Genomic DNA, 55000 nt, shown 5'->3' with positions numbered 1-55000 from the left:
CATGGCTCTGACCACACTATCCTTTCAAATGCTGAACTCTACTTCACCTGCCCTATGCCTCGCGAGGTCCTGTTAGTCAACCTTATCATTCACATACAGGCCTAAAGAAAATAATTGAACATTGTTGGAACAAGTAATTCTAACTATTACTATTGTCAATGTTCTAAACTTTTATAATAAATGCGGTTAATCTACCTATGAATATATCAATAAATTAATTAACGGCTTTAAATTAGTTAGTAATTAACAGTGTGTTTAAGAAAGAACAATATTTACCACCCAAAATCCTATTTTACAGCTCTACACATAACGCAGATTCTCCCCAATAACAAATAAAAAAAAAAACAAACAAACAAAATGAGTTATCAAACCTCACTATTCAGTCAAAATTAAGCCATTGTTCTAAAACTTTAAAAAAATATGGTTAATCTAACTATGAATAAATCAATAAATTAATTAACGTCTTTAAATAAATGTGTGATTAACAGTCTGTCTGCAATACAAAATTGTTTTCTATCTAAAATCTATTTTACAGCCCCCCATATTGAGCAGTTGCCTTACAGTACGAAATCAGACAAACAAATAAATATTCAAACATGTAAACAAAGTTGAGTTATATATATATACTAGACTACCCGTTATCTAGTTAGATAACTGTGGGTTTTGGGGGTCATCCATAAATGACATCACGTCTGTCAGCACTTATCATCCCAAAATAACCAGACCCCACAATTAAAAAAGACGTTTTTTATATTTTAAAAACTCTACTAAACTCTACTTCATCTGCCCAGTGTCCCGCCAAGTCTCAGACATGTTTGAATTTTTTAAAAAAAACCCATTACGGCCGAGCATCGCTCTGACCACACTATCCCTTCATATGCTGAGAACATAGAAACAGGTGAACTCTACTTCACCTGCCCTGTGTCCCGCGAGGTCCTGATAGTCAACCTTATCATTAACATGTAGGCCTTAAGAAAAAATAATTGAAAACATTGTTGTAAAATGAAAATAAATCTTTTTACTATAACTAAATTCATTGTTTTAAACTTTTATAGATAATGTGGTTAATCTACCAATGAATATATCAATAAATTAATTAACGGCTTTAAATTAGTTTGTAATTAACAGTGTGTTTAAGAAGGAACAATATTTACCACCCAAAATCCTATTTTACAGCTCTACATATAATGCAGATTCTCCCCAATAACAAATCAGAAAAACAAACAAACAAAAAAATGAGTTATCAAACGTCACTTTTCAGTCAAAGATAAGCCATTGCTCTAAAACTTTTTTAAAAAAGTGGTTAATCTACCTATGAATAAATCAATAAATTAATTAACGTCTTTAAATAAATGTGTGATTAACAGTCTGTCTGCAATCAAAAATTGTTCTCTACCTACATACTATTTTACAGCCCCCCATATAGTGGAGTTTCCTTACATTACCAAATCAGACAAACAAATAAATATTCAAACATGTAAACAAAGTTGAGTTTTAGTAGTATATAGATATATATATATATATATATATATATATATATATATATATATATATATATATATATATATATATATATATATACATATATATATATATATGTATGTATATATGTGCAAATATATGCACACTTATGTATATATATACATACATATATATATATATATATATATATATATAATATATATATATATATATATATATATGTACTTACATGCATAAATAAATAGAATACATGTTACATGTTTGTATGACATTTTGATTAAATTCTTGAACTGAATGTTTAGCTCGAGGTGCACTATGAACATTTTAAAATAATATTTATTCTCATAATTGTATTTTTGACTCTGTTATGTCTTTATGTGTCTGTTACGTAAGGAATGTAATGTCCACTTGTATATGGCATATTGTACTTGTTATGACTACTTTTGTGTGACTATACCTGTTCTGTACACTTGTATGTAACTATACCATAATGGGACCTACTAAATTTTACAGTTCAGCTCCAAAATTCAGTAGGTCCGATTATGTAAATTTGGACTGATATAAAATTAAATTATATCATTATATTACGTAAGTGGAGAGATGAACTAATTACTTTAATCATGGTTAGACTAAAAACATATGGCAAACAGACTTCATTAAATTATGATCGTGTGTGAACAGAACTGACCACCAAATTCCTTTAATCGTCGTTTTGAGCAATGCGAGGAAATCACAATGTTTAGCAAACTAGATGTTTGCTTTATCTAGCAGGTTTATTTTTTTTGTTTAACTTTTTACAAGCTTTTCTTTAACTTGCTTCCTCGTCCAGTCTGTCAATACTCCCCAGGAGTAGCATATTCTCTACAGCTTCCCAAAGTATCATGGCGATCGGATGAAAAGTGTAGTAATGAATAAAAGACAAATAAAATCTGACGAAATATATTAGGAAGGTTTTCACCAATGCTCTACCCAGTGGCGTAGCGAGGTCGGGTGTCACCCGGTGCGGCACTTAATGGTGTCACCCCCCCCCCCCCCAGAGGCATAGAGACCCTTCCCAGGGACAAACTTTCAAATTTTTTCTCTATATATTTTGCTATTTTTTGCCTTGGTGTCACCCCCCCCCCCCTAAATGGTGTCACCCGGTGCGGTCCGCACCCCCCGCCCCCCCCCCCCCCCTCGCTACGCCCCTGGCTCTACCTACCCTATATTCTTAGACGCGTGACCTTGTTTTCTAGAACTAAATTATTTAAATGTTAACAGTGCCTTCGTTTGAGTCATATTTATCGGGGAACGGGTTTCCCTACACTACCGCCCCAAAAAAAAGCACGGGGTGCCAAATCGCACTCTGCTTGTGCGCCGGCGGACGCGCCTGATTATGTTTGGTGAACTCTAAAACCCAATCTAATCCATAGTCTTTTACAATGTTCTAAACGGACGTAGGTGTCATATCGCTCACGGGATAGATCGGGGCGCCAAATCGCACCCTGCAGGGGGCCACTCGAACGAATGTAGAGAAAAAACAAATCGCGCCCTGTCGGGACGCCACCCATGTGAATTCGATTTCTTTTTGCAGAAACCTCCCCAGAATTCTTCTCAACGACTTCCTAACGTTTTATGGCGGTCTGATGAAAGGTGTAGTAATGCATAAAAGACAGACAGACACACACACACACAGACACACCTACATTGTTTTTTATACATATAAATGTGTATACAGGGAGGTTATAAATTTTAAGTATGTGCAAGTGAAAACTTCAAATTCGAGCGAGAGGATGGGTCATTTTATCTAGCAGGTTGCTATGAATTGTCTAGCGTTTCTTTAACTCTTTCTGGAGAAAGTCTATCTATTGTTTACCGTTTTGTTAACACCTTTTGTTGCCGGCTCCCTCCACAATAAACGAAGGATCCGCTACAGAAGTGCCAGATTTACGACCCACCATTAGGGGCGAACGTGCTAGTTAGACACTAACAAGACAACAATGGAGAGGATTTAGTTTGGACAAAATTAGAATTGTGGGGGATCTTTGATGTTGTTGATTGCCTCACTTTGTTTAAAGGAAAAAAAAACAACAGCTAGAGCTTCAGCGGGGAAGGGCATTGCGTTACGTAGAGTATCGACTATTCCTCTCTGTGCTGAATTCTAAATGTGTGCTCCTCTATTGTGTAGTCTACTCCCTCTATTGTCTATTACCTTTATTGTGTAGTGTACTCTACTCTCTTTATTGTATACTCTACTCTCTCTATTGTGTACTCTACTCTCTCTATTGTGTACTCTACTCCCTCTATTGTGTAGTGTACTCTACTCTCTCTATTGTGTACTCTACTCTCTCTATTGTGTACTCTACTCTCTCTATTGTGTACTCTACTCTCTCTATTGTGTACTCTACTCCCTCTATTGTGTAGTCTACTACCTCTATTGTGTACTCTACTCTCTCTATTGTGTACTCTACTCTCTCTATTGTGTACTCTACTCTCTCTATTGTGTACTCTACTCTCTCTATTGTGTACTCTACTCTCTCTATTGTGTACTCTACTCTCTCTATTGTGTACTCTACTCTCTCTATTGTGTACTCTACTCTCTCTATTGTGTACTCTACTCCCTCTATTGTCTACTCCCTCTATTGTGTACTCTACTCCATTAATAGTGTAGTTTACTCCCTCTTTTGTGTAGTGTACTCTACTCCTACTATTGTTTAGTCTACTCCCTCTATTGTCTACTCCCTCTTTTGTGTAGTCTAATCCCTCTATTGTGTACTCTACTCCCTCTATTATGTAGTCTACTCCCTCTATTGTCTACTCCCTCTATTGTCTACTCCCTCTATTGTGTACTCTACTCTCTCTATTGTGTACTCTACTTCCTCTATTGTCTACTCCCTCTATTGTGTAGTCTACTCCCTCTATTGTGTACTCTACTCCCTCTATTGTGTACTCTACTCCCTCTATTATGTAGTCTACTCCCTCTATTGTCTACTCCCTCTATTGTCTACTCCCTCTATTATGTAGTTTACTCCTTCTATTGTGTACTCTACTCCCTCTATTGTGTAGTTTACTTCCTCTATTGTGTAGTCTACTCCCTCTATTGTGTAGTCTACTCCCTCTATTGTCTACTCCCTCTATTGTGTACTCTACTCTCTCTATTGTGTACTCTACTCCCTCTATTGTGTAGTCTACTCCCTCTATTGTCTACTCCCTCTATTGTGTACTCTACTCTCTCTATTGTGTACTCTACTCCCTCTATTGTGTACTCTACTCCCTCTATTGTGTAGTCTACTCCCTCTATTGTCTACTCCCTCTATTGTCTACTCCCTCTATTGTCTACTCCCTCTATTGTGTACTCTACTCTCTCTATTGTGTACTCTACTCCCTCTATTGTGTACTCTACTCCCTCTATTGTGTAGTCTACTCCCTCTATTGTCTACTCCCTCTATTGTCTACTCCCTCTATTGTGTACTCTACTCTCTCTATTGTGTACTCTACTCCCTCTATTGTGTACTCTACTCCCTCTATTGTGTTGTCTACTACCTCTATTGTGTAGTCTACTCCCTCTATTGTGTAGTCTACTCCCTCTATTGTGTAGTCTACTCCCTCTATTGTGTACTCTACTCCCTCTATTGTGTAGTCTACTACCTCTATTGTGTAGTCTACTACCTCTATTGTGTAGTCTACTCTCTCTATTGTGTAGTCTACTCTCTCTATTGTGTACTCTACTCCCTCTATTGTGTAGTCTACTCTCTCTATTGTGTAGTCTACTACCTCTATTGTGTAGTCTACTACCTCTATTGTGTACTCTACACCCTCTATTGTGCAATGTGTTCCCTCTATTGTTCCCTGGATGTCACACAATTTTATCGTTTATTACTACCGTAAACTCTTTGGTCATGCCAACATATCATTCCCCCCCCCCCCTCCCTTCCCCTCTCCTTTTCAATATCGTTAGTTTTAATATCCTGATCAATACGTTGGTGTCAGGATCGGCATTTTAAATTGACATCAGACAAGCAAATTTTTAAAAGCCGAAGAACCGAACCTAATTGTTAAATACATTTTGTTTTATTTAAATGATGTAGAGATCTAAATGCGCAAACATCACGCAGCTATTTCATAAGAGCTGGCTGGAATTAAAACCTTTCGAACAAATTAACAGTTCTCTTCTAGAACATAACATCCTACATAGAAAATTAAATGCAACGTAAAACTTTAAGAAGTAATTTAACAATACAGATAAAAGAAAGGTAAGCGTGTTCACATCTCTACAATTCTATTTGTTTAAAACAGTTATCTTTCCTTATTATCAAAACTCTTTTTTTTTTTTGCGCTATAGCATTCTCACCTAGATGAAACTTCAATCATGTTCATCCACCGCAGAGGCCAGTGTTTCTTTCAGACTTTTTATCAGTGGGGGGGGGGGGGGGGGGTGACACTTGAAGCGTTCAGGGGTGGGGGGGGGGGGGGGGGTCGACTAAATATTTCAGGTTGTCAGACACTGGTAAAATATATATGTAAAAAATAAAATAAACAGATCTACTACAGTGGTGATTTTTCTACAGTAACTAACACACTGTTGCGTAGCGAAAATAAAAACTGCATGAGATGTAGTTGGAAAGATAGGCAACAACCACTTCCATGACGAATTAATCATCTTTTAATTAGTCTAATGGGTGATAATAAAGCTCATTTAAATAGTTTTGTACCAAGTTTATTTAAAAAACAATTTCTTTTCTTAGTTATTATTTAAATGAGAAATACTAGAGAATAGTATAATTATAAAAAGGAATGTATTCGAAATCAATAATATAAATACAAAACAAAATGATTAAAACTAACTGGTGAAACCATTCATATACTTTTGACCGACTTGTCAAATATCGACTGTATAGAGGACAAATGCCGTATGTCAGAAAACCATCAGGTCGAGAATAATGAGTTTATAAATATCATTACTACAATATTAAAATAGTGCACAGTTTTGTGTTGAAGCATTAAAAAGAATAATAGCATTTTAGCTTTCAGACATTTTGTATTATAATGACGTTTATAAACTCGATTACTTCCGCCCCGATATGCGTTTGGGCCTATATTATGCGTGGTTTGTTATACCACGAGAGATATACTTTTGCAATGAAATAGGTAAATTACTTAATTAGGGATAGGTATCATTTGGTTATATTGTAATATGTATCGTTGGTGGTTGGTATAAAGCATTGCTTTTCGCTTTGAAGTTTTATTTTTTTTGTAAGATTTTGTAAATATAGGTTAACTAGGTTAATGAGCTGATACAGTAGGCTATTAATTAACAGAATCTAACGGCCGACAATTGTTTCTAAATTAATTCATCATAATCTGGGTTTCTTACAATTTATATTAATAACACTTCATGGAGTAAATGAAGGGCGTAAAGGAGTTCTAAAAATGTTATACGCCTAAGGGGTTGTCCTACTGTATATTTCCCACTGTAATGTTATACTACAGATGTCCTATTGTATAGTCATACTACATATGTCCTGTATTTTTCTGTGGTATCGTACTATGGTATTGTAATACTGCATATGCCCATAGTATTGACCTTTTATATTGTCCAACTTTATTATCGTATTGTATTTTCCTATTCTATTGCCCTATTTTACTGTCCATCTAAACTATCCTACGCTTGTTTTTATTTAAAAGATCCCTAACACGTATTTACAGAATGGTTAAACGAAGGGCCTTCATCCTCTTGTCGCCATGTAGCAAGGTTGTGCTGTTCATTTCCGTCGCCACAGGGATGTTGGCTGTCTCACGTGAGTAGTCGACGTCATGCTAGATCTATTTTTGGAACTGAGCAGTGACAGTAGTGTGTATATTATGAGTCTTATAGGCTAAATTATTACTGTTTCTATTGCTTCATATCTCTTCATGCTTAACCCCGTTGTAGTTGTGACATGGAGCATTGTAATATTCAAGATAAGCTCGACCATACTGAGAAGACAGGCTTTGAAAACTGTGGTTAAGCACACATCTATTTTAATGGGTGCCGAAAAAAAGTAATTTAAAATAAAATGCCCAAACTGTGCTGATATTGAACATAAATGAGACATTGCTAATAGAACACGGAATTAACTTTTTAAAAACTAGTTTCAAACTAGATTTCTTTTTACGATATGTTTACTCGGGCTGTGACTGATATTTGGCTTGTGTTTGACCCCTATCTGTTAAAGACAGGTCTATAGAAACATATTCTAACTTCATTTATATTTAAATATAAAAAAATATATTGCACGCAGGATTTATTAGTAGTAAACTTCTAAACATTAAAATATATTTTATATTACTCCATAAATTAGCCAAGTTTTATTTACTTATATCATACTTTATTTGCTTAGGTGGAGCTACCATACCCGAATCAACATGCGAGGTAAATTCATCTGCCTTTTTTCAATTTAACACAATCGTTCTATTTGGAAACGCTTCAATAATTACCGACTGACGCCAACGCTTTTTGTTTTATAACAATTACATAAGCATATTTATAAAATGTTAGATTTGATGATAACATTGCAATGTAGAGATAACAGATCGTGTTCTAGATGTTTCTATTGTTTCAGCTCGGGGGTACATCGTCCATACTTCAACAAGGCCCACACTTCAACAAAGATCATTATATATTCGACCTCCATGACATCTTCAATCTAAAGGTAGATGTGTCAGCTTATCCTGACGAGGTGTGTGATGGGAGTGTACAAATAATAAACGTCAACCTGATGAGATGGCCTAACCTGACAGTGACCCCCAGTGAGTGTTCGTGTTATAGCATACAGTAGCCAAACTTTGAGAGGCGGTGAGTGAGTGTTCGTGTTATAGCATACAGTAGCCAAACTTTGAGAGATGGCGAGTGAGTGTTCGTGTTATAGCATACAGTAGCCAAACTTTGAGAGGCGGTGAGTGAGTGTTCGTGTTATAGCATACAGTAGCCAAACTTTGAGAGATGGCGAGTGAGTGTTCGTGTTATAGCATACAGTAGCCAAACTTTGAGAGGCGGTGAGTGAGTGTTCGTGTTATAGCATACAGTAGCCAAACTTTCAGAGATGGCGAGTGAGTGTTCGTGTTATAGCATACAGTAGCCAAACTTTGAGAGGCGGTGAGTGAGTGTTCGTGTTATAGCATACAGTAGCCAAACTTTCAGAGATGGCGAGTGAGTGTTCGTGTTATAGCATACAGTAGCCAAATTTTGAGAGACGGTGAGGGCCGGAGTAGAGTCGGTGGAGCCTATAATTTGAGTACTGTTTCAGATAGAAACACGAAATTTAACATAAAAATAAAAACATCTAACTTTCTGCCTTCTGTCAAATTTTGAATAATTTATGTTAGCTGGAAACAATAATTTACGCTATTTTCGATTTCTCAAAAAATATAAAATATATATTAAAACAACAGAGGATTGCAAATCGGGGTAAGGGCATGCTTTTTAATCCATTTTTAATTAAAGTATTGGAACCTAATAAAAATAGCAAACGGACGTATCATTAAAGCTATACACAGAAAATTAGCTAGATCTATGTAATGCGTTATACTTTTGAATGGGAAACAAAATCTTGTTTGGAAGTCGCCATTATTGTTATAAAAAGTAAATAAATCATGTGACGTCACTATAAGTGATGTCATTGATCTGATTAACAGTTTGGTTAAAAGAACACTATTCTCCACCTAAATAGGTATTTTACAGCTCTACACATAATGCAGATTCTCTCATGTAACAAAACAGACAAAAAAATAATAATACAGACATGTAAACAAACATGAGTTTTAGTAGTATATAGATTACATGAAAGATTGTTATTAATTAAAACTTTTTATGAGTTTTTTTCTTTCTTCTTTGTAATGTTAGACGGGGCTTCCTCCAACACAATTAAGTATTACGTCTTAATTAACATGTTATGCGCCGTGTACGTTACTAGGATTTCAGCCCGCTTTTCTAACTTTGGAGATTTTGTTATTGTTTGTATCTAATATTTAGTATCAGTCTTTTCAATTACATCCAGCATAATAACAACAAAAAACATTGTACTGTTTAAAATATCTACAGTGCCACCATCGTCGAATATAAAATTCTTCTACAAGCCTAACCCTGGACTACACACGTATGGATATTTTAGCAAAATACACTATTCTAAACCCATATTGGAAGGACGTAGTATCATCAACTTTAACATTTCTGTGAGTTAGATATTTTAATATAAAATTTTAAATAAACATATTAGGCCTATACATACATAATATGTCTCATGACACATCCTCCTAGATCTCACTGACACTACTGCAACATATTTTGTTTGCTATTTAAAATAAAAGACATTGTTTTCATTGTATGGCAGGTGAATGATAAAAACTACTCACATTCAGCTTTGATTAGTTTTAAGAGCTCCAAGAATTCATGGTGTCAAGTGACGAAAAAGGAACCAGACGCAACAGGAGTCATTAGGGCGAATGTTTATTGTGATTACCCAAAACACAACACTCAAATCCAGTACATAAAGTTGCTGGATCCCGAGTTCAATGGTATCTTTTAATAATATGTTCATACAGTTATTTGGATCAATCTACCTATCATTCCAACATACACAGAGAGACAAAGACACACACACAAAGGAACACACACACACACACACACATATATATATATATATATATATATATATATATATATATATATATATATATATATATATATATATATATATATATATAATCTAGATAATAAAAAACATTGAAGCAAAGTAACTAACATTACAAATAACACGTACCACATAATAAATTTAATTTCAGATTTTTTAAAGATTGAGGCTGGTGGAATAATTTTAATAATGCCGAAGATTCTACAGTTGGGCTCGGGCAAGCACGGATTCAAATTCCAAGTGAATTATATTGTCCAGCGAGTTGGTGAATTTGCCTCAACGCTGGAAGTTTACCTAGACCTTGCTTCAAGAAACGTGTCCAATAGCCCTACAACGTCATTTAGCTTCTCAGATACAATACAAACAATTTCGTACTCAAAAACAAGATCGTTATTATCAACATTGACAACAGACACAAATATAATCTTACCTTCCCCACAAAGTACATTTACATTCCTCACAAATGGCTTCACGACAGACACAAATATAATCTCACCTTCCCCACAAAGTACATTTACATTCCTCACAAATGGCTTCACGACAGACACAAATAAAATCTCACCTACCCCACAAAGTACATTTACATTCCTCACAAATGGCATCATGACAGACACAAATATAATCTCACCTTCCCCCCAAAGTACATTTACATTCCTCATAAATGGCTTCACGACAGACACAAATATAATCTCACCTTCCCCACAAAGTACATTTACATTCCTCACAAATGGCTTCACGACAGACACAAATAAAATCTCACCTACCCTACAAAGTACATCTACATTCCTCACAAATGGCTTCACGACAGACACAAATATAATCTCACCTACCCCACAAAGTACATCTACATTCCTCACAAATGGCTTCACGACAGACACAAATAAAATCTCACCTACCCCACAAAGTACATCTACATTCCTCACAAATGGCATCACGACAGACACAAATATAATCTCACCTACCCCACAAAGTACATCTACATTCCTCACAAATGGCTTCACGACAGACACAAATAAAATCTCACCTACCCCACAAAGTACATCTACATTCCTCACAAATGGCTTCACGACAGACACAAATAAAATCTCACCTACCCTACAAAGTACATCTACATTCCTCACAAATGGCTTCACGACAGACACAAATAAAATCTCACCTACCCTACAAAGTACATCTACATTCCTCACAAATGGCTTCACGACAGACACAAATAAAATCTCACCTACCCTACAAAGTACATTTATATTCCTCACAAATGGCATCACGACAGACACAAATCTAATCTCTTTTTTATCAAGCTCCTTAACTTCTTTTGACGTCAATCAAAATTTTAATATTTTAGGTTAGTTTTTGAAAATTCCTTTTACAAAGTTTTGTTTAGCTACGTTTGTGTGTGAGTGTGTGTTTGTTTGTTTGTGTGTGTGCGTGCGTGTTCTTGACACTATTCTTATAGAAAATGGATTTTATTTATGTCAGCATATAGCTTTAGTAAGGTTTCATCATACTAAACTTATTTTTTATTTTATTTTTTTGTATTTTTGCAATCGTGTATTTTACTTTCCCATATATAGAGTATAGAGGAAGTTTTGTGATCGTGAACAAAATCACATGTAATTTTGACATTTTCCTTCGCTATTTACCTCAAAAGTTTATTACATACGTAGTATAGGGGACTTATTTTAATAGGGCAAAAATAATAAATCGAGATTTATCAAAATTCCAGCTTTTATGCGTGATTGACCTGGAGAAACTCTGTGTGTGTGTGTGTGTGTGTGTGTGCGCGCGTGTGTGAACACCATAACTTGAGTACCGTTATAGCTAGGTTGATAAAATTTGATGTTTAAGTATTATATCAAATTTATAGCGATGTATCAAATTTCAGCGATTTCCGATTACCGGAAGTGGAACTTATTCTACTTTCAAATGTTCAAATTATTTTCTATAATCATATAACAATACAGAAATTAAAAATATTATTAGACATACATATTATAGAATTTCAACATTTGATCTTAATGTACGTTTTATTTAGTTCTAAAAGTAATTTTATTACTGTCTACACGTATTTTTAAGTTTTGAATGAATGTCTTATTTTGTAACTGGCGTGCACGTACAAGTATATGAGAACCGCAAGGAATGTTTGATTAAGCTTTAAACGCTTCCGATTTTACACTGTAAATTATTCTAACGACATCCATGCTGAAGACATTTCAGCGGAAGTTTAGAGCCACTCAGTAACTGCAGTAGAATAGAAACTTCCACGTTTCGTCTAGATCAGTAGTCAATTTTACAATCAATGCTAAAAGGTCTATTGTATGTAGCAAAAACTACAAAGACGATTTTAAGAAATATAGAGAATTCTTGCTTAATAAGATTTGACAATTGTCACAATCTGTTTTCCAGACTCACCCCATCCTACAAGATTATATATATATATATATATATATATATATATATATATATATATATATATATATATATATATATATATATATATATATATATATATATATATATATATATATATATATATATATATATATATATATATATATATATATATATATATATATATATATATATATATATATATATATATTTATATGTATATGTATATTTATATATATATATATATATATATATATATATATATATATATATATATATAAATGTATATGTATGTGTGTGTGTGAGTGTGTGTGTGTGTTTAAGTTACATATGATGAGATATAAATAAACATAGTCTTATATAGTTTGATACATACGTGTGATTTGTATATAGGTATACATTTAGAATTAAGCATCTGACTCAACTTTCAGGATCATTAGAAATCACATTGATTGTTGTCGCTGTCATAATTACACTAATTGTGATGCTAGCCGGATTGTATTGGTAGGTGTATAGAGTTTTTGTCTTTTTAAAAGTCGTTTATATATTTTATTGCTGTTTTAATATAATATAACCAATAAACAACGACTAGTTATATAGAGCTATTCAATTTCAATTAGAGTATTAAATCAAACATGTAAATAAGAACTTGTATTGCAAAAGAAACTAAATATTTTATTTTATTTGACTTAGTTAACTATTTGATTTAACCCTCTTTTAGGGCCTCAATCATAACATTCCATTCTGTACCGTACCCTGGTTTTGATGTTGCAACTTCACATGACATTCCTGCTGTCTTTAGTTCTTCAATTGGGCATCCCTGTTTTTCGCTTCCCATTGACATTCATGCTGTGTTTAGTTATTCAATTGGGCATCCATATTTTTCGCTTTCCATGCGGGTTGCACTCAAGTGCCTGTCTATTGTTGTTCTTGTTAATCTTAAAACGTATGCGCAGTGAGAGGACTACTTGTCTTGTAGCCGGAGTGTGGGTAGGGCAAGATCATGTGTAAATTCTAGAGAGGTATAGCTCATTATTTAAATATTTCAATTATTCTACACATAGTTTCAACCATCTAATATAAAAATACCTTCTACCTAGTTGCTGTATGAAGTGGCTATGTCTGGGTGTAGCAGGTCATTCTGACAACTCCTTTAATGCCAGAGAGAGCAGGGCTCAAAGAATGAAAAGCACTAATCTTTGAAATTGTATACACTTCAGGTTGGTGTATTGATATTCTGTGCTCTGGTTTTGAGATAATTTTACTGACAAAATTCATTTATCAATCTGGTTATTTTGTGGTTTTATTCTTTTTTTTAACAATTTAAACATAACTTCACACTTTGATTATATATCGTTTTAAAACATAAATGCATGAAGGGAAAACTTCAGACTTATTTAAATATGTAAATAAATGTTACTGTTTGAATATTTTACTAGGTTTTAACTTTCATTTGAAACAATGTAACTAAACTTTCTCCTCACATACCGGATTTTACTTGTGTCGTCACTCGAAAGTGAATATTTTTAAAAAAATCAGAGTCAATATACTTTTAACTTTTCTTGTAGTTTCATTATTTCCCAAGCCAATGTGTCAATTTCTAATTTAAGTAGTTTCACAATTAATCTTGTTTTATTGATAGAATACACGTTATGATGTATAGATCTTTTAAATATACCAATGATATAATTAGTAACTGTGAAGACAATAAAAAGTAATATAAATTTACATATTTTAATAAAAGATAGATTGCATTTTTTTAAATTTGCAAACATAAGCACATTCATTAAAAACATATTTATTAAAATAATAAACCCAAATAAATACGTTTGTTACTTGCAAGCATATTAATTTTTTTGACAAATCATATTCAATATTAGGCACTAAGTAATTTACTAATTTACTAGGATTTTACATGAATCAAGATACTTCTTTTAGTTGTAAATCTAAAATGATTACTTTACGAAACATTAAAAGTTTAATACTTTATTATATTATAGGTATACAGTATTGAATTTTAAATATATTTATTATTAAATGCAAACAATAAAAACAACAACATTGTTTTGATAAAATAATTAAAATAGAGATGTTAATGCATATTGTTAATGTACTTTCAGCTTTATGACATCTACTTCTCGGATGAGTGTAGCCGTACCAGATACTAACGGACCAAAGAAACAAAAAACTAACAGAGATTATCCCCCCCCCCCACTCGACATTATTTCTTCTATTGGAAGCTACTAAAGATCCTGTGCTTACCTAGTTAGAAAACTCTAAGACATTTTACCTTCACGGAAATTAAAAAAAAAAAACAACAAAGAAATTAACAATGTTTCTTCTCTTTAAAAGCCTCGGAAATGAAATATGATTATTATTTACATCAGATATTTACTATTATTAGTGGGACTTTAGATATAATAAGCGATAATCTGTTTATCAAATTTATTATAAGCAGTCATTGCAGTCATACATCATTGCAGTCATACATCATTGCAGTCATACATCATTGCAGTCATACATCATTGCAGTCATACATCATTGCAGTCACACATCATTGCAGTCACACATCATTGCAGTCATACATCATTGCAGTCATACATCATTGCAGTCATACATCATTGCAGTCATACATCATTGCAGTCATACATCATTGCAGTCATACATCATTGCAGTCATACATCATTGCAGTCATACATCATTGCAGTCATACATCATTGCAGTCATACATCATTGCAGTCATACATCATTGCAGTCATACATCATTGCAGTCATACATCATTGCAGTCATACATCATTGCAGTCATACATCATTGCAGTCATACATCATTGCAGTCATACATCATTGCAGTCATACATCATTGCAGTCATACATCATTGCAGTCATACATCATTGCAGTCATACATCATTGCAGTCATACATCATTGCAGTCATACATCATTGCAGTCATACATCATTGCAGTCATACATCATTGCAGTCATACATCATTGCAGTCATACATCATTGCAGTCATACATCATTGCAGTCATACATCATTGCAGTCATACATCATTGCAGTCATACATCATTGCAGTCATACATCATTGCAGTCATACATCATTGCATTAAAAACTCCGGAGGTAAGGGGTCGTCCAGGATAAATGACGTTACATTCGTAAGGGGAGGGGGGGGGGACATAATTTTTGACGGTGTAGGATGAGGGGAAGGGGGTGGGTCAGATGGTGTGACGTCACATTTATGCACTATAAAAAAGCAATATTAGAAAACGAGTCTCAGCCGTTATTTCGCATTTTAGAAAACGTTTTGATAAATTGTAATATGAATTGATTTAAATACTCTATGTTCACAGAGTTCAGACTAGATTTTGGGAAAATATCGATGTTTTAAGAAAAATTCAACTGCAATTTTGAGGGTGGGGGGAGACGTTAGGCTGAGTTGTGACGACATTTTTGGATGACCCCTAACTAATTATTATCACTTAATCACCCTGCAGGAAAACATAATAACCCTTTCAAACAGTTTAATACAAAAATAGTATGTGTAAAATCTTAAGGAAATTCAAATTATCACCCCATTTTGATAAGTTATTGAAGGAATAGAATCATAAAAAATTACTTGAAGACTACTTCAAAACGTTATACAAATGTGAGTGTTGGCTTGCAATAAAAATAAGTATACTAACATTGTCATTGTTAATTTTTTATCACTTAAAACTAACCATTAGCATCAATGAATAAAAAGTCTGATATAAATGTGGTTGATCACAGATTATGTCAAGCTAAAATGATTTTAATTTGGATTGTTTTTAAACCTTGCAAGTTAGCTGTTTCACTCAGAGCTTTGCTAGAACATGGTTGTAGAAAGTAGGACAGCAAACACAACGCCCATCTGAACAAGGGTTGATTCTGTAAACAATAGAGCAACAAACATGACGATAATATAATTGGATTGTAGTATTTTTAGCGCAATTTCCATTCTGGAGAATTGCGTTTATTAACCCGTCATTTCTGGATGTATGGATGTATGAATGGATGTGTGTCCGCAGCTTTAAGTCGTATCTCCTCCTCAACGAAGCAATATCGAGGACTAGTTCCAAAAGCAATTATGTTAAACAAGTTACGAGGATGAACATAGGCCAAAAACATTTCGGGTTTCTTTCATGGATTTCCCGAAAAAGCCAAAAAACCTCGAAAAAAGCAGTTTTTGGCCCATATCTCGGCAACCAGATCACTTAGCGACTTGAAACATGTACCAATCGATTTCTGCTATAATTTAGAACAGTATTGCCAAAGAACGTTTTTAAAAATATCCTTTCGTTTGGTCACAAAAAAAAATTTTGAATTAATTAAAATTTGGACCGAATTAGTAGGCATTTTTTCCAACCACACCACACGCGTCATCACGTTCAATAGCTGCGCCATCACATTCAATGGCTGCGTCATCACGTTCAGTAGCTAGGCGCGCAATGGTTTTTAGTCATTTAACTCTATTGTAAATAAAACATGTAAAATACTGAAAAAAAAATTAATAAAAAACGTCTTAATAACAAACCAATGGTTTTACTAACCCTGCTCTTGATTTACGCTAGGATAACATAAGGAAGTTGCGCTAAAATTGTCACTAGACTTTTTAATTACCTTGTTTTTACTTTCTCGTATATACGAAGTATAGAGAAAGTATTGTAATCGTGCACAAAAATCACTTGAAATTTTAACAATTTTCACCGTATTACACCTCAGTCCTTCATCACATCCGAAGTATAGAGGACTTATTTTAATCGGGCAAAAATTATCAATCCAGATGTATCAAAATTAAGAGGTTTTGTGTGTAATCCAGTCTGAAAAACTGGGCTTTGCAACTCTGTCCGTATGTCTGTGTGTCTGTGTGTGTGTGTGTCCGTGTGTAAACACGATTACTTGAGTACCGTTACAGCTAGGTTGATGAAATTTCATATATAAGTATTTTATCAAAATCGTAGATCCGTATCAACTTTTGAACGATTTCCGATAACCGGAAGTGGTACTTTTTCTACTTTGAATTTTTAAAAAGCCTATAACTTGATTATTATTTCACATAGATAAATGAAATTTCACATGTAAGTAAAAAATCTAATTCTGTACCTTCTGTTAAATTTTGAGTAATTTCCGTTGACCGGAAGTAGTAATTTACGCTACTTCCGATTTCTCAAAAAACTAATGTAAATTTTAAAAGTACTAATAATATTGCGCACTATTAAACACTCTTTTATTTAGCGTTCACTTGGTGTGCAATTCATTTGTCTACGAGATTTTATTCTATTTTTAAAACTTTAGGTATTTAAAATTGATTAAAAATCATGTCTATAGCCCGAGTTCCCGTCCCCTGTTGTTTTATATAAGAATATTCGAGAAAGTTTAGGGGAGATCACTCCCGGTTTATTAACTATCGTAACTTTACAGATCTAAACAAAGTTTTATTTCTTTTCTAACATGTTGCAAATTTCAAGTAGACTACTCGTTTTCCTTGGATGACTATGGGTTTCTGAGGTCATCCATAAATGACTTCACGTTTGTTTAATGATTTTTAACTTTCACCTCTCATTCCCACTGTCAAACATCGTCACGAAAACCCAGACTTCACATTTTAAAAAGGCCTCACATCTCACAAAACATGATTTTGTCTTTCTAAAAACCGATTTCGGCTGAGCATGGGTCTGACAACACTATCCTTTCAAATGCTCAGAAACAGGCAAACTAGACTTCACCTGCCCCATGTTCCGCCAAGTCCCGAAAGGCAAATTTATTCTTCACATCTACAAAGAAGTCACACCTCAGCTTACATGGTTTTGTCTTTTAAATACATCGATTTCTTTCTATAAGAAAGAAATGGGCACGAACCGTTTGAATAATAAATGAATATATTATTAATGATGAGTTAGAACCAAACGCGTGTGTTGTGGTTTAGCACTGTGCATTTTCTATGAGGGAAAATTAAAAACTATAAGAAAAACAAAAATTAACATGATGTGTTTCGAACCCGTAACATCCGTAACTATTACACTATCATCTCGGCTAGCTAGGCACATATCGTTAACAGAAAATATATTGAATTATTTGTTCTTTAGCCTGCGTAAAAGAAATTAAAATTACGCGAATATAACTTTAATTAAATTATATCCTAATTTAGCCGAATTTAGTTTAAAAAATATTTTAGGACTAAAATAGTTTAGTACAGAAATTCAATTACTCGTTGTGTGTTTACTTTATATTAGCCTTGATTCTAGATCTAGAATCTCTAGATTTCTTTAGATATTTTCCACCGAAAATGGCGTACGTCTATCGGTATTCTTGAATTAGATAATTTGTGAAGCTAAATGCGAAGATTTAAATCAAATATTTAAGGACTTAAATGGTTCAATAAATAAACTCATTCATCTATCGTATTGTTATCCTTGTTTTTCTATTTATCTTATAAATTTTGGTTTGGCCTAAAATCTAGGATATCGATATATGTTTTGTTTTACTTGGACAAAATCCTATTTAGTGCTATAAATCCCGGTGAAAGATTTTAATGTTTTTGTAAATAAAGTATTTGATCTGAACCTTAATAATAATCAAAGGGGTGTTTCTACAAATGTGTACAAATATATATATATATATTATCGTCTCCTTAAAAATTTGTGTATAACATTTGGGAAAATAAGAATATTATTCTCTACATAAATACGTATTTTACAGTTCTACATATAATACAGGTGCTCTCATCTAACGGAACAGACAAACAAAAACAAAAAAAAACAAAATAAATAAATCTACATAGGGCCTACTTGTAAACAACTCGAGTTTTAGTATAATATAGCTAGAAAGATCATCAAACAAGAAGCATATATTTTTGTGTCCTAAGTGCCGTCATAGGTTTGGTGTTTTTCTATAGTTGCTAATTTGTGTGTTTAGTAAGTAGTACCAAACGTTGTCTTTACTTTCTAAAGTTGTTTTTTAAAGGGACACACTTTAATATGATCAAAAACGCGAAAACTATGACAATTTTCGATAATTTTGACGAAAATGGTAGACTATGTTATTCTATAGTGGATGTCTCAGAAGCATAAGCTAATTTTATATCAAATTTATTTTTCTAAAGCATAATCTAAGAATTGTCATCTTCCATGTGTATTTACGAAAATTAGCGGTTTGTAACATACTTCAAAATTTCTATTGCAACCCCAGAGTAGACCAATGCCAGTTAGCACATTAATCAAAATCACTGTCAAATTAACTCTGATTTTATTGTCATTTATTACATAGACTGTGATTAGATTGCCAGTGGTTATACAGATTATGATCAGTGTTTCTTCCAGACTTTTTTTCTCCGGGGGGGGGGGGGGCACTTGTAATTTTCGGGGGGGGGGGAGGTAGACTTTCTTCGGGGGGGGGGGGCGGACACTGTAAAAAGTATATATTTTCTATATAAATTTCATATTGTTCGGGGGGGGGGGGGGTTAATTTTTTCGGGGGGGGGGGGGAAGAGATGCCTGGAAGAAACTCTGATTATGATTACATAGACTGTGATTAGAAAGACAGTGATTAAATATACAGGCGGAGATAACTATTCATAACTGAACTGAGACAAGCTTAGCTCTTGTTATATTTCGCAATTATTCGTTATATTGTCCCCCGGTTCGGTTCGAATTCGCCTTCCCGTTTTGAAGATACTTCATAACAATAAATATGGTAAACCAAATTAAGCAAAACCCTAGAACCAACACAAAAAATACCTGCTTGTGGTCGACAGTGGCCGGCAGTTGACGCCCAATAGTAATAATGTTGTGGACTTATAGGATTCCAGCCTACTGTTAAAACAAAAATTTTCATGGCTAATTTGATTGTTATTCATTTAATATCTAAAAAGATAATTGATGACCTACACAGAAGCACAACCAATATGTGACATAAGTTTAATCGGGGAAAATCTAATAATTTATTAAATATTTTAAACGCTGCAAATAACAGTTTAAACAAAAAAAAAATTTTGAAAATGTTATGTTAGGCTAGGTTAGGTTATGTCTGCTTTGGTTTGATTTTGTGTGGTGAGCTTTGATTTGGGTTAATGTGGTTTTGTTGGGCTGGGATGGGTAAACACGTTAGTTTGAGCACCCTTTTTTACTTTCTCGCATATACGAAGTATAGAGAAAGTCTTGTAATCGTGCAAAAAAAAAATCGAGATTTTTACAAATCTCGACGTTTTACACCTCACTGATACGGAAAAACATAATTTTGCAATCTTGTCCGTATGTCTGTGTTTGTGTCTGTGTGTGTGTCTGTGTGTGTGTCTGTGTGTGTGTAAACACGATAACTTGAGTACCGTTACAGCTAAGTTGATGAAATTTCATATATAAGTATTTTATCAAGATCGTAGATCCCGATCAACCTTTTAGCGATTTCCGATAACCGGAAGTGGTACTTTTTCTACTTTGAATTTTTCAAAAGCCTATAGCTTGAGTACTATTTCAGATAGATAAATGAAATTTCACATGTAAGTAAAAGATCTAATTCTCTACCTTCTGTCAAATTTTGAGTAATTTCCGTTGACCGGAAGTACTAATTTACGCTATTTCCGATTTCTCAAAAATTACATGTAAATTTATAAAGTACTAATAAAGTACTTTTTACTTTCTCGTATATACGAAGTATAGAGAAAGTCTTGTAATCGTGCAAAAAAATCGAGATTTTACAAATCTCGACGTTTTACATCTCACTGATACGGAAAAACATAATTTTGCAATCTTGTCTGTGTGTGTGTGTGTCTGTCTGTCTGTGTGTAAACACGATAACTTGAGTACTGTTACAGCTAGGTTGATGAAATTTCATATATAAGTATTTTATCAAAATCTTAGATCCGTATTAACTTTTGAGCAATTTCCGATAACCGGAAATGGTACTTTTTCTGCTTTGAATTTTTCAAAAGCCTATAACTGCACAACTTGAGTACTATTTCAGATAGATAAATGAAATTTCACACGTAAGTAAAAGATTTAATTATCTACTTTCTGTCAAATTTTGAGTAATTTCCGTTGATCGGAAGTACTAATTTACGCTATTTCCGATTTCTCAAAAAACGCATGTAAATTTATAAAGTACTAATAATATTGCGCACTGTTATGCACATCTTTATTTGGCGTTCACTTGGTGCGCAATTCTTTTTTCTATGAGATTCTATTCTATTTTTAAAAGTTTAAGTAATTAAAAATCATGTCTACATTCCAAGTTATATAAGAATACTAGCCGTCCCGGCCAGGCCCTGCTCTGGCTTCTGTGAAAAACCCTTCTGTTAAAGACCATCACCTGTGTGTTTAGTAATCATCATAAACCCGGCATTGCCCACCCAAACCACAACCAACCAAAACCAAAACAACAAAACGCAAACATAACGCTAACACAATTACAAATACAAACGAAAACAAAAACTTACAACAAACCAACCACAACCACAAACACCAATACGAACACAAAGAAAAAAGCAAACGAAAACAAACCAAATCCAAACACAAAACCAACCACAAACACAAACCCAAAGAAAAAAACAAACGAAAAAGCAAACGAAAACAAACCAAATACAAACGCAAAACCAACCACAAACCCAAAGAAAAAAAACACAAAAGAAAAAACAAACGAAAACAAACCAAATCCAAACGCAAAACCAACCTCAAACACAAATACAAACACAAACCCAATGAAAATAAAACACAAACGAAAACGAAAAAAGAAAGAACAAAAACGAACCAAATCAAAACGCAACCACTAACGCAAACCCAGCCTAAACACAAAGAAAACACTAACGCGAATATAAACGCAAAGTGCTCACGGGGCTGAATCGCCTACTTCAACTTAATAAACGACTATAGTACCCCAACTTATTCATAGTCTTTTGCACTCACTTTAATGAACGTAGGCGCGAAACCGAACACGGGAGGCCCGGGACCCCAAAAAGCACCCTGTCTGGGCGCCAGAGGACGCACCATGACGTCACCGCCTGATTGAACTTAGTAAACGCCTATAGTGCATAACTTATTTATAGTCTTTTGAACTCACGCGAACGTAGATACCATAGCGTACACCGGAAGGCCCGGGGCGCCAAATAGCACCCTGTCGGGGTGCCGGAGGACGCCCGGATTTGATTCACTTAAAGACTATAGTAACCTTTCTTATCCATAGTCTATCGCACTGTTTAAAACAAAATTATGCAGCATAGCGCTCACATGATAGCCCAGGGTGCCAAATCAAACCGTGCAGGGGCGCCGGCGGACGCGCCTGTTTCAATTTAGTGAACAAAAATGATAATACTCCAAGCTTATCCGTAAATGGAAAGAAATAAACGTATATGATTTGTAGGACCTGGCTTATTAAATGTTATTGATTTAAAAAAAAAAAAATAATTATTGAACAGTATGTTCAGTGTATAGAATAAATAAAAGGCAGTGTTAAAAATACCTAACGACATTGCACTTAATCAATCCCCGCTAATTGTGTAATTATTTTTTTTTTCTTAACACCAAAAACAAAGTAATAAAATGTTAATTCTCTCTTCTTAAGGATTTATTTTTCATTAAAGGGAAGTAACTTTGCAGTCAATACATTTCCGACACAATTTTAGAAATTTTATAAACGTCGATACACTTTTTAAAAATTTTATGTCGTGTTCATAATTGAAAATTATTCTTCTAAGTAAATAGAATGAAAATTGTTTTTAAAAACTTTCAATGGTAATTTTTCGACTCGTAAATTTAGACTTTGAGCACGATAAAAAATCTAACACTTAAATCCGTAGAAGTGTCAACGACAAACTTTTTTTTTGCCACACGTTACAGAACTGAGCTTTATATATTAGATTCGAGAAAGTTTAGGGGAGATCACTCCCAGTTTATTTATTTAGTGATATTCCTTGTCTAGTAATACTGGTTGTACGTTTCTTTACCGTATGGCCTACCCATTTCAACATGTGTACAGTTTATTTTATTGGAAAGTCAATTAATGCTTTCTAATGATAAGCAAATAGCTTACCTGGTTCAATTTCACGATTAAAGATGTTACTTCGTGCTAATACTGTTCCATTAAGGTATGTAAATTCCAACCGAAACCATTTCGCCCCCAAAAGTTTTCCCCGATTAATTGCGAAAGAGTATGGTGTTCCTTTCTCGCATGAGCATATACCGTTGTATGCACGTCCTGCTGAAATACACCATTCTTCAGATAAGCACACCGACCACAGATCACAGAACTGAAATAGCGATGTTTTAAAAGATACATTTCTCGCAAAACATTTTAGGGCAGTCAAACTAAACGTAAAGTATTCTTTCACGGGAAAATAAAGATCTATCACTATAAAAGTTTCACTGTTATGTATGTCTGTCTGTGGCACAATGAACGATCGTGACGTCTTATGAAACATAGGACGTTTTCAAAAGAAAACGAAATAAGCACAATAAAATGACGTCATTGATTATAGAGTAAACATTGAACTGAAAAAACAATGCCGAAAAAAATGCACAATAATAATGACGTCATCGATACTTGATAATAAAGACATTAACATTACCGCCTAATTTATTTATTTTAAACCTTATGTGTGCATGATGACCAAAAAAACATCTACCCCCCCCCCCCCCCCCCCCCCCACAAACACCCTCGCCGAACGAAATATTTTTGAGAATTTATTTCGCCCCCCCCCCCACACCGAGAATATTGCAAATGCCCCCCCCCCCCCCTCCCCTTTCATCCTGTAGAGATGCCTGAAACTCCAAATGCGACTTTTGTCAAGTTTGAGCTTGGGTACAAGGTTTAGGGGCATGATCTACGATTATATTTTGTATGAATGTGTAGTGACCTAGTGTAGATCAAGGTTACCAGGTAAAGTATTGTGGTAATGTCTACATTTAGCGTCTATACACTCAATACAATGGCGTCATTGACGGTTGAATTTTAAAAAATAGAATTAGAATTGGGTAGAAAACGATCTACAATAATAATGGCGTCATTTATAATAGAGAGAACAAAATAAAGCATAATTAAATTGTTTAATTTAAGTAGTGATTGTAAATATACAAAAAATACCGGAAAAGTAATATTCATATTAAGCGTTAGTATCATGATTAAGGTTATAGTTATTAGGATAAGTTAAGTTAAATGTCCAAATCCGGATAACAATCCGCTATCCATGACATTTTTCTTTTTGGTTAAACATTTAAGTTGATATGGTTATTTTAATTTAGGTTTCGGTTTAAAGAAAAAGACAACACTATCATTAAATATTGTTTTAATTTAAGCTTTCTATATTGGTTACGTTTTCTTTCACACGAATCTACTTAAAGGTGGTCAAGGTCAATGTCACAACCACGGTCACAATCATGGTCATGGTCATGGTATGTGCCAACAAAACTCGTATTAATGGTCATTTGCCAACAATACTCGTATTTAGCGTCAATGCAAGAGATTTTTTGCCAACTTACCTTGTACCACCTATGGTTATTGTTGCATATATTAATATCGTCATCAAAGCAATGCATAACTCTTAAATCGACACAATGCTCTATTTCGACGTGTGGTTGTGAATGTTTGAAAGGTGTCCAAAAGTATCCGTACATCCGACCAGTGTACTCGCAGTAAGTATAGACACAGTCACGTTCGTAGCCAATTATTAGCGCCCCGAATGACTTATTTTGGCACTCACCATCTGTTGAACAAAATAGTAAATTAGTAGTTTATCTGGGTAAATAAATTAATCCTTGAAAGTAGTATTATCTGTAAATAAATGTAGAGTGCGCAATATATAAACAAGTGTACACAAGTATCTGATGAAACCGATTTAAAAAAAAAAATTCATTGGTTGGCTGTATATTTAATTTATAGTTTTAACGAACAGGTCAATTAAACAAAAAGAAATCGCACAGACATCAGCAAGAGAAGGTTTAAGAAAATTCATATAATAAAGAGACAAGGTAGAAAGATCAAATAGGGCTTAAGAAAATTCATATAATAAAGAGACTTACAAGGTAGAAAGATCAAATAGGGCTTAAGATAATTCATATAATAAAGAGACTTACAAGGTAGAAAGATCAAATCGGGCTTAAGAAAATTCCTGTAATAAAGAGACTTACAAGGTAGAAAGATCAAATGGGGCTTAAGATAATTCATATAATAAAGAGACTTACAAGGTAGAAAGATCAAATAGGGCTTAAGAAAATTCCTGTAATAAAGAGACTTACAAGGTAGAAAGATCAAATAGGGCTTAAGAAAATTCATATAATAAAGAGACTTACAAGGTAGAAAGATCAAATAGGGCTTAAGATAATTCATCTAATAAAGAGACTTACAATGTAGAAAGATCAAATAGGGCTTAAGAAAATTCATATAATAAAGAGACTTACAAGGTAGAAAGATCAAATAGGGCTTAAGATAATTCATATAAAAAAGAGACTTACAAGGTAGAAAGATCAAATAGGGCTTAAGAAAATTCCTGTAATAAAGAGACTTACAAGGTAGAAAGATCAAATAGGGCTTAAGAAAACTCATATAATAAAGAGACTTACAAGGTAGAAAGATCAAATAGGGCTTAAGAAAATTCATATAATAAAGAGACTCACAAGGTAGAAAGATCAAATAGGGCTTAAGATAATTCATATAATAAAGAGACTTACAAGGTAGCAAGATCAAACAAATCAACATCAGCAGCTTCATTTCCCCGTACTTGGATGCTTCACCAAGCTTTTATCACCTGTAGCCTGACATCAGTACATCATAAATACAGTTGGGGGTGGGCAGTACATGGCTATCACTTTCTGTGGGAGTTATGTCATTTGATAAAGTCATACAAATGACGTATATGCATGAGGGAAGAAAAGGAGTTGGGTTAACATAGATAGATCTTGTAGCTTCACTCAACGAGTAACATTGTGGGTGATAATTTGCACAAGATTTGAGCTTTTTGCTAACGGGAAAAGACATACGTATAAAAACTAGCTGGTCAGAAATTCTCGAACTTTCTCGACTCACCAGCGGTTGCGGTGTAGCCTCGCTTAGGAAATAGGCTAATCAATTGACTAATATAGGAAAACACCTAAGTAAGTGTCTCGTGTTGTTTGTATTTTTTGTACCCTGGGTGATTTGAGTATAACAAAATAACCCTAGACAATGACGGCCTTATTGTAACTTGTCGTATTTAGTGTAGCAGATCTAGAAACCTACCATTCTTCCCCATATGGGCTTAGGTCAACCAACGTAATCAGAGCGTGTTAAAGAAAGCTTTTTCTGTTCGGTTTTAAGTTTAGAACTATTTTGTATTTTTTTAATAAAACATTAGTAAGGCAATAAATTTTTTAATAATTCTACGACATTCTACGTTATTTAAATCTCGATGAATTATAAAATTTGAGAAAAAAAAGTAAGAAAAATTCCGATGTATGCCTCTGATAAATTATTCGTTGTCTTTTTTTAAGTTAATGTATATCTGCTATCAGTATTACACTATAGGTATTTAAGCAATAATGTTAAAAAGGCCATAAAATATCTTCCAATTTCTCGTCGCCGTGAAAAAATAAAAATAAAACCAGCACATTAAAAAGCATCTTATTGATCTAGCTAGATTTCTAGAGCTGCACATTAACGAACTAAAGATTTAACAAAAAGTCAATGCTGAAACTCTTTATAATGCCATATTTTCCTATCAGTTGAAATACTGAAAGCAAAGAACACTGAAATTTAAATCAAAGTGTGTTATGTATAAGAATGTCGACATAACCTACCAATTTCTGTATAAATGTGTATGAACAAAAGACTTTGTTGATAAAAAGGTCACATCTTTCTTGAAAGCAAATCTCTTGAACATAAAATCTATTTCATCAAAAGTTTTGTTAAGTGTAAAATATTGCAGGAATTCATGTTAGTAAATTGATGCGCACTTTGAGCTTTAAGATTTTGTAGACAACACGGCTGTAGCGTGCAGGGCGAGCGCTAGGTTATTTAGCGCCCTATGCAAAACTTAATAAAACGCCCCCCCCCCCCCCGCAATTTTTAAAAATATATTTATTAGAAGCCTGTTTACTAAATTCTAAATTAAATCATTTTATTGCAAAGTATATGAATCACGAGACAACAAACCACACAGAGATAGGCTCGAACTCATTTCTGAACACTGTTCCTTCTCATTTGGCAAGTCTGTCAAAGACTATGAATCGACGAAACTTGATATGTGTAATGGTTTCACGAGATTTTTTTTTTTTTGCATTTGTATTATTCATCTGGAATTAATTCATATTTATAGCTAAGTCATTCGTCGGCAAAACACATTATTGCAATCTTGTCCGTATGTTTGTGTGTATATATGTGTGTGTGTGACTGTGTGTCTGTAAACACGCTAACTTCAGTACCGTTACAGCTAGTTTGATGAAATTTCATATACATTTTATCAAAATCGTAGATCCTTATCAACTTTTGATATATATATATATATATATATATATATATATATATATATATATATATATATATATATATATATATATGTACGAGATACTTATATACGGATGTCAGAGAAAATTATTCTTGGTTATGACTTGTTTAATTATTAAATACAATAACCTAAAATGTTTTCTCTACTCATGTAATAAAATATAGTCTCTAGCATGTAATAAAATATACTCTCTATTCCTGTAATAAAATATACTCTCTACTCCTGTTATAAAATATACTCTCTAAGCATGTAATAAAATATACTCTCTACTCATGTAATAAAATATACTCTCTAATCCTGTAATAAAATATCCTTTCTACTCCTGTAATAAAATGTACTCTCTACTCCTCTGTGTCAAAGTCTTTACGCTACTCCTGATACCCTCCTAACTCCATTTTCCTTTTATAAATCTTCACTAGCACCTAATCCGTCTATCTTTTAGCTCCCTGCTAAGCCTACCTTCCCAATAGTTCGACCTGGTCCTCAAACTCTCAATAACTTTACTGGCGCTCCATTGCCAGGAGCCCAACTTTTTCTATTTTACACCCCCACCGCCTGTATTGCTTTATTAACTTTTATAGACAAATTGTAGCGCTATCTAAAGACTTAATCGCTTAACACTACAGTATTGTACTTATTTAAAATTTGAATATAGATCTATATTAAATTTTTCAACTTTTTTTTTTCGCTTTTTGATTGAAATTTTTTTAGTGTATTGTTGATTATCAGTTTTAATTAATGCTACTTTATTAAACATAATTAAAAATTATTGTCTTGTTATTTTAAATGGATGGAACACTTAGGTTCTGTGGCCATCATTTCTTTTGAATAGATTTTTTAAGGTCAATGGAATATTTCTTTATTTTACACTAGCGTGACAACCGGTTTATCTTTATTGCTTAAAGAAAGGCCGAACACGTTAATATAAGAAATCTCCATATCCATCAGACAGTTTCAATACACTCGTTCGACACCGCCCAGTTTACTAGTCTAGATCTAACGACAACAATATATATATATATATATATATATATATACATATATATATATATATATATATATATATATATATATATATATATATATATATATATATATATATATATATATATATATATACTCACATGCATAAATAAATAGAATACATGTTACACGTTTGTATGACATTTTGATTACATTCTTGAACTGAATGTTTAGCTCGAGTTGCACTATGATCATTTTAAATTTTAAATTCTCTTGATTGTATTTTTAACACTGTTATGTCTTTATCTGTCTGTTACGTAATTAATGTAAGGTCCACTCGTACACGGGATATTTTTCCTGTTAGGTCCACTTGTAAGTGACTGTATCTGTTCTTTCCACGTGTATGTGACTGTACCTGTTGTGTCTACGTATATGTGACTAACCAAAATTCAGTAGATCCAATTATTTGGACTGATATAAAATTAATCTAAATCATTATATTGCGTAAGTGGAGAGATGAACAAATTACTTTAATCATGGTTAGACTAAAAAGAGATGGCAAACATATTTAATCAAATGGTGATAGAGTCTGGACAGAATCAACCACAAAACTCCTTTAGTCGTCGTGTTGAGCATTGTGAGAAAATCACTATGTTTAGCAAACTAGATGTGTAATTTATTTTGCAGGTTGCTATGAATTGTAGGGGTCGGCGTGGTTGAGTCGGTAAAGCTCATTGTTGCAAAACAGAAAAGTCTCGGGCAGATGAGGCTCGTTAGCTGGGGATCGCCACTCTTCTAGGAGAGACAACTTTAAAATCAAACAACTGCTGCCTTGTAGTTTGTTCTTGGTTTGAAAAAAGGCTATGGAAGCAAATCTAAAAAGAAAAGCAGGCTGAAATCGGAGTCAATGGCCTCAATGGCGCATAACCAGTCGACACAAGTATAGAGGAAGTATTGTAATCGTGCAAAAAATAAAATTTGAGATTTTTACATGTATCGACGTTTCACACCTACCTGAATCGAAAAACAAACTGAGCAGTGACAGTAGTGTGTATACTATGAGTCTTATAGGCTAAATTATTACTGTTTCTATTGCTTCATATCTCTTCATGCTTAACCCCGTTGTAGTTGTGACATGGAGCATTTTAATATTCAAGATAAGCTCGTCCATACTGAGAAGACAGGCTTTGAAAACTGTGGTTAAGCACACATCTATTTTAATGGGTGCCGAAAAAAAGTAATTTAAAATAAAATGCCCAAACTGTGCTGATATTGAACATAAATGAGACACTGCTAATAGAACACGGAATTAACTTTTTAAAAACTAGTTTCAAACTAGATTTCTTGTTACGATATGTTCACTCGGGCTGTGACTGATATTTGGCTTGTGTTTGACCCCTATCTGTTAAAGACAGGTCTATAGAAACATATTCTAACTTCACTTATATTTAAATATAAAAAAATGTATTGCATGCAGGATTTATTAGTAGTAAACTTCTAAACATTAAAATATATTTTATATTACTCTATAAATTAGCCAAGTTTTATTTACTTATATCATACTTTATTTGCTTAGGTGGAGCTACCATACCCGAATCAAAATGCGAGGTAAATTCATCTGCCTTTTTTCAATTTAACACAATCGTTCTATTTGAAAACGCTTCAATAATTACCGACTGACGCCAACGCTTTTTGTTTTATAACAATTACATAAGCATATTTATAAAATGTTAGATTTGATGATAACATAGCAATGTAGAGATAACAGTTGAAGAGATAGTGTTCTAGATGTTTCTATTGTTTCAGCTCGGGGGTACATCGTCCATGCTTCAGCAAGGCCCACACTTCAACAAAGATCATTATATATTCGACCTCCATGACATCCTCAATCTACAGGTAGATGTGTCAGCTTATCCTGACGAGGTGTGCGATGGCAGCGTGCAAATAATAAACGTCAACCTGATGAGACGGCCTGACCTGACAGTGACCCCCAGTGAGTGTTCGTGTTATAGCATACAGTAGTCAAACTTTGAGAGATGGCGAGTGAGTGTTCGTGTTATAGCATACAGTAGCCAAACTTTGAGAGACGATGAGTGAGTGTTCGTGTTATAGCATACAGTAGCCAAACTTTGAGAGATGGCGAGTGAGTGTTCGTGTTATAGCATACAGTAGTCAAACTTTGAGAGGCGGTGAGTGAGTGTTCGTGTTATAGCATACAGTAGCCAAACTTTGAGAGACGGCGAGTGAGTGTTCGTGTTATAGCATACAGTGGCCAAACTTTGAGAGGCGGTGAGTGAGTGTTCGTGTTATAGCATACAGTAGTCAAACTTTGAGAGGCGGTGAGGGCGGGAGTAAAGTCGGTGGAAGGGGGGGGTGGTAATCGAGTGTCAAGTTTTTCTGAAGTCCACATGTGAAGGAAAATGGTAGAAATAAACCCACTAAAGTCGAAATAAACACACTAAAGCTAAACTAAACACACTAACATTAGGAAATGATGGATACGCTTCACCATATATTCAACTTCGTTTTAAAAATAGAAGCTCAATTTTGCAGCAGTTTTTAACTGTCTTGTAGTGGTTCGGAGTTAAAACGTTTTACTATAAACATAATATAACTTCCAAGTAAATTAGCATACCCGTAACTCTTGCTCAGGAATGTGGCGTGATATCACCCACTGAGGTGTGGTGTTTTTATGGGCCGATCCTGAGAGATAACACATAAACGATCATGGCTTTATTGCATCGAAGTGTCTATTCCCAGCCTTATTGGGGGAATTCACAGTTGTGACTGTTTTTGATAGATTTAATTATAGATGAGGTATAAGCAGAGGCGTAGCGAGGGGGGGGGGGGGCGGGGGAAGGGGGGGGGGCGGACCGCACAGGGTGACACCATTTAGGGGGGGTGACACCAAGGCAAAAAATAGTAAACATATATAGAGAAAAATTTTACGGGGATTGGAAATCAAAAGTTTAAGTGGGGGGGGGGTGCAAATCAAAAGTTTGAGGGCGGGGGGGGGGGGGGGGGGGTGCAAATCGAAAGTTTGAGGGCGGGAGGGGGGGTGCAAATCGAAAGTTTGAGAGGGGGGGGAGGGTGCAAATCGAGAATTGAAAGTGTGTCCGCGGGAGTGTCGCTACGCCTCTGGGGGTGACACCATTAAGCACCTCGCTACGCCACTGGGTATAAGTGCAGGTTCGAATAAAAAAGCGTTAAAAACAAAAACACAATAGTAAATTAAATCACAAGGAAGAAGAAAAGGGGCAGGGGGGGGGGGGGGATTTAAAGGTTTTAATAAAAAGTAATCACTAGTTTTCCATTAACAGTAATTTTAAATTCTGAGTCCCTGCTTGTTTTTTTTTTCATTCGTATCTTACGTCAGTGTAAATTTAAATTTTCTTGTTGTAGACCAATTTCTAAATGTGAAACTCGTTATACAATTTTAATTTTAATGATTTTATTATTCTTCAAATCTAATGTTTAGTATCAGCCTTTTACACTACATCTAAAAATAACAAACACGTTTTGTGCCTGAAAATATTCGCAGTGACACCTTCGTCAGGAATAGAGTTTGTTCACTCGGCTGAATCTGGATTCCACTTTTACGGACATTTTGGCCAAAGTCACGATTCAAATATCGTATTTAATGTGTACAAGTTCATCAAGTTCATCATAACTGTAAGTAGGATGACTTTTTAGATTAAGATATAAATCTACCTATGTCTCGTGAAAACATGTATCAGACCAAAAATTATCTCGCGGACACAACTGCGACTGACACCCATGACAAACATTGATGCCATTTATTACGAATGACACCCATGACAAACATTGATGCCATTTATTACGAATGACACCCATGACAAACATTGATGCCATTTATTACGAATGACACCCATGACAAACATTGATGCCATTTATTACGAATGACACCCATGACAAACATTGATGCCATTTATTACGACTGACACCCATGACAAACATTGATGCCATTTATTACGAATGACACCCATGACAAACATTGATGCCATTTATTACGAATGACACCCATGACAAACATTGATGCCATTTATTACGAATGACACCCATGACAAACATTGATGCCATTTATTACGAATGACACCCATGACAAACATTGATGCCATTTATTACGAATGACACCCATGACAAACATTGATGCCATTTATTACGAATGACACCCATGACAAACATTGATGCCATTTATTACGAATGACACCCATGACAAACATTGATGCCATTTATTACGAATGACACCCATGACAAACATTGATGCCATTTATTACGAATGACACCCATGACAAACATTGATGCCATTTATTACGACTGACACCCATGACAAACATTGATGCCATTTATTACGAATGACACCCATGACAAACATTGATGCCATTTATTACGAATGACACCCATGACAAACATTGATGCCATTTATTACGACTGACACCCATGACAAACATTGATGCCATTTATTACGAATGACACCCATGACAAACATTGATGCCATTTATTACGACTGACACCCATGACAAACATTGATGCCATTTATTACGAATGACACCCATGACAAACATTGATGCCATTTATTACGACTGACACCCATTTAACTGTTCGTCAGGTGACCAGTGATGAGTATTCACATACAGCTTTGGTGAGTTTTAAGGACGCCAACGTGTCATTGTGTAAAGTGACAAAAAATGAAGCAGACGTAGCAGGCGTCATTACAGCAACTGTTTTATGTGGCTATCCAAACCACTCTAGTTACATCACCCACACGGAGTTGTTGGATCCTATGTTTTATGGTATGTTATAAAAATATGTAAATTGAGTCTAGCAACGCACACACCATCAATTTAACTATGTTGCAGACAGACACATATACACATGTTCAATTATTAAAAAATCTACTTTAAAATCTAGAAGTAAAGCTGCTAGTTTCATTAAAGCATTGCGCAACGTATATTAAGAATTATTTATTTCAGATTTTGTAAAAATAAAAAAAGACGGGGTCATTAAAATAAAAAAATCAATAGAACAGTTGGACTCTGGCAAACACCAAATAAGCTTTCGAGTCTACTACCGAGTGCTACGTGTTGGTGAATTTTTATCAGAAGTTCAAATTGAGATTCCATCAAACAGTAAATGGGATATCCAAACTACTTTAACCAGCTACACAGATAATGGCTCAATTACACCAGCAACTTCATTGTACAGCATTCAAACACAATCTGCTTCACTGATTACAAATACAAATTTCATTTCATCCTCTACTCCAATTTCATCCACACTCTCCACCATCAATCACAGCACAGAAACAGAATTAATTTCTTCTTCAACTTCAACTACATCCACACTCTCAACCATCAATCACAGCACAGAAACAGAATTAATTTCTTCTTCAACTTCAACTACATCCACACTCTCCACCATCAATCACAGCACAGAAACAGAATTAATTTCTTCTTCAACTTCAACTACATCCACACTCTCCACCATCAATCACAGCACAGAAACAGAATTAATTTCTTCTTCAACTTCAACTACATCCACACTCTCCACCATCAATCACAGCACAGAAACAGAATTAATTTCTTCTTCAACTTCAACTACATCCACACTCTCCACCATCAATCACAGCACAGAAACAGAATTAATTTCTTCTTCAACTTCAACTACATCCACACTCTCCACCATCAATCACAGCACAGAAACAGAATTAATTTCTTCTTCAACTTCAACTACATCCACACTCTCCACCATCAATCACAGCACAGAAACAGAATTAATTTCTTCTTCAACTTCAACTACATCCACACTCTCCACCATCAATCACAGCACAGAAACAGAATTAATTTCTTCTTCAACTTCAACTACATCCACACTCTCCACCATCAATCGCTACACAGAAACAGAATTAATTTCTTCTTCAACTTCAACTACATCCACACTCTCCACCATCAATCACAGCACAGAAACAGAATTAATTTCTTCTTCAACTTCAACTACAACCACACTCTCCACCATCAATCACAGCACAGAAACAGAATTAATTTCTTCTTCAACTTCAACTACATCCACACTCTCCACCATCAATCGCTACACAGAAACAGAATTAATTTCTTCTTCAACTTCAACTACAACCACACTCTCCACCATCAATCACAGCACAGAAACAGAATTAATTTCTTCTTCAACTTCAACTACATCCACACTCTCCACCATCAATCACAGCACAGAAACAGAATTAATTTCTTCTTCAACTTCAACTACAACCACACTCTCCACCATCAATCACAGCACAGAAACAGAATTAATTTCTTCTTCAACTTCAACTACATCCACACTCTCCACCATCAATCGCTACACAGAAACAGAATTAATTTCTTCTTCAACTTCAACTACATCCACACTCTCCACCATCAATCACAGCACAGAAACAGAATTAATTTCTTCTTCAACTTCAACTACAACCACACTCTCCACCATCAATCACAGCACAGAAACAGAATTAATTTCTTCTTCAACTTCAACTACATCCACACTCTCCACCATCAATCACAGCACAGAAACAGAATTAATTTCTTCTTTAACTTCAACTATATCCACACTCTCCACCATCAATAACACCACAGAAACAGATTTAAGTTCATCTTCAACTTCAACTACATCCACTCTCTCCACCATCAATCACAGCGCAGAAACAGATTTAATTTCATCCTCCAATCCAACATCATCCACACTCTCCGCCAATAGTATCTACACAGAAACAAATGTTATAACATCCACAACATACTCACACATCACTACTGATGCTCCCCTTCCCGCAAGGGATATTTTAGGTGAGTTTTTAAATGTTTTTTTGAAATATTTGTCTTGTGAAATTCAGTAAGTGTCTTTTTTGCCAAAAATACTATTGTCGGATCAACTAAATATAGCAGATAAAAATGTTAATTGTAGTGTGAATACACATGCATTGTTGGTTTCTGTACATTTTAAATTGGGGAAATTCATAAGTTTAATACGGAAGGAATAACACGAGAAACGTTGATAACAAAATACTTAAAATTTGAATTATTACTAATCCAAAATTTTCCTGGGATTAAATAAAGGCGAACCAATAAAATTAAGTTTCCCAGTATGTTTTATTTCGTTCAAAACGTATATTTTATCAAGGCACTAGAGTGCATTTACAAGAAATCTTTTATATTTAATGCTTTACATTCTTACAGTTTAAAATTCCTGACGACATTGATTCCCCATAACATTAAAGTTTATCACCGCACGGAGTCTGAAGTAGGACTGAAATGCCATATCTAAACCAATAGTGGTTGAGCCTACAGTCAATCATATCTAATTTATCTAACCATTTTTCTCCATATCAATAGTACATTTTACAATGCACGCACAGATTTACTGTTATACCACAAAATATACACCTGCTGCAATAGAAAAATAGATATTTCTTGCGCAATAAATTGATATATTTGACCGTATTCGCCTAATAATGCTTTGTACGATCCTTTTACAATATATATATATATATATATATATATATATATATATATATATATATATATATATATATATATATATATATATATATATATATATATATATATGCACATATTTTGTTTTAATATCTGGCACATTTTACAGTGAACGAAAAAAAAAAAGTCACAGAAAAAAAGTCACAAAAGACAAATTTTATTTGAAAAAAAAGTCACAGAAATTAAGTCACTGAAAAAAAGTCACAAAAATATTCTAAGAAATATTTTAAATTAATTGTTCATGATTGTAAAGTTTTGGGTGTTTATTAATGTGCGTGGTCATTTTTTGTTAGCTTATTTGTAAACTTTTAAAGCTTTATCGTTTATAACAATAATAAGTTAAAATACTGTTAAAATACTGTAAGATAATGTACAAACAACGTCACCACTTGTTACGTATTTAGTGAAATACACGGTGAAAAATAGGGCTTGTAAGTCACAGTCTCTTTCGATTAAAATTCGAAAATCTTGTTAGCCAGGGAAAAATCTACATTTTCCAACTTAAATAATTGTTAACATGATTCCAATATTTTTAAAAATATTAAATAGGTCCGGCGACCTACTTACAAGCCCTATTATTATAAAATAAATGTAGGCTCATCATTGTGTTTGCACATAAGGCCTTAACTTGGTCGGCTTCTCCTCCGGCGGCTTTGTCCGTCCATTTTGTGTGTTGTTGATTTTTTGGCAGCCTTTGTACCGTGCCGGCTTTCTGTTGTGATCCTATGCTTTGTTATGTAATGAGCGTGATAAAGGTTGTTGAACTATTGTTGCGCTGAGTTGAGGGCAGCAAGTCACATTAACTACGTCTTTATGCCATTGCATGCTAATTTTAAGTTACTATTTAACAAACACGATTGAAACCGATAAAGTTCAAACATTATATTAAATTATATTAAATATTATATGTAAAACAGAATTACAATTTAAACTTGCAAACTTAATACTAAAATCTTTTCTGTGTGTTATAAATATTACCATATGTATACAAACCACGCATATATATCTGAAATGATTGCACTACCTTTAATTAATCGTAAGTTGATTAGCATAATACATAAAAGTATTAACAATTGTCAGCTATTTGTGCCTTTTTCCTGTGACTTTTTTCCTATGACTTTTTTCCTTTTCCTTATTTAATAAATATTTTTCCTACAATCCATTTTACAGGTGCCATTGAGGTAACCATGATTGTTGTAGCTGTCATAGTGACAATAATCGTGATGCTAGCAGGATTTTGCTGGTACGTTTAGAATATTTATTTGCAAAGCTGGTTTTTAAAAATTTCTTTTGTTAGATACTTGAAGATAATTTCATCAATATTTTCGATTTAACAATTAAATTGAGGAACTTTAATTTAGTAAAAATTAAATATATTATTTAGATTTATCTCAATGGTGTTGATAATTGTTCACTCATGATTCTGTGTTGCTCCTTATTCTGCTGATGATTCTATACAGTGGCGTCGCTAGGTCGGGTTTCACCCGGTGCGGTAACTAATGTTGGCACAACCCCTCCCCCGCGAAATTAAAAATCCCTCTCTCTCTCGCTCTCTCTCTCTCCCTCTCTCTCTGTCTTTATATATATATATATATATATATATATATATATATATATATATATATATATATATATATATATATATATATATATACTAGCTGCATACCCGTGCTCCGCCACGGTAAATCTTTTTTAAATGTACCAACTTGGGAACAGAACAAAATTAAACACAACACAAACACGACACAAACTTAACACAAAAAAACACAAACACAAACACAACACAAACACAACATCAGCAAACCGAAAGATAGAATAATAATTAGTAAACAGTACGTTCAGTGTATAAAATAAATAAAAGGCAGTATTTAATATATCCCTGTTTTACATACTGTATAGCGCTTCATCAATTCATGCATTTGTTTTTTAGTACGATAAATTTTAATAATTCACAATAGAGTTCCATGACTTAAACCATTGCGCACCTAATGAACGTGATAACACGCGTATAAAGTTGCGGAATAGTTGATTAAAAATCATCATTAGTAAACAGTACGTTCAGTGAATAAAATAAAATAAGGATAGTCTTTTATCAAACCATGCTAATTATAATATTCCAACAATAATGTTCTCTTACACGTCTACAGAATTAGCATGCAGATTTTGCTAATTATATTACTCCCACAATAATTCCTTCTTGGAGATTTCGCATTCACCTTTTTACTTTCTCGTATATACGTAGTATAGAGAAAGTATTGTAATCGTGCAAAAAAAAATCGAGATTTTTACAAATCTCGACGTTTTACACCTCACTGATACGGAAAAATATAATTTTGTAATCTTGTCCGTATGTCTGTGTGTGTGTCTGTGTGTCTGTGTGTCCGTGTGTAAACACGATAACTTGAGTACCGTTACTGCTAGGTTGATGAAATTTCATATATAAGTATTTTATCAAAATCGTAGATCCGTATCAACTTTTGAGCGATTTCCGATAACCGGAAGTGGTACTTTTTCTACTTTGAATTTTTCAAAAGTCAAATTTTGAGTAATTTCCGTTGACCGGAAGTAGTAATTTACGCTATTTCCGATTTCTCAAAAAACTAATGTAAATTTTAAAAGTACTAATAATATTGCGCACTATTATGCGCTTTTTTATTTCGCGTTCACTTGGTGTGCAATTAATTTGTCTACGAGATTTTATTCTATTTTTAAAACTTTAAGTATTTAAAATGGATTAAAAATCATGTCTATAGCCCGAGTTCCCATCCCCTGTTATTTTATATAAAAATATTCGAGAAAGTTTAGGGGAGATCACTCCCGGTTTATTTTTATTAGCGTGAGTTGAATTTATTTTTAAATAACCTCCCTTGGAAAAATTCCGAAACAGCTTAATTAAAAAAACAACATGTGGAGTGTTTACTTTTAGGGATAAAAAATCGATAGTGATGATGGAAGGATGGAAGGACTGACACACTAACAGCCCGCTTATATTATATATATATATATATATATATATATATATATATATATATATATATATATACATAAATACACACACATTACTATACACCCTAAACCCCAGGCGTCGACTGACTTGTCAGTTATTAGAATTCTAATTTTTTAATGTTTGGTTGGTTTTACAACTCCCCTCTCCCACAGTTGCATGTAGTATATTTTCTATGTAGTTAGCAGGTTTACGTCAGGATTTCACCCCATCTTTGTCAGGATTGGTCAATTTTACTCTTAATTAAAAGGACTTTTGAACTCTAATTAATCATTTATTTAAGTTGAATATTTTTTTCTAAATATATTGTGCTATTTTTACCTTGGTGTCACCCCCCCCCCCCCCAAATATTGTCTATAAGTAGTTTTAACCCTATTCTATAAGAATATCATCTATCTAGTTGTTGCAAGAAAGGCCTACGTTTGGGACGAGCAGATCCTTCAGACAGCCCTTCCAATGCAAGAGAGAGAAGTAGGCTCTATTCGTAAAATGGAAAAAACTACGTTTTGAACCAGCAGAATTCAGATTGGTGTATTAATGTTTGAGGTGGTGTTTTGAGGTATTTTACCGACAAAATCCATTTATTATCCTGATTATGTTATGCTTTTATTTTTTAAAATAAGAATTTAAACATAATTTCACTCTTTATGCATCAAGGAAAAAACTTTGAATTATGTTGTTGAACATTTTACTAGGTTTTAACTTTTATTTGATAAAACTGTTTCACTAAAGGTTTCTCTACACATATTGGATTTTACTTGTGTCGTCACTAGAAAAATCAGAGTCGATATACTTTTAACTGTTCATATAGAGGTTTACACACTGAGGACATTCATTAGTTCATAAAACCACGCTGTCCATTTTCATTTAATTTAAAACATCAAACTTATTTTATTGATAGAAAGCATATTGTGTATAAATCTTTTAAATATATTAATGACATTATTTTTAACTATGAAGACAGTAAATAATAATACAAATGTAGATACTTTATAAAACAATGGATCCATTTTTTTTAAATTTTTAAACACAAACACATTCATCAAAAACACTTGTATTAAAATAATAAACCACCCAAATATATAAGTTTGTTACCTGCAATCATATCTATTTTTATTGACAATTGATTAAGTATTGAATTTACAATTCACTATTTTTCTAGCATTTTATATGGATCAAAATACTTTTTTTAGTTGTAAATTTAAAATGATTTTTTTGCTAAGCTTTACAAGTTAAATACTGTTACTACATTATACATATGCAGTATTGGATTTTAAATATATTTGATATTAAATTCAAACAATAAAAACAACAAATTTTCAAAAAACAATTAAAATAGTGATGTTAATACGTATTGTTAATATATTTACAGCTTAATGGCATCTACTTCTTAGATGAGAATAGCCGTAGGAGAAACCAAAGGACCATAGAAATTTAAAAAAAAAACTAACGAAATTATATTTAATTGGGAAATATTGAAGAATGCGAGAAAGAAGAGCCAAGAGAGTTATCCACTTCTAAAGCTCTACTTAATGTAAATTATCACCTCCTTAAAAAATTATTCAGGGGATACTATCTTTAAAGAAAATAATTAAGCCTACTTTTAAATGTGTACAACTTCTAGTATTGGCTTGCAATAAAAATGATTATAATAAAAATGTATTTGTTAACATAAAACAAATCATCGGCATCAATGGATGGGAAGTCTGATTTAAAACTAGTTGATCACAGATTGTGTCAAGCTAAAATTATTTTAATTTGGATTGTTTTCAAACATTCAAGTCCGCTGTTTCCCTCAGAGCTTTACTAGAACCTGGTTGCAGAAAGTAGGACAGCAAACACAACGCCCGTCTGAACAAGGGTTGATTCTGTAAACAATAGAGCAAGAAACATGACGATACTATAGTTGGGTTGTTTTTTTTTATCAAATTATTGTAACTTTAAAGATCTAAACAGAGTTTTATTTCTTTACTAATAGGTTTCAATTTTAAAGTACATAATCAAACAATTCAATTCAACGCATATATTTTTGTTTCTTAAATGCTGTCATAGTTTTTGTGTTTTTCCGTAGTTGGCACTTCGTGTGTTGGGAAAGTTGTACCAAACATTATCTTTACTTTCTAAAGTTTTTTTAATGTAACACACATTAAGTATCATCGAGAAAGAGAAAAATTATGACAATATTTGACGACATTTCATATATTAGATTTAGCTTTTGCAGAATTATTTCAACTTTTTGAGCAATTTCCGGTCACCGGAGGGAGTACGTTACTCTAGTTCCGATTTCTCTAAAACCTTCAGAGAATTTTATATCAAAATTTTATAAAGCAAATTCTAAGATCGTTTATCCTCTATACATTTTCTAAAAAAATCGAGCGCAGTTTTGCTACAAACTTCAACAGTTCTATAGTTTGATTCCATTTGTTACAGCTAAGTTTTAAGAATCGGCCAATGAGCGAAGTGGCCGGTCAGTTCACTCGTTAGTTAATACCACCTTTAATCGACCAGCCAGATAGGTGGTCAAGTCGGTAAAGCTCATGGTTGCTAAACCGAAAAGTCCCTCGGACAGATGAGGCTCGTTAGCTGGGGACAGCCACTCTTCTAGGAGAGACAACTCAAAAATCTAACAACTTCTGCCTTGTAGTTTTTTCTTGGTTGGACAAAGGCTATGGAAGCAAATCCAATAAGAAAAGTAGGCTGAAATCGGAGTCAATGGCCTCAATGGCCCATAACCAGTTGACACGCTTCATTAATTGTGTTTGGATGGGATCCCTTCCAACAATAAAATTTAGAACGAAGAAAAAGAAAAAGCATATATAATAGGAAAATCTTAGGAATTTATGATTCTATTTATTAAAAAAAAAATTGATGCCGCATTTATTTTTGTGTGTTGGGAAATTAAGGCGGCTGTGCATAGCGCTGATCTCACTTTCTTTTTATATATGTCGAGGTCAAGAAACATACGGTAGGTCTAAATAGACAGATTTATTCTTTAACTTAACAGGGACAAGCATAGCTTTTCTTGTATATTTTGCAATTATTCGTTCGGTTCAAATTCGCCTTCACGTTTTGACGTACAAAAAAAAAAACATACATAAGATAAACCATGTTTAGTAAATACTCCAGAATCAACAAAATAATACCTGCTTGCATTCGATGGTATCCTGCACTTGATGGCTGTGGACTTAGAGGATTCCAGTTTTCTGTTAAGACAAACAATTTTTAAGGCTTGTTTGATTGCTATTCATTTAATATATAAACAGCGTATTAAGTGATGACCTACACAAAAGCATTTACTATATGTGACAGTGAGTTGAATTGGGCGAATTAATTAATTGAATAGATGTTTCAACGTTGCACAATACACGATTTTTTAACATAAAAATAAAACAAATTGTGAAATGTTTAGCTTGGTTAGGTTAGTGAGGTTTGGTTTGGGTTATTTTGGTTTGGTTGGATTGGTTGGACTGGGTTGGGTTAACACGATAATTGGAACCTCTTTTTACTTTCTCGTATATACGAAGTATAGAGAAAGTCTTGTAATACGGAAAAACATAATTTTGCAATCTTGCCCGTATGTCTGTGTGTGTGTGTCTGTCTGTCTGTGTGTAAACACGGTAACTTGAGTACCGTTACAGCTAGGTTGATGAAATTTCATATATAAGTATTTTATCAAAATCGTAGATCCTGATCAACTTTTGAGCGATTTCCGATAACCGGAAGTGGTACTTTTTCTACTTTGAATTTTTCAAAAGCCTATAACTTGCGTACTACTTCAGATAGATAAATGAAATTTCACATGTAAGTAAAAAGCAATTCTCTACCTTTTGTCAAATTTTGAGTAATTTCCGTTGGCCGGAAGTACTAATTTACGCTATTTTCGATTTCTCAAAAAACGCATGTAAATTTATAAAGTACTAATAATATCCAGCACTTTTATGCACATTTTATTAGGCGTTCACTTGGTGTGCAATTCCTTTTTTTTACGAGATTCTATTCTATTATAAAAAGTTTAAGTAATTAAAAAAAAACTCATAAGGAAAAGCGTGGGCCACTTTAGTATTTATTGGATATCTTTACTAATATTTAGGAAGAGACCCACGCTTTTCTTTATAGTTATTTAAATAGTAGTCTATAATTTATTTTCTACTTTTTAGTGCATTAATACATAAAAGCTTGATATTAAAACGTTTTTTATGAATTTTTTTTAGTACATTACATGTTTTTATTTACAATAGAGTTTCATGACTAAAAACCATTGCGCACCTACTGAACGTGATGGCGCAGCTATTGAACGTGATGACGCGTGTGGCGTGGTTGGATAGACATGCCTACTAATTCGGTCCAAATTTTAATTAATTCAAAAAACATTAAGTAGGCATCCAATAAAGTCAAATTTAATTTCAGATTGCATTGTCTTCATGTCTTGACCCACGTGCCAACTGTGAATCGTATCGGTCAAGTAGAAGTGTCCGAATTTTCACTCCGGCGTTTCGATCTAGACTGACGACAGACAGAGAAAGTGAGTTAAATAAAAGCTTGTAAAAATGGATTACAAATATTGTCTATGTCCTGAGTTGCCATCCCTCGTAGTTTTATATTAGAATATTCGAGAAAGTTTAGGGGAGATCAATTCCGGTTTATTTATTTCTGTTGTCGGATTTCATAAATAAGTATTATATTGAAAAGTTGTGGGAAAACCACAAGTATTATATCGAACTTGTACTTTTCCATCAATTTTTAAGCTATTTCCGGCTCCTTTTTTTAGGTGGACGGGATTTTATATATACATACAGAATTTTATTTACTGGTTTCTGTAAAATGTAACGTGATTTTCAATGACTGTAAGCAGTAGTTTACGCTGTTTCCGATTTCTCAAAAATATATTATTTAACTTGATTCAACTGTCTATCGTCAGTCATTTGCTAAAACGTGCGAGAAAAATTGTGACCACTAATACGGAACCGATTTACTTCAAACTTCTCACGTAGTTAAGACTCGATATAAATTCACTGTAACAAGAATAATATTTAATTTGATTTTGAAATTATTTTTTTTTTTTTAAATAAAAAAACATTCCTATAGCCCGATTACACTGAAAGTGCCCTCCCCATTACTGTTAAATAAGAATATATTTGACATTTTAAAAGAGATCAATACCGCTTTATTTGAGAAATAACTTACCTGGTTCAATTTGACGGTTAAAGGTGTTGCTCTGTGCGATTAATGTATTATTACCGTATAGAAATTTTAATCGAAACCATCTCGAATGAATACTTCTCATCCGATTAAGTGCAAACCGGTATGGTGGTCCTTTATAACATGAGCATGGATTTTCTAAAAAGCCTGTACTAGACGAAAAACAATGCTCTGCTCTTGGACATACAGTCCACACATTGCAGAACTGAAATAGCATTCATTAAAAATATTAATTTCGCACGCAATTTTGTAGGTCAGCCAAAAAAAAGGTCTGTTTTTTTCCGGAACAATATACTCCAATATAATTTTAAACGGTATTGTTTACGTTTTCGTCAACATTAATGCACATGATTGTTAGGTTCTGAGGCAGGGTCAGGGTCGGAGTCAGGGTCACGGGTCACGGGTTACAGTCACGGTCATGGTCATGGTCATAGTCAGGGTCATGGTCAGTGTCATGGTCATGGTCATGGGTAAGGTCATGGACGTTCTCAAACTAAGCTCGTATTTAGCGTCATTACAACTATGAGATTAATGCCAACTTACATAATACCACAAGTCTTCGTCTTCACATACTTTAAGATCTTTTTGATAGCACTGAAAAGCAGTTAAGTATACACAATGCTCTATTTTGACATGTGGTTGTGAACGTTTGAAAGGTGCCCAAAAGTATCCGTACATCCGACCAGTGTACGCGCAGTACGTGTTGACACAGTCACGTTCGTAACCAATTATTAGCGCCCCGAATGATCTATTTTGGCACTCACCATCTGTTGAAAAAAAACAAAAAACAAAAAACTACTGGTATATCAAGACAAGTTTATTTTTGTTTTAGAAGTTTCTTCTTACAGATAATTTAATAAGCATATTGAAAAATAAAACATACGAGCAATTTTTTGCTTTGATTTACGAGAAAAGTTACACGAGTAACCAGATTCACGGGTTTTATAGTTCATGGCAAATAACACCCGACAAGCTTGCAACTTGCTTGGCAGCAATTTAGTTACTTAGTCTAACTCTTTTCAGCAATATTCTAAACAGAAGGAAGAAACAAACTACCGTAACAGATTTTTTTTCTTCTTCTTTGTTCTTAATTTCGTAATTTTAATTAAGTATAAGTTTCACTGGTATACTGGTTATGCGCCATTAAGGCCATTAGCTCCGATTTCAGCCTGCTTTTCTTTTTGGATTTGCTAACATAGCTTATTTCCAACCAAGAACAAACTATAAGGCAGCAATTGTTTTATTTTGGAGTTGTCTGTCCCCCAACTAACGAGCCTCATCTGCCCGAGGGTTCGAACTCGAGACTTTTCGGTTTAGCAACCATGAGCTTAACCGACTCGCCACATCTCAGATTTTTTAAACTGCCTATATATGAAAATGAGTAAAGCGTGCGAAAAAGCCAAAGGCTAGTAAAGAGAAAACCAGTCATGAAAATTGCATTATCTTTTAATTTATTTTGTATCCACAATTTGTGATTGATTGTCACCCCATATATCTTTGGTTTAAACACATCGGTTGTTCATGAATACATGACACTGGACTCTAGTTTGTGTAACTTGATAACTTTATTTACATGAGAAGAATATCTATAGATGAACAGAGTATCTCCATCACATACGCATACACATAAAGTATATCAGGACCAAGTGTGGTCAAGTGTTAAAGTTCAAAATACATTTGAGGACACGATTAAAATTCACACGGTTCTCGGACATAATCACGTGCTGCAGTCTTCTTTGATATTGTGGCCACTGACCACCTTAATTTACACAGCTTGTAAAGCCTACATTCACTCACTCCAGTCAGTGAACGATATAAAAAAAAAACAATGAAATGCAATGATTGATCGCTCACGCATTCACTACCTTTGGCCAGGTATTCGGCTGTCATACATAATTCACAACAATACAGCCTGTTACATATATGAACGCATATTTCTTATTTAAAATACGTAACAAAAACAGCTGTGATAGCAATAATGGGGTATGCTGGAACGGTTTCATGATACTTCATATAATTTCAAGGGAAAAGACTGCTTTGATATACGAACAATTTGACATACGAGCAATGTTACGTAACGAATTAATCTCGTATCTCGAGGTACCACTGTATTATCTGTAAATAAATTTACAGTACTCCTCATATAAAGGAGTGTAGACCAGTATGTAAAAGACACGGTAATTAATCAAGGAGAAATCGCACATACTTCAGCAAGAAAAGGCTTAAGAAAATTCCTGTAATAAAGAGACTCGCAAGGTAGAAAGATCAAATAGGGCTCAAGAAAATTCCTGTAATAAAGAGACTTACAAGGTAGAAAGATCAAACAAATCAACAGCAGCAGCTTCATTTCCCGGTACTTGGATGCTTCATTAAGCTTTTAGTTCCTGTAGCCTGACATCAGTACGTCATATATACAGTTGGGGGGTGGGGACTACAGAGCGGTCACTATCTAGGTGAGAGTGACGTCATTTGATGAGGACGAAAGTTTAAGGCTGATGAACAAGTGCAAAAAGGTTGGGTTAACGTACCTAGATCTAGTAGCTTCACTGAACGAATAACATAGCTGGAAATTCAAGCGACATCTTTTGATTTGACGTATTTATGGACACAGATCTGGCAACTACACATACTTTGTCCATACTGACACAACTTACTTTGTTCATACGGACACAACATACTTTGTTCATACGGACACAACATACTTTGTTCATACGGACACAACATACTTTGTTCATACGGACACAACATACTTTGTTCATACGGACACAACTTAACATACTTTGTTCATACGGACACAACTTAACATATTTTGTTCATACGGACACAACTTAACATACTTTGTTCATACGGACACAACATACTTTGTTCATACGGACACAACATACTTTGTCCATACTGACACAACATACTTTGTTCATACGGACACAACATACTTTGTTCATACGGACACAACATACTTTGTTCATACGGACACAACATACTTTGTTCATACGGACACAACATACTTTGTTCATACGGACACAACTTAACATACTTTGTTCATACGGACACAACATACTTTGTTCATACGGACACAACATATTTTGTTCATACGGACACAACTTAACATACTTTGTTCATACGGACACAACTTAACATACTGTGTTCATACGGACACAACATACTTTGTTCATACGGACACAACTTAACATACTGTGTTCATATGGACACAACTTAACATACTTTGTTCATAGCATGGATCTAGATTTTGATTTCTACATGTGAACGAAATAAATATGTTTATCTATGTCTAGATCTACGTCTAGTCAATGCTGAAGCTCATATTAATGCCATAGTTTTAAATCTAGTTATACTGAAAGTAGTGGACACATAAATTTAAATAAAATTGTGTTCGTATAAGAATGTCAACATAAACTACCTGTTTCCGTATAGCTGTGTATAGAAAAAACAGTGTGTTGAAGAACGCCTCACACCTTTCTCGAAATCAAATAGAAAGGTCCTGAAATCAAAATTCTACAATTTTGTTGGGTGTTAAATATTTCGGGAATTCTCATTAGCAAATTGGCGCGCACTTTTAGCTTTGTATATTGTAAACAACAGTTCCTATTCCTACATTAGAGAGCTTGGCTGTTATGGGATACAGTCTCACACATTGTCAACAACAGGTCCCAATACATTTGAAAGCTTGTCGGTTATGCGATACACCCTGACATATTATAAACAGTAGGTCCAATACTTTAGAGAGCTCAGCTGTTATGGGATAAAGTCTCACATATTATAAACAGTAGGTCCAATACTTTAGAGAGCTCAGCTGTTATGGGATAAAGTCTCACATATTGTAAACAGTAGGTCCAATACTTTAGAGAGCTCAGCTGTTATGGGATAAAGTCTCACATATTGTAAACAGTAGTACCCAGCACATTAACAACTCTTCTTTAACAGGATACATGGCCGTGGGCTAGGATGCTGAGAGACGGCACATAAGTAAAGAAACAAAAAGAATCATCTTAACACCTAGCAAACCATACTGCAGAAAAAGTGTTATTCATTTCAAACACAACACATACTCAACGTCATTTAGCTTCTCAGATACAATACACACAATTTCGTACTCCAAAACAAGATCGTTATTTACAACAGTGACAACAGACAAAAATCAAATCTTACCTACCACACACACCGTATCTACATTCCCCATAAATGGCATCACGACAGACACAAATATAATCTCTTTTTCATCAAGCTCCTTAACTTTTCCTTTTAATGTTTTGTAAAGTTTTCGTTGGTAAAGAAAATTGAAGACACTTTTTGTCCCAAATGTTTAACATTGAAGTTTTAATATACAACTGATGTAGAAAAAATAAAAGCTTTTAAATAAACTTAAATAAATGGTGGGGACCACTTAAATTTAAAAAAAAACCTTATTTATAAAAGAATGTTTACATTCTTTTGTGGACCTATAAAAATAGAAATCACATCATCAGAAATGTGAAACATATTTACAAAAGATTAATTATTCATATTTATTTATTTCTGTTTATGTTCTATGGACCTTCTAATGTGATCATGCATTTACTTTTATAAATATTGCATTGGAGTGTCTGGAAAATTGATGCAAAAAAAAAATCCTAGTTAGAGACACAATATGCATTTAACACGTGAAATAAAAGAATCTTTAAAAAAAAAAAAAAAGTAACTAGAAAGTGAATATTTTCAAAAATCAGAGTCGATATACTTTTAACTGTTCATATAGAGGTTTACACACTGAGGACATTCATTAGTTCATAAAACCACGCTGTCCATTTTCATTTAATTTCAAAAATCAAACTTATTTTATTGATAGAAATCATATTGTGTATATATCTTTTAAATATATTAATGACATTATTTTTAACTAAGAAGACAATAAATAATAATACAAATGTAGATACTTTATAAAACAATGGATCAATTTTTTTTTAAATTTCAAACACAAACACATTCATCAAAAACACATTTATTAAAATAATAAACCCAAATATATAAGTTTGTTACCTGCAATCATATCTATTTTTATTGACAATTAATTAAGTATTAAATTTACAATTCACTATTTTTCTAGCATTTTATATGGATCAAAATACTTTTTTTAGTTGTAAATTTAAAATGATTACTTTGCTAAGCTTTACAAGTTAAATACTATTACTACATTATACATATGCAGTATTGGATTTTAAATATATTTGATATTAAATGCAAACAATAAAAACAACAAATTTTCATAAAATAATTAAAATAGCGATGTTAATACGTATTGTTAATATATTTACAGCTTAATGGCATCTACTTCTTAGATGAGAATAGCCGTAGGAAAAACCAAAGGACCATAGAAATTTAAAAAAAAACTAACGAAATTATTTTTTAATTGGGAAATATTGAAGAATGTGAGAAAGAAGAGCCAAGAGAGTTATCCACTTCTAAAGCTCTGCTTAATGTAAATTATCACCTCCTTAAAAAAATTATTCAGGAGATACTATCTTTAAAGAAAATAATTAAGCCTACTTTTAAATGTGTACAACTTCTAGTATTGGCTTGCAATAAAAATGATTATAGTAAAAATGTATTTGTTAATGTTGTATCACATAAAACAAATCATCGGCATCAATGGATGGGAAGTCTGATTTAAAAGTAGTTGATCACAGATTGTGTCAAGCTAAAATGATTTTAATTTGGATTGTTTTCAAACATTCAAGTCCGCTGTTTCCCTCAGAGCTTTACTAGAACCTGGTTGCAGAAAGTAGGACAGCAAACACAACGCCCGTCTGAACAAGGGTTGATTCTGTAAACAATAGAGCAACAAACATGACGATACTATAGTTGGGTTGTTGTTATTTTTTTCAAATTATCGTACCTTTAAAGATCTAAACAGAGTTTTATTTCTTTACTAACAGGTTTCAATTTTAAAGTACATAATCAAACAATTCAATTCAACGCATATATTTTTGTTTCTTAAGTGCTGTCATAGGTTTTGTGTTTTTCCGTAGTTGGCACTTCGTGTGTTTGGAAAGTTGTACCAAACATTATCTTTACTTTCTTAAGTTTTTTTTAATGTAACACACATTAAGTATCATCGAGAAAGAGAAAATTTATGACAATTTTCGACGACATTTCATATATTAGATTTAGTTTTTGCAGAATTATTTCAACTTTTTGAACAATTTCCGGTCACCGGAGGGAGTACGTTACTCTAGTTCCGATTTCTCTAAAACTTCAGAGAATTTTATATCAAATTTTTATAAAGCAAATTCTAAGATCGTTTATCCTCTATACATTTTTTAAAAAATAAAGCGCAGTTTTGCTACAAACTTCAACAGTTCTATAGTTTGATTCCATTTGTTACGGCACAAGTTTTAAGAATCGGCCAATAAGCGAAGTGGCCGGTCAGTTCACTCGTTAGTTAATACCACCTTTAATCGACCAGCCAGATAGGTGGACAAGTCGGTAAAGCTCATGGTTGCTAAACCGAAAAGTCCCTCGGACAGATGAGGCTCGTTAGCTGGGGACAGCCACTCTTCTAGGAGAGACAACTCAAAAATCTAACAACTTTTGCCTTGTAGTTTTTTCTTGGTTGGACAAAGGCTATGGAAGCAAATCCAATAAGAAAAGTAGGCTGAAATCGGAGTCAATGGCCTCAATGGCCCATAACCAGTTGACACGCTTCATTAATTGTGTTTGGATGGGATCCCTTCCAACAATAAAATTTAGAACGAAGAAAAAGAAAAAGCATATATAATAGGAAAATCTTAGGAATTGATGATTCTATTTATTAAAAAAAAATTGATGCCGCATTTATTTTTGTGTGTTGGGAAATTAAGGCGGCTGTGCATAGCGCTGATCTCACTTTCTTTTTATATATGTCGAGGTCAAGAAACATACGGTAGGTCTAACTAGACAGATTTATTCTTTAACTTAACAGGGACAAGCATAGCTTTTCTTGTATATTTTGCAATTATTCGTTCGGTTCAAATTCGCCTTCACGTTTTGACGTACAAAAAAAAACCATACATAAGATAAACCATGTTTAGTAAATACTCCAGAATCAACAAAATAATACCTGCTTGCATTCGATGGTATCCTGCACTTGATGGCTGTGGACTTAGAGGATTCCAGTTTTCTGTTAAGACAAACAATTTTTAAGGCTTGTTTGATTGCTATTCATTTAATATATAAACAGCGTATTAAGTGATGACCTACACAAAAGCATTTACTATATGTGACATTGAGTTGAATTGGGCGAATTAATTAATTGAATAGATGTTTCAACGTTGCACAATACACGATTTTTTAACATAAAAATAAAACAAATTGTGAAATGTTTAGCTTGGTTAGGTTAGTGAGGTTTGGTTTGGGTTATTTTGGTTTGGTTGGATTGGTTGGACTGGGTTGGGTTAACACGATAATTGGAACCTCTTTTTACTTTCTCGTATATACGAAGTATAGAGAAAGTCTTATAATACGGAAAAACATAATTTGGCAATCTTGCTCGTATGTCTGTGTGTGTGTCTGTCTGTCTGTGTGTAAACACGGTAACTTGAGTACCGTTACAGCTAGGTTGATGAAATTTCATATATAAGTATTTTATCAAAATCGTAGATCCTGATCAACTTTTGGGCGATTTCCGATAACCGGAAGTGGTACTTTTTCTACTTTGAATTTTTCAAAAGCCTATAACTTGCGTACTACTTCAGATAGATAAATGAAATTTCACATGTAAGTAAAAAGCGATTCTCTACCTTTTGTCAAATTTTGAGTAATTTCCGTTGGCCGGAAGTACTAATTTACGCTATTTCCGATTTCTCAAAAAACGCATGTAAATTTATAAAGTACTAATAATATCCAGCACTTTTATGCACATTTTATTAGGCGTTCACTTGGTGTGCAATTCCTTTTTTTTACGAGATTCTATTCTATTATAAAAAGTTTAAGTAATTAAAAAAAAACTCATAAGGAAAAGCGTGGGCCACTTTAGTATTTATTGGATATCTTTACTAATATTTAGGAAGAGACCCACGCTTTTCTTTATAGTTATTTAAATAGTAGTCTATAATTTATTTTCTACTTTTTAGTGCATTAATACATAAAAGTTTGTTATTAAAACGTTTTTTATGAATTTTTTTAGTACATTACATGTTTTTATTTACAATAGAGTTTTATGACTAAAAACCATTGCGCACCTACTGAACGTGATGGCGCAGCTATTGAACGTGATGACGCGTGTGGCGTGGTTGGATAGACATGCCTACTAATTCGGTCCAAATTTTAATTAATTCAAAAAACATTAAGTAGGCATCCAATAAAGTCAAATTTAATTTCAGATTGCATTGTCTTCATGTCTTGACCCACGTGCCAACTGTGAATCGTATCGGTCAAGTAGAAGTGTCCGAATTTTCACTCCGGCGTTTCGATCTAGACTGACGACAGACAGAGAAAGTGAGTTAAATAAAAGCTTGTAAAAATGGATTACAAATATTGTCTATGTCCTGAGTTGCCATCCCTCGTAGTTTTATATTAGAATATTCGAGAAAGTTTAGGGGAGATCACTTCCGGATTATTTATTTCTGTTGTCGGATTTCATAAATAAGTATTATATTGAAAAGTTGTGGGAAAACCACAAGTATTATATCGAACTTGTACTTTTCCATCAACTTTTAAGCTATTTCCGGCTCCTTTTTTTAGGTGGACGGGATTTTATATATACATACATAATTTTATTTACTGGTTTCTGTAAAATGTAACGTGATTTTCAATGACTGTAAGCAGTAGTTTAAGCTGTTTCCGATTTCTCAAAAATATATTATTTAACTTGATTCAACTGTCTATCGTCAGTCATTTGCTAAAACGTGCGAGAAAAATTGTGACCACTAATACGGAACCGATTTACTTCAAACTTCTCACGTAGTTAAGACTCGATATAAATTCACTGTAACAAGAATAATATTTAATTTGATTTTGAAATTATTATTTTTTAAATAAAAAAACATTCCTATAGCCCGATTACACTGAAAGTGCCCTCCCCATTACTGGTCATGGTCATGGTCATGGTCATGGTTAAGGTCATGGACGGTCTCAAACTATGCTCGTATTTAGCGTCATTACAACTATGAGATTAATGCCAACTTACATCATACCACAAGTCTTCGTCTTCACATACTTTAAGATCTTTTTGATAGCATTGAAAAGCATATAGGTATACACAAGGCTCTATTTCGACATCTGGCGGTAAACGTTTGAAAGGTGTCCAAAAGTATCCGTACATCCGACCAGTGTACTCGCAGTAAGTATTGACACAGTCACGTTCGTAACCAATCATAAGCGCCCCGAATGATCTATTTTGGCCCTCAGCTGTTGGAAAAAAAAAGAAAAAACTACTGGTATATCAAGACTAGTTTATTTTTGTTTTAGAAGTTTCTTGTTACAGATAGTTTAATAAGCATATTGAAAAGTAAAACAGTGTTATCTTTACATACGAGCAATTTTTTGCTTTGATTTACGAGAAAAGTTAGAGACACGAGTAACCAGATTCACGGGTTTTACAGTTCATGGCAAATAACACCTGACAAACTTGCCACTTGCTAGGCAGCAATTTAGTTACTTAGTCTAACTCTTTTCAGCAATATTCTAAACAGAAGGAAGAAACAAACTACCGTAACAGATTTTTTTCTTCTTCTTCGTTCTTAATTTCGTAATTTTAATTAAGTATACGTTTCACTGGTATACTGGTTGTGCGCCATTAAGGCCATTAGCTCCGATTTCAGCCTGCTTTTCTTTCTGGATTTTCTAACATAGCCTATTTCCAACCAAGAACAAACTATAAGGCAGCAATTGTTTGATTTTGGAGTTGTCTGTCCTCAAATAACCAGCCTCATCTGCCCGAGGGTTCGAACTCGAGACTTTTCGGTTTAGCAACCATGAGCTTCAACGTCTCGACCACACCTCAGATTTTTTAAACTCCTACATATGAAAATGAGTAAAGCGTGCGAAAAAGCTAAAGGCTAGTAAAAAGAAAACCAGTCATGAAAATTTTAAAAAATAATAAATTATCGAGTAGCATTTAAGTTCAACTATATTTAGTACAGTTTACGTTCTATTAAGTTTAGGGATAAAGCTTAGCATTAAATAGACTTGAAAAGCTGTTCCTATGGGTAACAAATGGTTGTTGCCAGAAAGCATATTTTTCAATCATAATTGAATATTTTATAACATTTGTGAAATAAGTACAAAATGATTTCCTGATTC

At 33.6% G+C, this 55000-nt stretch overlaps 2 protein-coding genes and 1 long non-coding RNA gene across 3 annotated transcripts; 2 read left to right on the top strand and 1 right to left on the bottom strand.

The window, feature by feature from the left end:
* The first annotated feature begins 7168 nt into the window (after positions 1-7168).
* Positions 7169-14825, top strand: LOC131954132 (uncharacterized). The gene is made up of 9 exons (XM_059317662.1): positions 7169-7259; positions 7842-7873; positions 8064-8250; positions 9542-9672; positions 9831-10014; positions 10282-11472; positions 12950-13022; positions 13619-13738; positions 14639-14825. Exons 1-8 carry the CDS (start codon positions 7169-7171, stop codon positions 13719-13721), a joined length of 1992 nt encoding a protein of 663 aa, XP_059173645.1. The 3' UTR covers positions 13722-13738; positions 14639-14825.
* Positions 14826-30787: 15962 nt separating this feature from the next.
* On the top strand, positions 30788-37775 carry LOC131954130 (uncharacterized). The gene is made up of 5 exons (XM_059317659.1): positions 30788-30956; positions 32505-32635; positions 33594-33777; positions 34009-35814; positions 37693-37775. The coding sequence occupies exons 1-5, from the start codon at positions 30788-30790 to the stop codon at positions 37773-37775; spliced, it is 2373 nt and encodes a 790-aa protein (XP_059173642.1).
* A 3210-nt stretch (positions 37776-40985) lies between these two features.
* Positions 40986-44912, bottom strand: LOC131954129 (uncharacterized). Its single transcript, XR_009388736.1, has 3 exons — positions 44711-44912; positions 42670-42729; positions 40986-41394 (listed from the first exon to the last, which is right to left on the bottom strand). It is a non-coding gene; the product is annotated as an uncharacterized LOC131954129 (long non-coding RNA).
* Positions 44913-55000: the final 10088 nt, after the last annotated feature.

This window comes from Physella acuta, unplaced genomic scaffold (genome assembly GCF_028476545.2).
Source record: "Physella acuta isolate Inbredline_101_S28 unplaced genomic scaffold, ASM2847654v3 ptg000975l, whole genome shotgun sequence".
Classification (NCBI taxonomy): domain Eukaryota; kingdom Metazoa; phylum Mollusca; class Gastropoda; family Physidae; genus Physella; species Physella acuta.
The sequence above is the reverse complement of the archived record's forward strand: the minus strand, read 5'-3'. Positions and strand labels throughout refer to the sequence as shown.

What these genes read in the sequence shown, in the direction of transcription:
- LOC131954132 (XM_059317662.1), top strand. Translation starts at nt 7,169, where the DNA reads ATGGTTAAACGAAGGGCCTTCATCCTCTTGTCGCCATGTAGCAAGGTT. An exon ending in TCATCAACTTTAACATTTCT is followed by an intron (nt 9,673 to 9,830) that starts GTGAGTTAGATA and finishes ATTGTATGGCAG; the next exon opens with GTGAATGATAAAAACTACTC. An exon ending in GCTGGATCCCGAGTTCAATG is followed by an intron (nt 10,015 to 10,281) that starts GTATCTTTTAAT and finishes ATTTAATTTCAG; the next exon opens with ATTTTTTAAAGATTGAGGCT.
- LOC131954130 (XM_059317659.1), top strand. Translation starts at nt 30,788, where the DNA reads ATGCTTCAGCAAGGCCCACACTTCAACAAAGATCATTATATATTCGAC. An exon ending in GTTGGATCCTATGTTTTATG is followed by an intron (nt 33,778 to 34,008) that starts GTATGTTATAAA and finishes AAAAATCAATAG; the next exon opens with AACAGTTGGACTCTGGCAAA. An exon ending in TCCCGCAAGGGATATTTTAG is followed by an intron (nt 35,815 to 37,692) that starts GTGAGTTTTTAA and finishes TCCATTTTACAG; the next exon opens with GTGCCATTGAGGTAACCATG.